Here is a 72,089-nt window from a genome sequence, read left to right on the forward strand (position 1 = left end):
AAAAAGCGGAAATTCACATTTTTGTACCATAGTTTGTAAATGCTATAACTTTTACCCAAACCATTTTTTTTTTTGCCCAAACATTTTTTTTTTATCAAAGACATGTAGAACTATAAATTTAGCGGAAAATTTATATATGGATGTCGTTTTTTTTTGCAAAATTTCACAGCTGAAAGTGAAAAATGTCATTTTTTTGCAAAAAAATCGTTATATTTTGATTAATAACAAAAAAAGTAAAAATGTCAGCAGCAATAAAATACCACCAAATGAAAGCTCCATTAGTGAGAAGAAAAGGAGGTAAAATTCATTTGGGTGGTAAGTTGCATGACCGAGCGATAAACGGTGAAAGGAGTGTAGTGCCGAAGTGTAAAAAGTGGCCTGGTCATGAAGGGGGTTTCACCTAGCGGGGCTGAAGTGGTTAAACTGATTATTAGTGTTGAGCGAACTTGTGTTTTAAGTTAGGGTTATCGAAGAATCGCGTTATGGATTCTAAATTCTGTTATGGTTCCGTGGTAGCGGGATCCATAACGCGATTCTTCGATAACCCAAGCCCGAACTTTATCCTCTGGATAGATCATCAGCATCTGACCGGCAGGGGTCCCGGGTGTCGGACCCCTGCCGGTCAGCTGTTTGAGAAGGCAGCGGCACTTCAGGAATGCCGCGACCTTCTCACTGTTTATCGCTGGCCGAGTGACGTCCCAACTAATATCACAGGCCTGGGCGGGGCTAAGCTCCATTTAAGTGAACAGAGCTTATCCCCGCCCAGGCCAGTTGATACTAGTCGTGACGTCACTGGGCCAGCGGTAAACAGCGAGAAGGCCGCGGCGCTACTGCCAGCACCGCTGCCTTCTCAAACAACTGATCGGCAGTGGTCCCGGGTGTCAGACCCCCGCCGGTCAGATGCTGATGATCTATCCAGAGGATAGGTGTGGGTCCCAGAGGTTGGACACTGGTGGAATATCGCTAGGATATACCACCAATGTCTCAGATGAGACAGCCCCATGAATGAGAAGTAAGGCAGAGCTGTACTGAAGGAAGGGCGACTCTGTTGTTTGAAAAGAACCCTTTGGTGCTCCTGACATATTTGTTCCAGGAAATTGTGTTATGAAATAATGTTTTCTTACAAATCTGCTCTGTGCTGTTACTCTGTTATTCCTCCTGGAAATTTATCAATAAATTGACTGCTGGGTATTCTCATTCCTTTTGCGTCCCCACACAAAATGAAAGTGTCAGCAGCACTGATGGCACAGTGTCAGAATATGTAGGCATCTTCTCCACTGAAAAGGGGAATGGCACCCAGTTATTAAAGGGGTTGTCTGAGTTATTAAAAATAGTAAATGCAGCATTTGTGATGCAAGAACATATACTGACCTATTTTATCCCCTGCCTCTTCCAGCACTGCCACTCCGTCCTACCCACCGGGCTGACTTGTTTTTTTTTTTAACTTTGACAACGCCTTTACTTTATTTATACCTTTCCAGGAGGAACAACAGAGACACAACGGAAAGCTCTTGCTGTGATATTTCAGTTTACTAAAGCAGACATGTCAGGAGAGCCGAGCTTCACATCTTCTGTTGTTAGTTTGGTGGTGTAAAGGGCTTGCACCCTGACGTTCACCTTGGCCTTGCTTTTCATGTTGTCCTTCCAGTCTGTATATGAGAAGCTGGCACAGACGATGCAGGATGTAACGGGAGACAGAGGCGTTTTAAAGGAGGTTATACGAGCCGGAGGCGGTGACAAGGTTGTTCCTGATGCTACAGTCATTTGTAAGTGCTTAAAACCTATTTAGGTGTCTGAAAGAATAAACAATCTGGCCCGGATTTATCATGCCTTCACTCCAGAATTCTGGCTTCAAAAGGCCGCAAAATGGGTTTTTTACGACTTTAAACATAGAATGCGTCGGCCGATAAGAACCATTTGGCCCATCTAGTCTGCCCAATATCTTTTGCACTCACTTGCTTAAAATTTAGCGTCATTTTTACACCTTCTGGCAGATTACCAAGCACAGTGCCGTACATGGTATCGCAGCTCAGGCCCATTCACTTCTATAGGGGTGAGTGCGATACCAAGCACATCTACTATATATTGTATAATAGCGCTGTACTTGGTAACCACAGAGAAGGCAGCGGCGCTCACAGGAACACTGGTGCCTTCTTAAACAGCTGATCGGCAGAGCCCCACCGATCAGATACTGATGATCTATCCTATTTTTATTTTTCTAATATAAATAGTGACATGGAAATTTAAAAAAAGGGCTGCTTCAGATGCATTTGTCCAAGCAACAGAGGAGAAATCACTGTTAGAAATCGAGTCGGAAATAATCGCGGGTAAAACCTGCTTTTACTTTCACTTTCAGCTGTATTCACTGCATCCCGATTTCTATCAGTGATATTGTTCTGGTTCTGGCCAAGCTGCCAGTTCGGTTGATGTACTGCTCCAAATTAATTAATGTACGTGCACGGAGAGATCAAACTGAGACAACACACAGCTCCGAGTTAAAACAGGATCTCTGGTTTATTTGAGGAACAGCAGACAGTACATAGGTTTAGGACAGGAAAGAGGGGGGGTGTAAGGTGGCGTGTATCCTCTCTATTGGCTATAAACTCTTAACTTTTCTGTAACATTGATGACAAGAGGAAGTCCCCCCCCCCCCCCCCCCCCTCCCCCCTTGCTGGTGGGTGAAACCGTTACTACTTCTTTCTTTGAAACTGCTTGCTTGAGCTGAACGGAAACCACAAAGAAACACATGATAAAACACAAAGTAAGATTCTAGTTTATAGGTGTTGGCTGAATGCCTGGCCGCCATCTTAGCTAAACATAGTCCTCAACAAGCAAGTATCCATTTTGTATCAATAGTCCATAACAATATCTTCCCATATCCTGAACATATTGCTGTCATTCTGGTATCTGGTAAAGCCTGGAATGTCAGCTTTCGAACAATACAAAGCCCATATCTCTAGCTGGTACCAAACTAGAGATATCAGTAGCTAAAGCAGCCCCCCCCCCCTCCTCTTCCCTGTCAGTCTGGAGGAGAATGAGGGAGCAGCTGCAGAGCTGACAGCCTGCAGGAGGAAAAGAAAAATGGTAAAAATATATAGAAATATGTAGGGCTGCAGCTAACGATTATTTGAATAATCGATTAGTTGCCGATTAATTTCTACGATTAATCGGCAAAAACGACAAAATTACAAAACAGAGAGGTTTATATGATCTTACTTGAAAAAATATGTTCAAAGGCCATATTAAAACAAATTGTGGATGACACTATTATGGGGGATCTGTGGACGACACTATTATGGGGGATCTGTGGACGACACTATTATGGGGGATCTGTGGACGACACTATTATGGGGGATCTGTGGACGACACTATTATGGGGGATCTGTGGACGACACTATTATGGGGGATCTGTGGACGACACTATTATGGGGGATCTGTGGACGACACTATTATGGGGGATCTGTGGACGACACTATTATGGGGGATCTGTGGACGACACTATTATGGGGGATCTGTGGACGACACTATTATGGGGGATCTGTGGACGACACTATTATGGGGGATCTGTGGACGACACTATTATGGGGGATCTGTGGACGACACTTATGGGGGATCTGTGGATGGTGCAGTTATGGAGAGGGGGATCTGTGGATGGCGTAGTTATGGAGAGGGGAATCTGTGGGTGGCGTAGTTATGGAGAGGGGAATCTGTGGGTGGCGTAGTTATGGAGAGGGGGATCTGTGGGTGGCGTAGTTATGGAGAGGGGGATCTGTGGGCGGCGTAGTTATGGAGAGGGGGATCTGTGGGCGGCGCAGTTATGGAGAGGGGGATCTGTGGGCGGCGCAGTTATGGAGAGGGGGATCTGTGGGCGGCGCAGTTATGGAGAGGGGGATCTGTGGGCGGCGCAGTTATGGAGAGGGGGATCTGTGGGCGGCGCAGTTATGGAGAGGGGGATCTGTGGACGGCGCAGTTATGGAGAGGGGGATCTGTGGACGGCGTAGTTATGGAGAGGGGGATCTGTGGATGGCGCTGTTATGGAGAGGGGGATCTGTGGATGGAGCTGTTATGGAGAGGGGGATCTGTGGATGGCGCTGTTATGGAGAGGGGGATCTGTGGGCGGCGCAGTTATGGAGAGGGGGATCTGTGGGTGGCGTCTGTGTATGGCATAGCAGTGCCATACACAGACCCCCCCCCCCCTCCCCATAGCAGTGCTATACACAGACCCCCCTCCCCATAGCAGTGCCATAGACAGATCCTCCCCCCTCCCCATAACAGCCCCGGCCCCGATGCTTATAAGTCGGACTAATCACGTCTGCATCTTTATTTTACCTTTTTACAATGACGCTCCTGTAACAGCCAGGCAGAGCGGACGGCGGCGTAACGTCACTCACTCACGTGACGCACCTGCTCCGCCCACCTCATGAATGAAGGAGGCGGAGCAGGCGGGTCACGTGAGTGAGTGACGTTACGCCGCCGTCCGCTCTGCCTGGCTGTTACAGGAGCGGGAGCGTCATTGTAAAAAGGTAAAATAAAGATGCAGCGACCGCCCGCATAGCAACGAATCGGCGATTATTCGATAACTGGATTCGTGGACAACGAATCCAGTTATCGAATATAATCGATTACATCGATTAATCGTTGCAGCCCTAGAAATATGTGGCATTATCATCAGCGTACTGACCCACATAATAACATGATGTTATTTATACCACACAGTGAAAATTACACAAAATAATGTAAAATTTGCTAAAAATAAAATAATAAGTCATTTGAAGGCTCTCATAAGCGGCCCCGAACGGATCCGTCCAGCCCTAATGCATTCTGAGTGGATGCGGATCCGCTCAGAATGCATCAGTCTGGCACCGTCTGTCCTCCGCTCAGCAGGCGGACACCTGGCCGTGCGGAGGCAAACGGATCCGTCCAGAGTTACAATGGAAGTCAATGGGGGCGGATCCATTTGAAGGTGACACAATATGGTGCAATTTTCAAACGGATCCGCCCCCCATTGACTTTCAATGTAAAGTCTGAATGGATCCGTCTGAATACAAATTACACTTAGACTTTTTTCAGAAATATAATGCAAACGGTTCCGTTCTGAAGGGATACCATTGTTTGCATTATAGGAGCGGATCCGTCTGTACAGATACCAGACGGATCCGCTCCGAACGCAAGTGTGAAAGTAGCCTAATCCCGCAAAATGAAAAAAAATAAAGAAGAAATAATTAAAAAGTTATGACTGCTAAAACACAGAGGGAGAAAATATTGTTTGGTCCTTGAAGGCTAAAATGTATGATGTCACTAAGGGGTTAAAAATGCAATTGTGTCCCCCTGAGTTGTGCGCCAACAAGATTTACTGACACATAAAAAATCTACAATTATTTTTTTTTTACATTTTTGGGAGGGTTTTTCCAATTTTACCGGGATTGTTAGGAGGTTAAGCAGTTTTACTGAACGCTGCTCCCACCTCTGGAGGATGACTGTCCACGCTCAGTGCTAGTGTGCAGTGCAGAGTGCGGTGGCTCAGTTCTGTAATACTGCCTTACTTTCACACTTGCGGCAGAGTGATCCGGCAAGCAGTTCCGTCGCCGGCAAAACATATGCCAACTGATGGCATTTGTAAGAATGATCAGGATCCTGATCAGTCTTAAAAATGCCTGATCAGTCAGAAAAATGCATTGAAATGCCGGATCCGTCTTTCCGGTGTCATCCGGCAAAACGGATCCGGAATTCGTTTATTTTTTCACCTTTTATTCAGTCTGCGCATGTGCAGACCGGAAGGATGGAGCACTAGAGGACACATCCTTGATGACATCAGCACCTTATTCACTATGTTATTGGCCACTCCTGTGTGAGTGGGTGTGTTTTAATGTATTTAAACAGGTACTTTTAGATTTCACATTGTGTTTGATAAAGGCTGTGGATCAGCCGAAACGTCACAACCTGTTGCACGTTTGTTCACTTGGCGGTTCCCATTAAAGGGATTTTTTTATACCGGACATGCTGCCTCCATCTTCTTTTCTTGGACTGCCTCCTCTTCAAACAGCTGATCGGTGGGGGTGCTGGGTGGTCCTGAGGATAGGTCATTAATATATATGTCCGGACAACCCCTTCATGTCCGTTTCTGTCAAGGAAATAAGTACAATAAGTTGCTGTTTTACGTTCACGGTTCCTTGTTCTTACCTCTGCAGTGAAGCTAACTGGATATTTGGAACATTCTGACGTACCATTTGAAAATAATAGCTTTCGACGTAACCCCCCGCTAATGAAGCTTGGTGAAGGTGAGCCCAGGACGTACTGTATAAGTCACAAGTATATCTCTGTAAAAACTCTTTTATATTTTATGTAGTAACACCGGATGTTACTTGTGTAGGGCGGCCATACACATACAGAAGCCATCAGCCGCTTGTTTGGCCATAAGCTGTTGCTCTCATTAGGTAGATGGGAGGAGGCCGCTGGCAGTCTCCTGTCACAATGGCTTATCTCTCCAAAAACAAAAGGATCAGACAATTGAAATCCAACTTGCTCAATCATTACATCCTCTTATAACTATCTTTGTGAGGCCCCCATGCACATTAGATGATAGCCAGGTTTAGCTAAATTGCATGTAATATGTATGGCTAGCTTAAAGGGGTTCTCTGGGTTCTACCTAAATTCTCTTTCAGCTAACCTGTGGAAGGAAGAGTTTCAGCAGTACTTACTTTTCAGTCATGCTGCCCAACTGGATGTCTGCTCTTCCCCTAAAGTCCCGACAGGATATGTTCCTTTTCTTCCCGTTCAGCTGCACATACATTATGCAGCTGAACAGGAGGACACAGGAGCACATTCAGTAGGACTTCAGTGAAAGAGCCTGCAGCTAGCCGAGTGGTCACATGATTACAACCAGAATTACTGAATCGGCTGAGAGACTGAGGGGTAAGGCTACTTTCACACTAGCGGCAGGACGGATCCGACAGGCTGTTCAGCCTGTTGGATCCGTCCTACCTATAGAGGCTGCCGGACTAAAAGTACTGCAAAAAAAATATGGATTAAAAGATAGAGGCTGCCGGACTAAAAGTACTGCATGTCCGACTTTTTAGTCTGACGACCTCTCACCGCGCACTGCCGTGCTGCGCAGGAGCTCCGCCCCTGTCCCTATTAGTCAGTGGTGGGTGAACAGCCTGTCGGATCTGTCCTGCCGCTAGTGTGAAAGTACCCTTAGTACTGCTGAAACTCTCTTCCTTCCACAGGTTAGGCTTGTTTCACATTTGAGGTAAGCAGATCCTGCAGGCTGTTCTGGCCAGGAACAGCTTGCTGGATCCGTGAATACCGGGCGCTACCAAGATACCATCCGGCCCCATTCACTATGATGAGGACCGGAGGATATACAGCCCAGCAAATATGGAGGATTGGCCATATGCAGCTGTTTTTGTCCGGCTGCTTCTCGGCATATTTGCTGGGTGAAATCTCCGACTGCCCCCATTTTAGTGAATGGCCCCAGACGGTATCTTAGTAGCGCCCGGTATTCACGGATCCAGCAGGTCAGAACAGCCTGCTGGATCTGCTTACCACGAATGTAAAACAGGCCTAAGCTGAAAGAGAGAATTTAGGAAAAGCTTCGGAGAACCCCTTTAGCATATGACTAATTTCTAGAGAGAAGTGATGTCACTTATACACTTATATTGCAGGACTCACTTGGAAAATATTCGGCATAGGAAACTATGACTTTCACTAGTAAAAATGAGCTTGTATCTAACTGTATGCTGCTGTGGACAGTGTGATTTTTACTAGTATATAGAGACAAGCTAATTGTTTTCTCTGAAAAGTCTTAATGCATCTAATTAGGGGTGGGCTATATAGACGATATGCGATACAAATTTGGCTAACAATAGAGATTTTGTTTATATCGCCATATCGCGGTAGAACATGGCATGCGTCGCTCTCGGCGCGCACCATGTGATCATGAGTTGGCACAGTGGAGGAGGAGGGAGTCCCTCCCCACTGTGTGCGGCTGCCGCTGACCACCAATGAGAACAGAGAGGAGGAGGAGGGGAGGGACTGTGGCCACTCTGCCACCAATTAATATAGTTAATATGCCTGAATACAAACTTAGCCTGCATGTGCCGGCCATATCCCATACCCGGCCTCTATTACTGCACGCTGTGATCCACCGCAATTAACCCTGCAGGTCCTGAGCGGTTAATTGCGACGGATCACGGCGCGCAGTAATAGAGGCCAAGTATGGGATATGGCCGGCATATGCAGGCTACGTTTGTATTCAGGCATATTAACTATATTTATTGGTGGCGCAGTGGTCACAGCCCCTCCCTTCTACTCCCCCTCTTCTAAGTATTATATTAATTGTTATATTATATAATAATATAAGCTCCGATCGGTTACCATAGCAGCCAGGACGCTACTCAAGCCCTGGCTGCCATAGTCAGCTCCCTGCTGCTGTATGCACTATGCACAGGGCAGCAGGGAGAGTGTGAAGTCCTATTCACCATAATAGAGCTCTATTAGGGTGAATAGGACAAGGGTTCTAGCCCCTAAGGTGGCTAATAGTTATTAAATAAAAAGTAAAAAAAAAAAAAAGTTTAAACAATCCCCCCCCCCCCAAAATATAGAATATATCGCAATATATATCACATATCGCACATGCTTAAATTTATATCGCAATATAGATTTTAGGCCATATCGCCCACCCCTACATCTAATATATCATAAAGCGTAATGTTATCTTTTCATAGGAAAGGATTGGGGTCCCCAGTGATCAGAAGAACAGAGGTTTCCAATTCCCTCTGTGAATGGAGCTCTTGTGTACATGTGTGCTCATCTCTCCATTCACTTCTGTTGTACTGCCAGAGATGGAGGTCTCCCCATGTGAATGGAGCGATAGCTCACATGTGTGATCACCTCCTTATTCACTTCTATGGGAAAAGCTCTGTTTCTAAAACGGAACCTCTCAAAAACTGAACTTCTTGTCTTTCCCCCATCTACTAACTCGCCTAAACTCGATATTTCAATTTCGTTCTGCAGCACTATCATAACTCCTGTGCAACATGCCCGCTGTCTTGGGGCCACATTTGACTATAATCTTTCCTTTGTTCCCCATATTCAATCACTTACATGCTTTTGTAGTCAGCACCTCAAGAGTATCGCCAGAATCCAGCCTTTTCTTACGGTGGAAATGGAAACTCTTGTTGTTGCCTTGATCCATTCTCGTCTTGACTACTGCAACGCATTACTAATCGGTCTCCCTCTCACTAAACTCTCCCCCCTTCAGTCTGTTCTAAATGCTGCAGCCAGGCTCATCTATCCATCTAACTGCTACACTGATGCTACTAGTCTGTGCCAGTCACTTCACTGGTTGCCCATCCACCACAGAATACAGTTCAAACTTCTCACCCTCACTCACAAAGCTCTGCACAACGCCGCACTTCTATATATCTCCTCCCTCATCTCCATCTACCACTCTACTCGTGCTCTCCATTCTATTAGCGAACCTAAGATTAATAGCCTCCATAATTCGTACCTCTCACTCCCGTCTTCAAGACTTTTCTCGAGTTGCACCTACTCTCTGGAATACTTTGCCCCGGAATACTAGGTCAATTTACAACTTCTCCACCTTCAAACGTGCCTTAAAAACACATCTTTTCCCTTATGCCCATGACAGCACCCTTGAGAGAGCCCGTCTCCATCCAGGACAGGAAACAGGAACTTCCGCGGAGAGCTTCTTAAGGAGGGACCCGGCCTCTATCCACCAGTTCCTGTTTCCTGTCCTATGGATAGGACGCATTTCTGTAGAGAGCTACAAAGGCTGCAGGGCCCCGTCGGTGTTTGTCTTATATCCATAGGAGTTACCTGGTACAGTGTAAGTCTCCACTAGGAGCTGCCTAAAGTCTGGAATTCCACCCTTCCGGGTTGTGATCCGCACGCAGTGCCAGTTGTCCCAGGAGGTACCACTGTCACGCCGGAATCTCCTGCCGGTGTTCAGGAGGTCCGGGGCCTCTTCCTCCCGCAGGCCGCATCCCCTATTGGCATTACAGAGGCAGGGGGCGGAGCGTGGCTCTTGTTCTTGCGTTAAGCGTGACGTACGGCCACTTCCGGTATTTGGAACACATGGCGTTCCGGAAGTAAAGAGCAGAAGGCCGCAGGTGGATTTTTCAACGGGACCATACCTGGGGGTACTTAACCCCATTCAGTGCGCAGGTGGAAGTGTGCCAGCCAGCCAGAGAAAGACGTCTGCAGACCTCGTCTATGGAAGACCCTCCATCCCTGGACTTTACCATGGAAGAAGAGTGGTCAGCGCACTGGTGACCATGACAACCATGATAGACGATCGGTACTCCTGGTGGGGTAAGTGGGTTAATCCCCAGCATTCTCCTTAAAAAATTATTGTTCTAAGAGGGCCATTCTGCTTAGTTGTTCCTAGAATATCAAAAAGAGCCCTAGGAAGGCAACTTCTAAAACACGTGGGAAGGAGTGCAAAACTTGTAGAAAAAAGTTGCTTTGCCAGCACTGTATTAATAAGATGGTAGAAGAAGAGTCCCCATCATTTATGCAAAGTATCAAGAACATGGTGAAATCTGAAATTGCGGATTCTATTAAAGAATTTAAGAAATTCTTTCCATCTCCCCCCTCCCCCTCTCATCTACTAATGTCCTTTCTACCAACAGAAAAGGGGACCAGGTTGTTATTGGAGATCTCCCGTTTCTGCAGTCTAAGGACTGCCTCTCTCAGGAACATTATGACAGTTCTGGGTCTTCTCACTTCCACAATCCCGTCAGTCAGATGGGCTCAGAGCATACACGGGTGCTTCAGTCCTTCCTTCTTTCCTCGTGGAACGGAACATTCTCTGCTCTAGAAAAGAAAACAGCTCAACCTGACGGCCTGGAAGTTGAACGGTCAGTCTTAAAAAAGAAAGGGTTGTCAGATGAGGTCATTTCCACTCTTATGCTGAGTCGTAAACCAATTACCTCAAAAATGTATTTAAGAACCTGGAAAGCCTTCCTGTCCTTCCCTAAAAATTATCTTATTCCCGACATACCTCAAATACTTGAATTCTTACAGTCGGGTTTGAACAAAGGTCTTCGACCCACCACTCTAAAAGTGCAAATATCTGCCCTCCGCGCCGCCTTAGATAAAAAAAAATTGCTGACTCACCCCTTATTAAGCGCTTCATTAGGGGGGCCATAAGAAAGTTACCAACTGTCCATTCTCTAATCCCACCATGGGATCTAAACTTAGTCCTCTCAGTATTGATGGAGCATCCGTTCGAACCAGTGGACAAAATTTCCTTGAAGCTACTAACCTACAAAACTGTATTTTTAGTGGCAATAACCACAGCGAGTATTGGGGAAATGCAAGCCTTTTCCTGTAGACCACCTTACCTAACTATACTGACAACCGTATAATCCTAAGGCATTACACTTCGTTCCTTCCCAAAGTGGTCTCTAGATTTCACTGTAATCAGGAAGTCTTGTTGCCTTCATTTTTGTCCACAACCGACTACCGAAAAAGAGAAGAACTTCCACAACCTGGATGTTAGGAGGACTGTGTTTGCTTACCTGAAAGCCAGAGTCCTTTCAACTCTCAGATCAACTTTTCCTTCAATATCAAGGTGCCAACAAGGGAAACTGGGCCAGTAAGTCATATATATCAAGATGTATTAGAGAGGTAATTGAAACAACTTATATTAAAAAGGATCTTCTTCCTCCTACAGGAATAAGAGCTCACTCTACAAGGGCCGTGTCATCCTCTTGGGCAGAGTTGGCCTCGGTCTCCTTAGACCAGATCTGCAAAGTGGGCAAGCCCTATGACCTTATACAACCATTATAGACTTGATGTTCAAAAAAAAATCAAGACTTATCCTTTGGTCGTAGAATTCTTGCTGCTGTTGTCCCCCACTAGTGGATTACTCTGTTAATCCTCCTGTCAGTGCAGTTGTGGAGGTGCTGGGGAAAAGTAGAAATTACTCTTACCGGTAATTGGGTTTTCCAATAACCTCCACAACAGCACTGAATTTTTTCCCCTCCCTTGTGGATTTATTTTATATGATGTTATGCTTATATTATGTTATCCTTTTGTCAAATGATGTAATTTGATATTTAATACAATTTTTCTTTTTGCATCACTTCCAAATACTCTTACTGACTGGATAGGTAAGGGGGCGGAGAACTTTTAAATCATGTGCTCCTGCGTTGTTTCCATGAAGACACGGACTCCTTGCTTAAGGCCATCAGGGCCACAATGAAGGCGGACGAGTTTAAGGAGCAAAAGACAGTCCAGCAGATTATGTTCGGCGACCTGGGTCATAAAAAAATCAAGGGTTTTTCCTATAAAGGAGAACATAAAATTTCTAATTCCAAAATAAGGGAAAAAAAACTGCTAAAAAGTTCTTCATCCCAATTTTTTTTAAAAGAAACTCTTAATAGAGATACAAGGATATACCACCGGCGCTGATTACAGTGTTAAAGCAGCAGTGTCAGAAACAGCTCCGCAATAGCTGTTATGAAAGGGTTAAACACATGCTTTATAAAAGGGAGAGAAACCGCGCTGAGCCTAATTTACCTGACCCTAATTAACCTCTTGTTCCGATCGTGTAAAGCCTATCCACCTCAGTTTTTAAAAAACAGGATTACCTTGGTTCTGATGTGTGGGATTAGGGGACCACCTTCTCGGGCGTTCCGGTATGCACTTTGTCTTCTGCACAGAGGTAAATAGCAGGTAAAACGCGCAACACATGAAAACCAATGCTTCCCTATGGGGCTGGTTCACATTTTCGCGTTTTACAGCGCGTTTGAACGCACTGTAAAACGCCCGACGCATAAACAAGTTCAGGAGCTTTTTTTGGGGCGTTTGACGCGCGTTTGGGCCATAGACTCTTTGGACAACACTGCTGTCAATCACCCAAACGCGCGTTTACTATTACAAAAAACGCGCATAAAAACGTGCGACAAAAACGCGCATAAAAACGCGCGTTTGAGAAACGCTTAGGTGTGAAACCAGGGTAAGGGTTAGTACACTTAAACTGCATGTTTCAGCTCTTAGTGCGTATTTTGACTTCACCTTAGATAACCATCCTTGGGTGAGGAGATTTTTTTAAAGCTGTTAGTCATACCAGACCAATATCCAGAATATCTGCTCCTCCGTGGGACCTCAACTTAGTGTTGTCCAGTATGATGGAGCCTCCGTTTATCTGACGATAAAGTTACTAACCTTTTAAGACGGTGGCCATTCTTCCCTTTCCACCTCTGCTCCTTATACTAAGATCCTGGAGTACAGAGTAATATTCAAACCGGACCCTTCTTTTCTCCCCAAAGTAGTTTCTTTTTTTCACAGATCTCAAGATATCGTCCTACCTTCATTATGCCAAACTCCGAATAATGAAAAAGAAAGGAAAGTTACTGTCTTGATGTCAGGAGATGTCTCCTAAAGTATCTAGAGATGACTGAACCCTGGAGGAAGTCCTCTAGACTTTTTGTACAGTTTGCCGGAAAGAACAGAGGTGATAGTTACATCCAGAACACTATCTAGATGGATTGTTGCAGCCATTTCTTTGGCCTATTCCTTGGCAGGGGAACCTTGCCCCTTGGGATTCGGGGCACATTCAACCAGGTCCATTTATACCTCCTGGGCAGAAAGAGCTGAAGCTTCCCTAGAGCAGATCTGTAGGGCCACTACTTGGAAATCCCCTTCTACTTTCTTCCGCTATTATAAGCTAGATCTAGACTCCAAGGATCCACTATCCTTTGGTAGGAAAGTTTTACAGACTGTTATCCCTCCCTAGTCTGGTTCTATTCTAGTCTTCTCTCAAGGGTGCTGTCATGGGCATAAGGGAAATATAAGATTACACTTACCGGTAATCACTTTTCCATGAGCCCATGACAGCACCCGCTACTTATTCCCTCCCCCCCAAAAAATATAAAAAATCATAATTTAAAGAGTTTTGGGAGTTGTATATGTTTTGGGACAGGGTCTCACAAATAAGGAGGGACCCGGCCTCTATCCACCAGTTAAGAAGCTGTCCACTGAAGTTCCAGTTTCCTGTCCTGGATGGAGGCGGGCTATCTCAAGGGTGCTGTCATGGGCTCATGGAAAAGTGATTATTGGTGAGTGTAATTTTATATTTCAGGCAGGCTTATCAAGCTACCTAAAATGATTTTTCCCAGACTAAACCTTTCCCCACCAACTCCTCTGCGCTAAACTTTATCCTCTAGTAGTCCGAAGCAGATCGGCCGGCACCACTCCTGTCTGTTCAATAATGGCTGAAATCCTACTTATCACAATCAACTACGTTATGTGTCACCCCCAATTCCTCATAGATTGTAAGCTCTTCCGAGCAGGGCCTGACTCCTAGTGTTTCAGTTGCATACTATCCAGTTATTTTTGTTTTGTATATGAACCCTATGAACTTGTAAAGTGCTGCGGAATATGGTGGCGCTATATAGGATCAATAACTTATGACTCTAGGACAGTATCACCTAACTTCTAGAGAGTATCAAAGCCTAGCATATATATAGCGCAATACAAGGCTAGTACAAAACAAGAAAAGCAATGCATCAGCATAACGGTTATTCAAACTAGAGAATGAACGGCAGTAAAGCAAACCCGGCTGACCCCAGCAACCCATCTGTCCTGAGATCAGGTGTCCATTTCTCTGTTCACTGCCTTCTTGCTACGGCCTGATCTTTGCTGCTTTGGTTTCATCCAGGGCGATATTTTAGGTAAAGGTGGTAACTCTTCCTCCGATGCCACTGGTAACCATGAGGGAACTTCAACAGGCGGTATGTCCGTCATATCCCAGAACGGTATCAGATCTGCAGGAGTACGGACAGTAAACCGGTGGTTCCCTGCAGAGATCAATAAGCCAAAAAGGAATAGCCACCGATATGGAATCTTTGAAGTACGCAAAAGATCAGTCAACGGTTTCAGCAACCTTCGTTTTTGTAGTGTGGAGGCCGCCAAATCCTGGAAAATCTGTATGTTCCTGCCCTGCAGTGTTAATTCTCCTTTCTCCCTCGCCTTGTGCAAAACTTCCTCAGTATCTCTGTAACTTAGTAAGCCACATATAATGTCCCTGGGATTTTCAGAGGGTCCTGGTTTAGGCCTCAGCGCCCGGTAAACTCTTTCAATTATAATGCCTTTGGCTCTATCAGGGCCCAATAATGAAGTGAATAGTGAGTCCATAACCGCAAACAAGTTCTCACTGGTATCAGCTTCAGGGAGACCTCTGATTCTTATGTTGCGCCTTCTATTCCTATTTTCCTGGTCCTCCATCTGGAGTAACAAGCTGTTCATTGCTCTGGTGTGTGAGCCCAGTGAGCTTTTAACTGCAGTATTAAAGGCAATCATGGTGTCTTGGGCTTGCTCCAGGGACTCCACTCTGTCCCAAATATGGCGGACCTCTTCCTTTATAGTAGTTAGATCAGCCGCGATTGGAGCTAAAGCCCTTTAAAGAGCGCTCTCCAAAAAATCTCGGGTAAGAGCCGCCGGGTCTCCCCCTGCGTGTGGTCTGCTCACCTAACGCGATCCATCAAGTGCCGCTGCGCCACTAGCGTCTGCGGCCGCTTCCTCCTCCTCGCTACACTTCGGCGCCATCTTGCTTGAGCGCGCGGGTGTCTGAGTAGCCGGCTTCTGGAGATACTTCTCCATGTCAGTGTGCTGCGGGAGGTCTCTCCTTTGCTCTGCGGTGGATCTAGATGCGTCCTTCGGTTGAATCTTCATCCCTTTAGTCGGGTGGTGCTTAGAAAAGTGCTGAAACAGGATCTAGTGGCAGGAGCTCTGTTCTCAAGCAGCCGCCATCGAGCTCGGTCAGGCCATGCCCCCATGGTGGCGCTATATAAATACATTTTTTAAATTATTATTATTATTACAAGTTGGTGCAGCATGCGGTGCTATATTTTTTTTCTGGTAAAATGACTGGCAGCATAATAAAAACCCCTTTAGACTGCATAGCAGTCCATCATCTGATGTATTGGGCACCCTTTAATAAAATGATTAGCGGTGTGATTAATAGAAGTTTATATTTCATTGTTTCCATTTGTTTCACTTCTTGCAGACATCACCCTCTTGGGTTTGGAGATCAGTCTGCTGACCATGCAGCGTGGAGAACTGTCTCGGTTCCTTTTTTCTCCAAAATATGCATATGGGGAAATGGGATGTCCTCCTCTTATACCGCCCGCTGCCACCGTTCTTTTTGAAATAGAGTTATTGGACTTCCTGGATACAGCAGAATCTGATGAATTTTGTAATTTACCTCCGGTATGCCTCATAGGTAATCACTATATTATTTTTGGATTTTCATTAAAAGCAGTGTAAGTAGGAAAACATTTTTTGTTGCAGCTCCAACAGTCAGCATTCCCCATTGAAAAGGTCCTGAAAACGGCTACTACGGAAAGGCAGTTTGGAAACTACCTCTTCAAACGGAACAGGTTTTATGATGCTAAAGATAGATATAAACGGGTAAGTTGCACTGCAGGGGTAGTAAGTACATTCGGCAGGATGGTTTGCAAAGGCATACAGCAGTGATGACAGTCCTGATACGGCAATGGGGAAAAAAAATTACTAATATTTTCCTGTAGACCCATACCATTTTAAGTTGATAAAATAAAAAAACTAATTTGGACACTGCAGAAAATGTCCGCGACAGAATTGGCACATAACGTGCCGATTTTAAATGTGCAGATTTTCAATTCATGCAATTTCACTGCTTTGTCCATGTCGAGCTATTGCAGTGCTGAGGGTAAAATCTGCAGCAAACCTGTAGCATTTATGTTCTGAATGCCGCATCATTCCACAGTGGACCTGTCTCATGTGCATTTACTTGGGATATGACTAAGGACTAAGTGTCTGAAACGCATAAACTGGTATTGGAGTGTGAAGAGAAGAGCGACAACAATTATTTTGCAGTGCTGGAACTTCATTCATCATTGTTTCTCTACCAAAGGACTTACTTATCTGTTCCGTGCACCAGGGGCTGATTAAATCTACTAAAGGTGAGCTGGAATTTTACTATGGACCTCATGCACACAACCGTATGTTGGCCGCATCTCCGTTGGCCAGCTGTGTGTTTTCCGTGACCCGAACTGACTGCATCATAGAATTTATGATACAGTCACTCTCTATCTGATCGGGGGGGGGGGGGGGGGTATTCCTGTGTACTCACATGATGATTTGAACACTCTGCAATTGCACCGTGACCAGATAGGGTCAGGGGAGCCGCGGTTGGCCTGGGAGATGCAGCTGACAAACATACTGGGCCAGATTTATCATTAGCTCAAGTCAGAATAATGGAGTGAAAAAGTCGCAAATTTTTGCGCAATCACTAAAACTTCGCAAAAATTTGCGACTTTTTTCTGCTCTGCACTATGCTCGCCAGTTTTCTGAAAGTGGGCGTGTTTTCTTATGTAAATTTAATCTCTAGACAGATTTACTATTGCGACTATTAAAAAAGTCGCAAAAAATTGCGCAATTTCACTCCAGTGAGGACCATGCTTATCTTATGAGACTTTTTAATAGAACATGCGACTTTTTCGTAAAGACGTGCGACTTTTGTAAAGCTGCTTACTGACGGATAAACTGCTACCGTCAAACCACATTTATTACAGTCTTAAAGGGCCGTTCATAAATTTGACTTGGCTAAAACTGACTTTAGCCATATGTGAAAGTGGAGTGAGCTGTCAGAGTCATGATAAATCTGGCCCACTGTGTTTCCCAGGCCGATCACGGTCATGTGCATGAACCATAATGCAGGCAGAGCAGTGCTGGAAGGATACTTCATCCAGCTAGGAGATTCAACTGGTTGACAGATTTGAAAACCTTGTTGATGTCTTTGTTCAGGCTGCGGAATAGCTGCAAATCATTTGCAGATTTTCACTGTGGAATCCACATCGAAAATCTGCCTCCAAAGTATAGCTCAGTAAATGATGCTTAGTAGAACTCTGTGGATTTTAACCCGTTCAGTAACCACTTAGTCCGCTCTTTCCAAGATTTATAAAAAAATATACTTTTCTATTCTCCAGAGCCAGATCAGGGCTTGTGTTTTTTTTTGTTATTTTTTTATTTATTTTTTTCCCAGAATTTTTTTTTTTTTTGATAACATAAAGTTATTTGGCACTCTAGATATAAATGCCGTAAAATACCAGGTTGTGATAATCTTGAATAAACCAGCCGAAAGAAAATATCTCAAAACACGCTATATTAAAAGTTTTCCATAGAAGCAATCAAATTTAATACAGGGGAGCTCAGGTCATTAGAAATGTGTGTTTGTATAATCCATATGTGATGTTATTTAACAGTTGTGGCACTTGCTGTACCCCCCAGAACAAGTGGATGATCTGCGCTGGAGCCCAGTAGTACGTATGGGAAGGTGGAATACATGATGTCATGCTCAGGTGTGGGAGGGAAACCCACACTGAACGTAGGAGGGAAAGGGGTGAGGGGGAACAGGCCTGGAAACTAATTAAAGGTGCAGGTCACCTCCTAGAAAAACCCTAATCAAAGTCCTGACTGTCTGCAAGTATGAACTGACCCCAGAGGTGGGTGAGTTCATACACAGGAATCTAAAGTCCTAACTCACCCTGTAGGACCCTGGAACTAATGGCAAGAGACAACCTGCTCCTCCAAACGGTAGGAATAACGGGAGTCTCCTTCAGGCCAAAACAAATGACAGGAAAAAGAGCAACACAAGGAAACCCAAACAATTACCAAAAGGGGAAGAAGACACTTAACTTCACATGGCTAAGGAAACACAGGAACTCTGCCGAGATCCAAATACCAGCAATCCAAAACAAAACTGAAGCTATGAACCGCACAGCATGGTGGGAGTAGCCACAATAAATAGAGAAGGTAAAATGACCACACAAGCAACACCTGAGGCAAAGGGGTGTAGCCATTACCAGAAACAACATAGACACGAATTGATCCACAAGGAACCTGTCAGATCAAACCACGTGTTGCCAGTCTCGCTGATCTCCTGGTACCTGTGACCGGAACATCCGTGACACATGATCAGTGTAATCGTAGCAGGCGGTGTCGGTTGTAGCAGGCCAAAACAAATGACAGGGAAAAAAGCAACACAAGGAAACCCAAACAATTCCCAAAAGGGGAAGAAGACACTTAATTTCAAATGGCTAAGGAAGCACAGGAACTCCGCCGAGATCCAAACACCAGCAATCCAAAACAAGACTGAAGCTATAAACTGCACAGCATGGTGGAAAAAAACCACAATAAATAGAGTAGGCAAAATGACCACGTACAGTCGGGTCCTTAAATATTGGGACATCAACACAATTCTAACATTTTTGGCTCTATACGCCACCACAATGGATTTGAAATGAAACGAACAAGATGTGCTTTAACTGCCGACTGTCAGCTTTAATTTGAGGGTATTTACATCCAAATCAGGTGAACGGTGTAAGAATTACAACAGTTTGCATATGTGCCTCCCACTTGTTAAGGGACCAAAAGTAATGGCTTCTCAGCTGTTCCATGGACAGGTGTGTGTTATTCCCTCATTATCCCAATTACAATGAGCAGATAAAAGGTCCAGAGTTCATTTCAAGTGTTATTTGCATTTGGAATCTGTTGCTGTAAACAGATGAGATAAAAAAGATGAGATCCAAAGAGCTGTCAAAGCAAGCCATCAGTGGGCTGAAAAAACAAAAAAAAACTCATCAGAGAGATAGCAAAAACATTAGGTTTGGCCAAAACAACAGTTTGGAACATCCTTAAAAAGAAGGAACCCATCGGTGAGCTCAGCAACACCAAAATACCTGAAAGACCACGGAAAACAACTGTGGTGGATGACCCAAGAATTCTTTCCCTTGTGAAGAAAACGCCCTTCACAACAGTTGGCCAGATCAAGAACACTCTCCAGGAGGTAGGTGTATGTGTGTCAAAGTCAACAATCAAGAGAAGACTTCGCCAGAGTGAATACAGAGGGTTCACCACAAGATGTAAACCATTGATGAGCCTCAAAAACAGGAAGGCCAGATTAGAGTTTTCCAAACGACATCTAAAAAACCCTTCACAGTTCTGGAACAACATCCTATGGACAGATAAGACAAAGATCATCTTGTACCAGAGTGATGGGAAGAGAAGAGTATGAAGAAGGAAAGGAACTGCTCATGATCCTAAGCATACCACCTCATCAGTGAAGCATGGTGGTGGTAGTGTCATGGCGTGGGCATGTATGGCTGCCAATGGAATTGGTTCTTTTGTATTTATTGATGATGTGACTGCTGACAAAAGCAGCAGGATGAATTCTGAAGTGTTTCGGGCAATATTATCTGCTCATATTCAGCCAAATGCTTCAGAACTCATTGGACGGCGCTTCACAGTGCAGATGGGCAATGACCCAAAGCATACTGCAAAAGCAACCAAAGAGTTTTTTTAAGGGAAAGAAGTGGAATGTTATGCAATGGCCAAGTCAATCACCTGACCTGAATCCGATTTAAGCATGCATTTCACTTGCTAAAGACAAAACTGAAGGGAAAATGCCCCAAGAACAAGCAGGAACTGAAGACAGTTGCAGTAGAGGCCTGGCAGAGCATCACCAGGGATGAAACCCAGCGTCTGGTGATGTCTATGCGGTCCAGACTTCAGACTGTAATTGACTGCAAAGGATTTGCAACCAAGTATTAAAAAGTGAAAGTTTGATTTATGATTATTATTCTGTCCCATAACTTTTGATTCCTTAACAAGTGGGAGGTACATATGCAAACTGTTGTAATTCCTACACCGTTCACCTGATTTGGATGTAAATACCCTTAAATTAAAGCTGACAGTCTGTGAAAGTACATCTTGTTCGTTTCATTTCAAATCCATTGTGGTGGTGTATAGAGCCAAAAATTTTAGAATTGTGTTGATGTCCCAATATTTATGGACCTGACTGTAAGCAACACCTGAGGCAAAGGGGTGTGCCCATTACCACAAACAACACAGACACAAATTGATCCACAAGGAATCTGTCAGATCAAACTACGTGTTGCCAGTCTCGCTGATCCCCTGGTACCTGTCGCAGGAACGTCCGTGACAGCTTTCACCAAACGACTGGCATTCACGTCGGTTTCTGGTACCCACATCCTCTCCTATGGTCCATAACCCTTCCAGTGAACCAGATACTGAAGGGATCTACGGAGAACTCGAGAGTCAATTATCTTAGTGATCTGAAATTCCAAACTCCCGTCCACCATGACAGGAGCGGCTGGCAGGGAAGACAGTTCCAAAGGTTTAGCATATCTCTTCAACAAAGATTTATGAAACACATCATGAATTTTTAGAGCTCGAAGAAGTTCAAGACGAAAGGCTACAGGATTAATAATGACAGTGATCTTTTACGGACCAATAAACCTTGGACCCAACTTCCAAGAAACTACCTTAAACTTAATGTTTCTTGTGAACAGCCACACAGAATCAACCACTCTTAGGTTCCGGACCATTCATACTTTTCCTGTCAGCCATACGTTTATACTTGTTGCCCAACTTATTTTGAATTTTCCGCCATATAGATGACAATGGTGACGGAAAAACATTCCTCCTCAGGAATACCAGAATAACCAGATCCAGAAAATGTGCCAAACTGCGGGTGAAACCCATATGCCCCCAAAAACGGCGACTTATCAGTGAACTCCTGTCTACGATTGTTTATGGCAAACTGTGCTAAAGACAAAAATGATGGCAACTCCTCCTGGCTCTCAGAGACAAAACATCTCAAGTAAGTCTCCAGACTGATTAGTGCGTTCCGTCTGTCTGTTCAACTGAGGATGAAAAGCCAAAGAAAAGGAAAGTTGTACCCCCAGTCTAGTACAGAACGCCTTCCAGAATTTGGAAACAAACGGAGTCCCACTATCTGAGACCACGTCAGAGGGAATGCCATGTAGTTTTGCAGTGTTATCAATAAACACTTGTGCAAGACTTTTACCATTAGGTAGGCCCGGCAATGCTATAAAGTGCGCCATTTTACTAAAACGATCAACTATCACAAGAATAACTCTTTCTTGAAGAATTAGGCAGATCAGTGATACAATCCATGGATAAATGAGTCCATGGTCTGGACGGGATGGGCAACGGAAGTAGAGATCTGGAAGGTCGAGTATGTGTCACCTTAGCTGGTGCACAAGTATTGCAGGCTGACATATAGTCCTCAACACACTTATGCAACCCCGGCCACCAAAATCTACGAGAAATGTGCTCAGCAGTGGCTCTGTTCCCAGGGTGTCCTGTAAGAACCGTACAGTGATGTTCCTCAAACACCTTGTGATGCAATTCAGATGGAGCAAACAATTTCCCAGAGTGACCAGAATCTGGTGCGTCTCCCTGAGCCTCTAACACCTTCACCTCTAGGTCAGGGTATAGAGCGGATATCACACCCCCTCCGACAGTATCTGACTTGGATTTTCAAAATCACCACCAAGACATCTGCCTTGACATCCTTAACCGCAGGATAAGTGACAATGAAATTTGAATCTGGTGAAAAACAAAGACCATCTGGCTCGTCTTAGGTTCAGTCGTTTAGCCAACTCCAGGTAAGCCAGGTTTTTGTGATCTTTTCATAGTGATATGATGAATCACCCCTTCCAATCAATGACGCCATTCCTTAAAAGCTAACTTAATGGCCAGCAACTCTGTTACCCACATCGTATGTTCTCTCTGCGGCAGAGTTTTTTTTTTTTTTTTTTTTTTTTTTTTAGAAAAATGCACATGGGCGCCATTTGCCGGGTGACAGGCCCTGCGGTAAGACTGCTCCTACCCCCACCTCGGACACGTCAACCTCCACAATGAAAGGCTTTGACATAATAGGGGCAGCAGCGAAACACTCCTTAACCGCAGAAAAGGCTCGCAATGCCAAATTGGACCACACTGAGACATCCATCCCTTTCTTAGTCATGTCAGTTAAGGGTCTCACCACTGTCGAATAGTTCTTAATACATTTTCGGTAATAGTTGGTGAACCCCAAAAACTGCATAAGAGCCTTCAGATTTTCGGGTCGGTCCCAGTCCAATACAGCACAGACTTTCTCTGGATCCATTTGAAAACCCGAGGATGACAACAGGTAGCCAAGAACGGCACCTTCTGCACAGCAAAACACACTTTTCCAATTTTACATACAATTTATCTCTTATGATCTGTAACACCTGTCTAACGTGATCCTGATGAGTCTCCATGTCTGTAAAATAAATTTGTATGTCATCCAAATACACGACAACAAATCTTCCCACCAGGTGATGAAAAATGTAATTCACTAAATGCTGGAAAACCGCAGGAGCATTGGTCAACCCAAAAGGTATGACCAGGTTCTCAAAGTGACCCTCTGGAGTATTAAAAGCCATCTTCCATTCATCCCCTTCCTTGATCCTGACCAGATTATATTCCCCCCCCCCCCCTTAAATCCAACTTGGAGAACACCTTGGCACCAACAATCTGGTTAAACAAATCAGGAATCAAAGGAAGAGGGTAAGGATCACCGACAGTAATCCGATTTAAGCTCACAGAAATCCAGACATGGCCTAAGGGAGATTTGGAAGGTCTTATGTCCTTTAGCCAAGCTCTCGGTAATATACTCTCTCTCATGGCCACTATTTCAGGTCCAGAAATGTTATACAACCTAGATTTGGGCAATTTATCTCCGGGAATAAGGTCGATAGGACAATTTTATTCCCAATGCGGAGGTAAATCCTGGCATCCACTTTCAGACAATACATTGGAAAAGACGATATAAACGAGGGTAATGTTTTAGTGGTTAAAGCAAAAAAAGACGTATTCAGACAATTATCAATGCAATAATCACCCCAATCCTGAATCTGTCTAGCTTGCCAATTGATGGTTGGATTATGCTTGCTTGACCACGGTAAACCCAGAACCAACGGAGAAGGGAAACCTTCCATCACAAAACAAGAGATGAACTCCTGATGAAAGTCACCCACTCTTAATTGGATGTCATGCACCACCTGAGACAAACTCTTCTGAGTTAGAGGTACAGAATCAACGGCAAAAACGTCTTTCTCTAATGCACTTTGTTAGAACCTGTGCATACAGACGAACTGACCATCAATCAGATTCACCCCTGCCCCACTGTCAATAAACACCTCAATCCCCACAGTCTTTGACTCTAGGGCCACCTTGGCAGTCAGGAGAAATCGGGTACTACCAGTCAAAGACAAATGCACATTCTGACTCCCCTCTCACCCCTCCAAGAGTCAGATGGGAACTAGACGTCCCCTTTTCTTTTTGACGCTGAATGCATGGATATACATTGATAAAATGTCCCATTTGTCCGCAGAAAAAACACACCTTTTCCTACTAGTACTGTATTTTTGGCTTGGGGGGGGGGGGAGGAATGGCAGTGTGTCTTATAAAGTGATGGTGTCATTTTTACATGGCTGACACTGATATTTCGCAGGCCAGTATGCTGCACAGCGCTTCATTAATGAAGTGGGAGGAGCGTGACTGACTGACGTCATACGCCGGCCGGACCGCTGCATTTATAGAGTAAGTACTGTTTCAGGCGATTAGGCTAGTTTTATCAAAGGAGAGCGACTGCTTCAGCATTATAACAATAGACTTTACATACAAAGAGACTGCTGTGCGCAGGGCCTGGTGTACTACAGTAACTGCACCGGACCCCGCCGTGCGTTGCCAGCATTCAGCCCCTCCTCCCACCCCGCATAACTGTAACTGCTGTGCGCAGAGTGTAATGGGACACATATTAATAATGTAATGCTGTGAAACAGGGCCATGAGGGGGATCAGCATAAGATGCTATGTGTGTCATCCACACATATAGCATCTTATGCTGGTCCCCCTCATGGCTCTATGTATCACAGCACACATCCCCCATAACAGTGCGTCAGCCACAGATTCCCCCATAACAGCGCGTCAGCCACAGATTCCCCCATAACAATGTAATCCCCAGACTTCCATTAGTTCAAAATCCACCAAAAGCACACCTTTTAGTTCAAAATATATTTTTTCTCATTTTCCTCCTCAAAAAGTTAGGTGCATCTTATAAAGCGAAAAATACGGTAATACTCTTGAAAGCGGATCTCTCTCTCTCTCTCTCTCTCTCTCTCTCTCTCTCTCTCTCTCTCTCTCTTCTCTTCTCTCTCTCTCTCTCTCTCTCTCTCTCTCTCTCTCTCTCTCTCTCTCTTCTCTCTCTCTCTCTCTCTCTCTCTCTCTCTCTCTCTCTCTCTCTCTCTCTCTCTCTCTTCTCTCTCTCTCTTCTCTCCTCTCCTCTCTCCTCTCTCTCCAAATTATGTCCGGGAGCCTCGTAGCCACCACTAGGACCAGCAGCCTGTGGTCTCTGGATCTGCGAGATGGTCGTGCGGAAGTCAGCTACCTCCAAAGACAGCCCCGGCCAGTGCAGTGATAGGATCCATGGCTGTACTGACACATGCAAAACAATAACGGTTTGGTGGTTTATAATGCCATGCTTCGGTGTGGAAGGGAAACCCACACCGAACGTAGGAGAGAAAGGGGTGAGAAGGAACAGGCCTGGAAACTAGGGAAAGGAGCAGGTCACCTCCTAGAGAAACCCTAATCAAAGTCCTGACTGACTGTAAGTATGAACTGACCCCAGAGGTGGCCCGAGTTCATACACAGGAACCTAAAGTCCTAACTCGCCCTGTAGGACCCTGGAACTAATCTTAGGACAAACTGTTGGACGAACAGGAGTCTCCCAAAACACAAATGACAGGGAAAAGAGCAACACAAGGAAACCCAAACAATTACCAAAAGGGGAAGAAGACACTTAATTTCAAATGGCTAAGGAAGCACAGGAACTCCACCGAGATCCAAACACCAGCAATCCTTAACAAGACTGAAGCTATAAACTGCACAGCATGGTGGGAGAAACAATAAATAGAGAAGGTAAAATGACCACACAAGCAACACCTGAGGCAAAGGGGTGTGGCCATTACCAGAAACAACACAGACACAAATTGATCCACAAGGAACCTGTCAGATCAAACCATGTGTTGCCAGTCTCACTGATCTCCTGATACCTGTGACAGGAACATCCGTGACACATGATCAGTGTAATCGTAGCAGGCGGTGTCGGTTGTAGCAGCAGCCATCCGTGCTACCTGTTTAGAGCATTCACTCTCCTCGCATCAGGTGGAGCATGTGCAGTCCCACTAGTTTGGCTGGCTGATCTGCCGCACGTGGTGGACCCTAAGGCTACTTTCACTAGCGTTTTTACTGGATCCGGCAGGGTTCAGCAAAAACTTTTCCCTTACTGATAATACAACCATCTGCATCCATTATGAACGGATCCAGTTGTATTATCCTTAACATAGCCAAGACAGATCCATCATGAATTCCATTGAAAGTCATTGGAGGATGGATCTGTTTTCTATTGTGTCAGAGAAAACGGATCCGTCCCCATTGACTTACATTGGGGGTCATGCCGCCTTGCTCTGCATCCCCGGACGGAAAGCAAACTACCCCTGAGGATGCTAGCTCTGACTGGCGATACAAGTGGGGCGTTTTTACCTGACACCATGTCTGCTTACTCTTTCACCTGATAAGTATCTTGCATTTTTTGATGCCTTATTTATTAATTATATACTACTCTGGTGGCACATGTATGTTTCTATTTTGAACTTGGTGGATGCAGGTATGTGTGTTGGACATGCCTTTACTCCACACGCAATGATGTAATTGTATACAATGTTTTAAAAATTTGCTTGGGCTTTTTGTGTTTTTTAATAAATTATATATTTTAAAATAATGGTGCAGCCTTGCACGTGTTTTTTTTTTTTTTTTTTCTTCTTCGTGTGATTGGTCATATATTAATACCGTGATTTGCACTTTGTGACATTCATTTGGTGTTCCCCCCCCCCCCTGACTATAAAGTCTAGGGCTGCAGCTAACGATTATTTGAATAATAGATTAGTTGTTGATAATATCATTGATTTAATCGGGAAAAAACACGAAAATGGCAAAAAAAGGGGTATATATAATTTTACTTGAAAAATTTATGTTCAAAAGCCATATAAAACAAATTTAAGAGTTACATAATTGTAAAAAAAGACAAGTTATGGGGGATCTGTGGATGACACTGTTAGGCCCCTTTCACACAGGCGAGTATTCCGTGCAGGTTGAAAGCATTGCACCCGCACTGAATCCTGACCCATTCATTTCTATGGGGCTGTTCACATGAGCGGTGATCTTCACGCATCACGTGTGCGTTGCGTGAAAATCGCAGCATGTTCTATATTCTGCGTTTTCCACGCAATGCAGGCCCCATAGAAGTGAATGAGGCTGCGTGAAAATCGCAAGCATCCGCAACTAAGTGCGGATGTGGTGCGATTTTCACGTACGGTTGCTAGGAGACGATCGGGATGGAGACCCGATCATTTTATTATTTTCCCTTATAACATGGTTATAAGGGAAAATAATAGCATTCTGAATACAGAATGCATAGTACAATAGCGCTGGAGGGGTAAAAAAATAAAATTAAAAAATAATGTAACTCTCCTTAATCCACTTGCTCGCGTAGCCGGCATCTCTTCTGTCTCTTTCTTTGCTGATTGCAGTCAAAGGACCTGTGGTGACATCACTCCGGTCATCACATGATCCATCAACATGGTAAAGGATCATGTGATGGACCATGTGATGACCGGAGTGACGTCACCACAGGTCCTTTGACTGCAATCAGCAAAGAAAGAGACAGAAGAGATGCCGGCTACGCGAGCAAGTGGATTAAGGTGAGTTAAATTTTTATTTATTTTTTAACCCCTCCAGCGCTATTGTACTATGCATTCTGAATTTAGAATGCTATTATTTTCCCTTATAACCATGTTATAAGGGAAAATAATACAATCTACAGAACACCGATCCCAAGCTCGAACTTCTGTGAAGAAGTTTGGGTTTGGGTACCAAACATGCCGATTTTTCTCACACGCGTGCAAAACGCATTACAATGTTTTGTACTCGCATGGAAAAATCGTGCATGTTCCTGCAACACACCAGCACCTTTTCCCGCAACGCCCTTGTGAAACCAGCCTTATGGGGGAATCTGTGGATGACACATTGTTATGTGGGGGATCTGTGGATAGCATTGTTTTTTTTTGGGGGGGGGGGGGGATCTGTGGATGGCATTGTTATGGGGGGGATCTGTGGATGGCATTGTTATGGGGGGGATCTGTGGATGGCATTGTTATGGGATGGGGGATCTGTGGATGGCATTGTTATGGGATGGGGGATCTGTGGATGGCATTGTTATGGGATGGGGGATCTGTGGATGGCATTGTTATGGGATGGGGGATCTGTGGATGGCATTGTTATGGAATGGGGGATCCATGGATGACACTGTTATGGGGGATCTGTGGATGGCACTGTTATGCGGGGGATCTGTGGATGGCACTGTTATGGGGGGGGGGGATCTGTGGATGACTCTATATAGCATCTTATGCTATATGTGTCATCCACAGATCTCCCCCATAACAGTGCCATCCACTGATCCCCCTCCCCATAACAGCCCTGGCCCCACCGCTCACAGCACTATTCTGGCAGTAACTTTTACTTCAACTTTAAATTAGCGCATCTTTATTACCTGACAATGAAGCTCCAGTAACAGGCAGAGCGGGCGGCGGCGTAATGTCACTCACGTGATGTGCCGGCTCCACCCACTTTATGAATGAAGCAGGCAGAGCAGGCGTGTCACGTGAGTAAGTGACGTTAAAAGAGGTTGCTGAGAACCAGCATCATAATCATTGCAGGCCTTGAAAAGAGTCAAATCTACCTGAGAAGAGTCATGGTTATTCATAATCTCCTGCTCTCTCACCCATCTGCTGATGATTGGCAGTTCTCTCCTAGAGAGAAAGGGAGAAAACTAGGTAGAAGACTGTCAGTCATCAGCAGGTGGGCGGGAGAGCAGGAATTCATGACTAACCAGGACTCTTCTCAGGTAGATTTGATTCTTTTCCAGGCCCAGTCTGTAAAGATTGTGATGTTTTCGGCAACCACTTACTTTTAACTTTTAAATGACAGCTGAAATCAACTTGATGACAGGTTCCCTTTAAGGGCAAAATGTAGATACGCAAATCTGCAGGCATGTCCTTTCTGTTCTATATTTTTTTTCCCAGATTTTTTGCAGATTGTACTTGTTGCTTTGCAAAAGTTGAAATTCGCTTTGAATTCTGCTTACAGTAGTTCTCAGGCCTTTAATAAGAGGATTACATCCGCTGTAGGGGCACGTGCCCTTAAAGTGCACCCAAGGCTTGCTTATGTGACAAATATGTTTTTTTTTTTCTTTTTCTGTTATGACGCTTCTTAGTGATTCTGCTCTCTGTTAGGGACAATGTCAAACATCATTTAATTTTCCTGTACAAACAGGCCTTCTCATGTCTGTCCCGTAAAGACACTTCAGAGGAAGAAAATGCACAGCTTGATGCTGCTCGTCTGCTTGTGGACTTGAATTTGGCACTTACTTATCTGAAGCTGGAGCGCCCCTCTACTGCTCTGAAGTGGGGAGAGAAGGCGTTGGCCATAGACAACAAAAACGTAAAAGCTTTGTTTCGCTGTGGCCAGGTGTGTATATTGGGGAAAACATTGCTCCTGTGCAAACTGTTTTAGGATTAAAGAGGTATTCCCTTGTAAGCAAAATATCTGTATGCTGAGGACTCACTTCACAGGTCCTCCTCCACTCCCGTACTGCCGTGGTCTGTTTCCTCCATCACTCTCTGCTTTTTGGTTTAACAATGACGATCCAACACAGGCATGTGACCAACTGCAGCCCGTTATCGGCTGTAAGCAGCTCCAATCTTGCCTCTGTGTCACAACATCATCACTGGACCGGTGGGGAACCAGGCAGCGGCAGTATGGAAGTGACAGGATCTGTTTATATGCTTTTTAGGTTTAATTAGCATATTAGAAGACTTTTTATTTTATTTTTTATAACAGAATAACCCTTTAGCTTAAAGGGGTATTCCCATATTAGACATTGGGGGCACATCACTAGGATATGCCCCCAGTGTCTGATAGGTGTGGGTCTCTCCTCTGGGATACTTAAAACGGAGCCCATAAAGTGCCTGAGGGCGCACCGCTCATGCGCAGCCGCCCTCTATTCATCCCTATATGAGCGCCGATGGCTATTTCTGTAAGCCTCATTGAAATGAATGGAGCATTGGCTGCGCCATTAATTAATTTCAGTGGGACTTCCAAAAACAAACTTGGCTATTTTTGGCGCTCCCCTAGGAATGAATGGAGGGCAGCCGTGCATCCGCAGTGCGCCCTCCGGGACTTTCCAGGCTCCGTTCTAAGTATAGGTGCAGGTCCCAGAGGTGGGACCCGTACATATCAGACATTGGGGGCATATCGCTAGGATGGGAATAACCCTTTTATTATTTCTATAAACGATCGGCATATCTTGCAGATGCAAAATGGTTTGTGTTTTTTTAAAATGTTATTTAAGATGGAAAATTCCATTAACAGAAGCGATTTCTAACTGCAGCTACACAACGCTACCCTAAATGTATATTTTCTAATGACTAATGTGTAGTTCAGGTGACCTGGCATTATTTTTCATCTCTGGTCCCAGGCTTGTCTTGAACTGAAAGAGTATATGAAGGCTCGCACCTTCCTTCTGAGGGCTCAGAAGTTGGAACCATTCAATTTGGAAATTAACAGTGAGCTGAAGAGGTTGTCAAGGTATTACAGAACATGCACTCTAAGGGGGGAATTTATCATGAGGAGAATATTTGAAGCCCATTTTGCTTGAGTCTGTGTTGGAATTCTTTATGCCACATTTATCAAATGTCACAGGTTGTTTGATAAATGTGACTTGTCCTTAAACCTAACACTTCTGTCTAGAGAAGCTACTCCAGTTTTCCTACTCCACCCTCCTTGAGTGAGATTGCATTATTTTTTTTTTAAATCTCAATGATAAATCTGGATAGAAACTCCTTAACATAGCTAACCACACCCACTTTTCCACCCATATTAGGGTACTTTCACACTTGCGGCAGGACGGATCCGACAGGCTGTTCACCATGTCGGATCCGTCCTGCGGCTATTTCGCCGTGCCGCCGGACCGCCACTCTGTCCCCATTGACTATAATTTGTTACTTATTCACCTTATATATATTGTGGAACGCATGAAATCATGCGCCCCAGCGCCCTGCATGTCATCTCCGGCGCACTGGGCATACTTCCGGTTTCCATGCGTTCCATTCCTAGCGTGCGTTCCACTGCCGGCCAATAGCAGCGGTCGGCGCATGAGATATGACGTACTTCCGGTCCATGCTGGCCGATGGTGGAACGCACGCCGGTCCTCGTTTTACATCATGAGGTATCTAATTGTTTATTTGTCTAGTCTAATTGTATTAGCATATATATAGAGGGGCAGTCACAGGGATTTCTCTGGACTGCATTATCCAGTTGGACACATCTTTGGAGAGCCATTGTGCTGAGGGCGATTGTGCCGTTTTACCATCAATTTTTCTTCCCCTGATGAATCCGGTCACACCTGCACTGGAGGAAACGCGTTGGGAATAACTCATTCTCTTTTTGGGAATAACCTAATCTTTTTTTGGCTGTACAGACATTGGGAGATGCTATAGGGATAGTATAATAGGGATAGCCGTCGATAAGTGGGGTCGCCTCCTCCTGAGGTGATTCTTCCGCGTTTAGGCGGGAGATTTCTCCGCTTTTAGGCAGAAATAAAAATAGCCTGGTAGGGATATCTCATTTCCCCAGCATCTGCCTGCCTTTTTACCCTATATACACCCCAAAAAGAAAATATTGTTCATCTCGACATTCTTTTTTCCAATCAAGATCTCCATGGACCGCCCAGTCACGTTGATTTTTACTGTGGTATATTTCATCTCCACATAACGAAATTATCATCAAACCGTGAGTGGGACTTCATGTCCAACCTTGAGCACTTGAATTTGCATATTTACCCATGTCTAATTGTACTTAAGTCCATAGCATTTGACCTATGCAGTTATCATAAATATACACATCAACTTTGTGGGATTTATTTTAATTGATATTAACTAAAAGTTAAGTTTTAAGTAGGATAATTATCCAGTGATACATAGTTTATATTCCTACGTATAAAAAATATATTTACTACTGTGAATTTTTTTTTTTTTTTTTTTTTTTGTCTAGAATGGCTAGTTTCTTGTCTGGTCCGATTAACACTGATCAATGGCTAGCTGAGGCTACTCAGGTTTTCTCAGACCAAAATATTGACTGTCTGGAAACATCGACTAATTTAAAATCCTTGTTTAAAGAACTATATGTGTGTTATAGGGACAACATCAAATCCTGGTGGGAGACCCAGTCTTTAGAAAACTATATAAAATCTGAAATTGTCCCAAAAGGACTACGTATTTTTATTTCCCCTGCAACTAGATCCCAAACACCAGACCTACTAATAAAGTGGGAAAGAACTTTAACAGAAAGCTCTCTTAACCTCATGCGCCTGTTACTGACAGAGGAACGAACTACCTTAGAAAAAACCTCTGCCAGACTAAATACTGTGATTGAACAGATCCTTAAATTCAAGGAAGATCCTGATTTTTCTAGAAGAGAGAACAATTTACAGATCTCTGTTGAGAGATATCATATCTCTATAAAGGAGAGAAAACATAATCAGTATAAAAAAGATCTTCTTGAATTTAAGGAAAAACGAGCATATATCAATTTAGGTGAAAAGACCAAACCGGCAACAAAAGAAATCTCTTCCTCAGAGATTGACACCTCGGATACGGATCGATCCACTGACTATAATTCCCGAGGTAAATCCAGGTATAGAGGACCTAAGGGACCCAGAGGTCGCAGGGGTAAATATCAAAAATGGGGAACAAATACCAGAAACGACCCACAGAACACATACTCAGAAGCACCATGTCCATCTGGCTCTGTCTTGCCCTCCAATTTTTTAGGATCGGGGGGGATCCCATACGACCTCAGGGACCGACCCCGATTAGCCAAATAGACATATCTCAGAAAGGACAGATCATTAATCTCACTGACTATACCTTTTCAGATACCGAAATGAATATACTGACTAGGGGTACCTCCTTTGTACCAACAACTAGGTATAACTGTTTTTCTTGGGTGAAAGATTTACACCTATTCTGTCGTAAACTGAAATGGCAGAAATTTTTCAGACATAGTGACCTGGAGGAGAGTGTCAAACTGGGGATTCCCTTGAATGAACTCCCTCTGGTGAAGAATTTGGCCGACCTTTTGTCAGAGGGGGAAAGAAAAATAGGTGAAGGTCCCTTTACCAACCTTAAACCCAAAAGCACCAAACTTCCTCCCCCAATGGAAAATAGTTCTATAGATCTATTTCTAACAATAGTAACAAAAGAACTTGAAAAATTGGACCGAAAATGTCTCAAAAATGATTCCAATTTAGATAAAAGGGAAATAGAGGCCATGATGCAAATTCAATCGAATCACGATATCATCTTAAAACCGTCTGACAAAGGTGGCAATTTGGTGGCTATGAATCATCAAGAATATAAACGAATGTGTAATACCATTCTAAATGATAAAAATTACTATCAAATCCTCGGGGCTGATCCCACAGATAAATTTACTGGGGACCTTGAAACCATCCTTATAGATGCCCTAGAGAACAAAATAATATCGAATGATGAAGTTAAATTTATGCTTGCACCATACCCCCAAATTGCCACCTTCTACACTATTCCCAAGATCCACAAAGGATTAAGCCCATTAAAGGGACGGCCTATTGTTGCAGGTATCAATTCCCTTACACAGAATGTGGGTATTTACCTTGACAAGATTTTGAGAAATTATGTCACAGCTCTACCCTCCTACATTAGGGATACATCCGATCTACTCAGTAAGATAGACGGTGTACAGCTTGATGATGATGTACTTATAGCCTCCATAGATGTAGAGGCCTTGTACAGTAATATCCCACATGATAAGGGACTGCATGCTATAGACCATTTCCTCAAAAGTCGTGGCACACAATATCGTGCACACAGTAGTTTTGTTCTGAAACTTATGGATTTCGTTCTCAGACACAATTATTTTCTGTTTGATACCCGTTTCTTCCACCAGCTCAGGGGCACAGCAATGGGGAGCGCATGTGCCCCCACCTATGCTAATTTGTTCCTGGGCTGGTGGGAGGATACTGTTGTGTTTGCGGACGATTGTCCCTGGACGTCTAGAATAGTCTTCTGGGGCCGCTATATCGACGATATCCTGATATTCTGGGGCGGCCCCAGACGACTATTCTTTGACTTTTTGGCCGACCTAAATCAAAATGATATAGGAATGCACTTCACTTCTGAAGTGTATAACCAAGGCCTGGCTTTCCTGGATCTATTCATCACTTTGAGGAATGGTACCATCACTACAAAAACTCATAGGAAACCAACTGCTACAAATAGCCTGCTCCGATGGGAAAGCTATCACCCTGAAAACCTGAAATGCGGTATCCCAAAGGGCCAGTATCTGCGAATTCGCAGAAACTGTACCACCCAGAGAGATTTCTTTAGCCAGGCCAAAGATCTTAAGGCCAGGTTCAAACAAAGAGGATACCCTGACTACCCCCTACATAGGGCCTTCAGGATGGCCTCAAGCAAAAATAGAACGGATCTCCTCTTACCTACCCCCAAAAAAACAGATACGGATTCTATCTTTCGTATCATTGGGACATATGACACCTGCAGTAGAGAGGTCAGAAATATCTTCCAAAAATATTGGGACATGCTTTTGCTGGACCCTGATATCTATGATATACTTCCACCCAAACCAGCTATAACATACAGAAGAGGTAGATCCTTAGGCGACCGATTTATTCATAGCCACTATACAGCGCCAAAAAAAACTGGCACTTGGCTAGATAGAAAACCTCTGGGTACATACCGATGTGGATCCTGTATAGCTTGCCCATATATAAATCAAACGAAGAATTTCACGAGCCACACTACCAATAAAACTTACAATATTCGGGATTTTGCAAATTGCAAAACGACCGGGGTAGTGTATCTCTGCATCTGTTCATGTGAACTCCAATATGTCGGCAAAACAAAACGGGAACTCAGAAGACGAATTGGAGACCACCTTGGGGACATAAGACACAAAAGAGACACCAGTATCTCTAGACATGTACATGATCTCCATGATGGAAATCCAAAATGTTTAAAGTTCTGCGTGGTCGAGGTTATACGTCCATCTCCTAGGGGGGGCAACCTTGACAGGAGAATCCTACAGAAGGAGTCCGAATGGACTTACCGCCTCAAAACGGTGAGTCCTCTTGGACTCAATGAAATTTTGTCTTTTAGTCCCTTCATTTGAAATGTTTATTTTGGAGTGGTGCCTTTCTTTTATACACCAAGTCCTATATACTATGAATTTTGCCATCTTTTCAAAAAAATTTATGGCCAAATTGATATTGGATATGGGACAATATTTTCTATGATAACCTGTTACACCTCTTTGTTTTTTGATCAAAATTATTGTTTATTTTTTCGGACCTCTCAAATGAAGGCATCAGACCGCAATAGGTCCACCTTTGTAATATTTATATCTATATCTAAATGGTACCTGTATCAATTGGTAGGACTCTATCATTAGTCACTTTATACTGACAATAAATTGTCCTTCCCTGTCTCCATTTAGCGTCCCACACTCAAATTCAACTTCATCTAATCCTTAATATATGCTTTACTTGACAGTATAATAATGTAATATTCATTGACTATATGTATATTTAAAATAGTCTTCCTCTTTATTTTTTACATATCTATTGTATTTGTTACTTATTCACCTTATATATATTGTGGAACGCATGAAATCATGCGCCCCAGCGCCCTGCATGTCATCTCCGGCGCACTGGGCATACTTCCGGTTTCCATGCGTTCCATTCCTAGCGTGCGTTCCACTGCCGGCCAATAGCAGCGGTCGGCGCATGAGATATCACGTACTTCCGGTCCATGCTGGCCGATGGTGGAACGCACGCCGGTCCTCGTTTTACATCATGAGGTATCTAATTGTTTATTTGTCTAGTCTAATTGTATTAGCATATATATAGAGGGGCAGTCACAGGGATTTCTCTGGACTGCATTATCCAGTTGGACACATCTTTGGAGAGCCATTGTGCTGAGGGCGATTGTGCCGTTTTACCATCAATTTTTCTTCCCCTGATGAATCCGGTCACACCTGCACTGGAGGAAACGCGTTGGGAATAACTCATTCTCTTTTTGGGAATAACCTAATCTTTTTTTGGCTGTACAGACATTGGGAGATGCTATAGGGATAGTATAATAGGGATAGCCGTCGATAAGTGGGGTCGCCTCCTCCTGAGGTGATTCTTCCGCGTTTAGGCGGGAGATTTCTCCGCTTTTAGGCAGAAATAAAAATAGCCTGGTAGGGATATCTCATTTCCCCAGCATCTGCCTGCCTTTTTACCCTATATACACCCCAAAAAGAAAATATTGTTCATCTCGACATTCTTTTTTCCAATCAAGATCTCCATGGACCGCCCAGTCACGTTGATTTTTACTGTGGTATATTTCATCTCCACATAACGAAATTATCATCAAACCGTGAGTGGGACTTCATGTCCAACCTTGAGCACTTGAATTTGCATATTTACCCATGTCTAATTGTACTTAAGTCCATAGCATTTGACCTATGCAGTTATCATAAATATACACATCAACTTTGTGGGATTTATTTTAATTGATATTAACTAAAAGTTAAGTTTTAAGTAGGATAATTATCCAGTGATATATAATGGGGATGGGGCGGAGCTCTGGCGCAGCACGGCGGTGCGCGGAGAAAGGCCGCCGGACTACAATTACTGCATGTCAGGCTTTTTAGTCAGACGGCTTTCTGCGTGCACCGCCGTGTTGCGCCGGAGCTCCGCCCCCCGTCCCCATTATAGTCAATAGGGACAGAGCTGCGGTCCGCGGGCACGGTGAAATAGCCGCAGGACGGATCCGACATGGTGAACAGCCTGTCGGATCCGTCCTGCCGCAAGTGTGAAAGTAGCCTTACAAAACTGAAGTGAGAGGTAGCCTTACAAAACTGAAAAGTCTCAAAATTTTATGCAAGTGAGTGTAAAAAGTCAATCGCTTAAATTTTGCGCAAGCAAGTGCAAAGGCCCTATTTTACGACTTTTTGATGGCAGAATTCTGGAGTGAAGGTATGATAAATCAGGGCCTAAGTATCTTATAAAATTGCAGTTTATTAACCACCTAACTGTTTTGTCCGAGTCCAGATTGGAAGTGGGAAAAGTAGTTAACTGTTCTGCCCAAGCTTAGCTCGGAAAGGAAGTGGATGGGGGAGGGCTGCTTTAGATGCTGCTATCTCCTGAATGGTAGCAGCTAGATGCAACTGGTCTTGTTTCCAGGCTTTCATACAAGCCAAAAAGGAGATATCACTGTTAGAAATCGAGTCGGAAATAATCGCGGGTAAAACCTGCTTTTGCTTTCACTTTCAGCTGTATTTACTGCATCCCGATATCTTCCCATGTACTGAACATATTGCTGTCATTCTGGTATTCTCTTGAAAGCTTTCAAACAATACAAAGCCCATATCTCTAGCTGATACCAAAAAAGAGATATGAGCAGCCCCCCCTTTGTCAGTCTGGAGGAGAATGAAGGAGCAGTTGCAGAGCTGACAGGCTAAAGGAGGAAAGGAAAAATAGTTTAAAAAAAAATATAGAAATGTGACATTATCATCACTGACCCACATTATAAAATTATGTTCTTTTTTACCACACAGTTGAACACCGTAAATACAGTGGATGCAAAAGTTCGGGCAACCTTGTTAATCGTCATGATTTTCCTGTATAAATCATTGGTTGTTATGATAAAAAAAGGTCAATTAAATATATCATATAGGAGACACACACAGTGATATTTGAGAAGTGAAATGAAGTTTATTGGATTTACAGAAAGTGTGCTATAATTGTTTAAACAAAATTAGGCAGGTGCATAAATTTGGGCACCACAAAAAATAAATGTAATCAATATTTAAACGCTTCCAGTAGGTTCCAATGAGAGTCTGGATTCTGGTTGAAGGTATTTTGGACCATTCCTCTTTACAAAACATCTTTAGTTCATTCAGGTTTGATGGCTTCCGAGCATGGACAGCTCTCCAAGTCACACCACAGATTTTCAATTATATTCAGGTCTGGGGACCGAGATGTCCATTCCAGAACGTTGTACTTGTTCCTCTGCATAAATGTCTTAGTGGATTTTGAGCAGTGTTTAGGGTCGTTGTCTTGTTGAAAGATCCAGCCCCGGCGCAGCTTCAGCCTTGTCACTGATTCCTGGACATTGGTCTCCAGAATCTGCTGATACTGAGTGGAATCCATGCGTCCCTCAACTTTGACAAGATTCCCAGTCCCTGCACTGGCCACACAGCCCCACAGCATGATGGAACCACCACCATATTTTACTGTAGGTAGCAGGTGTTTTTCTTGGAATGCTGTGTTCTTTTTCCTCCATGCATAACGCCCCTTGTTATGGCCAAATAACTAAATTTTAGTTCCATCAGTCCACAGCACCTTATTCCAAAATGAAGCTGGCTTGTCCAAATGTGCTTTAGCCCACCTCAAGCGGCACTTTTTGTGCTGTGGGGGGAGAAAAGGCTACCTCTGCATCACTCTCGCATACAGCATCTCCTTGTGTAAAGTGTGCCAAATGGTTGAACGATGCACAGTGACTCCATCTGCAGCAAGATGATGTTGTAAGTCTTGGTCTGTGGGTTGACTCTGACTGTACTCACCATTCGTCGCTTCTGTCTATCCGAGATTTTTCTTGGTCTACCACTTCGAGCCTTAACGTGAACTGAGCCTGTGGTCTTGCATTTCCTCAATATGTTCCTAACTGTGGAAACAGACAGCTGAAATCTCTGTATCCTTCCCCTAAACCATGATGATGAACAATCTTTGTCTTCAGGTCATTTGAGAGTTGTTTTGAGACCCCCATGTTGCTACTCTTCAGAGAAAATTAAAAGAGGAGGGAAACTTACAATTGACCCCTTAAATACTCTTCCTCATAATTGGATTCCCCTGTGTATGTAGGTCAGGGGTCACTGAGCTTACCAAGCTAATTTGAGCTCCAATAATTAGTTCTAAAGGTTTTGGAATCAATAAAATGACAACAGTGCCCAAATTTATGCACCTGCCTAATTTTGTTTAAACAATTATAGCACACTTTCTGTAAATCCAATAAAATTCATTTCACTTCTCAAATATCACTGTGTGTGTCTCCTATATGATATATTTAACTGACATTTTCTCGTGCTTTTTTCCATTGGGGGACACAGACCATGGGTATAGCTTAGAGGTATTAGTAGGAGGGACACTATGCAAATGAAAGAGCTCCTCCTCCTCGGGCTATACCCCCAGACTCCACCAGGAGGAACTCAGTCTTTGCTTAGTGTCTGGTGAAGGAGGTTGACACTCTCTGATTCTACTCCTTTTTGTTATTTTTATTCTAGATGGGGACACAGGTCGGCATGGCGCCTTCCTGGTCCCCCGTGGAGTGCCCGCCGCCGTCTTTGGGACGTTGCCTGGCTGCCTCCATTTCCCCCCAAGAAGATAAGTGGATCCGGGCTCGACCTGTTAGCTCCGGCATCCCACCAGCTGCTGGGACGCCTGCTGCCTACCCTCCTCCAGAGCACTGTTCTCCTGGATTGGAGTCAGAAGTCTGAAGAGGCGCATCCCTGCTGGTCTGGACATCGAGGGAGCATGCTGAGCAGATAAGTGTTGCCCAATTCCTCCCCCTCCCTCTGTGTCTGTTTGTCTGTGGCTACCTGGGTGAGCTTGAAGAAGGATCCTGATGGGGCACTTTCTTCATTTTGGCAATAGAGTACTGGCATCTCTTCCCCCTTAAACTGTGGGCTTCAGCGCTATCTCTCGTCGGGCCTTGGCTGCTGCGCTCCCTCAGCGCCCGCCGGCAGGCCGCTCCTCCACGTGGTGTTTGTTTAAATCACGCGCGCGCTTATTTTCGCGCGCGTGCGCATATTTTCGCGCATATTTTCGCATGTGCGCTTATTTTCGCGCATATTTTCGCGCGCGCGCTTATTTTTCGTGCGCGCGCTTATTTTTCGCGCCATAATGACGCGTTCGGGGAGGCGGAGCCTCGACATGCCGCTCTGACTCTCCTTACACCGGAGACTCTGTTTGCTCATGGCCGTGCAGCTCCTCATCACTCTACTACGTTTTGTGCCAGGCAAGCTGGTAGCTCAGTGGTACTGCTGCTGCTGCCCCATGTCCAGGCTTTCTGAGTTCAAAGCCCCTTTCAGCCTTCAAAAATTGTTTACATTATTCTAGATGGGGACACAGGTCGGCATGGCGCCTTCCTGGTCCCCCGTGGAATGCCCGCTGCCGTCCTTGGACGCTGCCTCCATTGCCCCCCAAAGAAGACAAGTGGATCCGGGCTCGACCTGCAGCTCCGGTATCCCACCAGCTACTGGGTCTCCTGCTGCCACCCTCCACCAGAACACTGCACTCCTGGACAAGGAGTCAGAAGCCTGATGAGGTGCATCCCTGCTGGTCCTGGAGTCGAGGGAGAAGTTCTGCAGGAGCAGATAAGTATTACCTGCATCCCTGCCTTACCCCCCTCCTCCACGTCCCTGGGGGCCTGCGGTCCCCGCTTGGGCATCTGCCATGTCCAGTGCGGCCGCTAAATTGGTCTTAGTCGCCAAGGCAACCATGTCCTTTAATCCTGTGGCGCTAACGACTCCATCTCTCTCAGTGGTCCCCACAGTGGGTGACTGACTACGAAGAGGCAGCGTGAGCGGCAGCATCCCACCTCTGATGTCTCCGTCTCTCCACCCCCCTCACCTCGCCGGTGGCGCTTGCGGACTGCTCTTCCCCCTCCCTAGGGAGAGTAATCCGAAGGAGAATTATCCAGCTCGGACGAGCCAGGTCCTTTTTGGACTATAGGGCATTTACAAATCCTGTGACGCCAACCACCTCTCTAAGTGGTTTTCCACATAAGACGCCCGACTACTAACAGGGAGCGTGAGCAGCAGCATCCCTCCTCGGATGGCTCTGGCTCTCCCCCCCCCCCCCCCCCCCTCGTCTAGAGGCGCGTTCGGGCGACTCTCCCCTCCCTTAGGGAGCGCAAGTCTGAAGGAGAATTTCCGGCTCTGATTAGGTCATGGAGCGGGACCCCTCGCCTAAGCTCTCCACCAGGGTGGCTGACTTAGTGGTGACTGTCCGAGACACCTTTATTCTCCAAGGGGATTCTCCTCCTTCCACTGGTCAGGAGTTCCCCCTTTTTCCGTCCAGGCAGTCGGAGACTACCATGTTCCCGGTCCATGAGGGATTTTTCCGCGGTCATGTCCAGGGCCTGGGGTAGTCTTAATAAGGTTCTCGACCACCCAGCGCATGAATATACTTTCCTTTCCCTGCTGACGGCGAGGAGAGGTGTCTCCTCCCCCTAAGGTGGATCCTCCGGTGGCCGGATTAGCCAATTATGTGGCCCTTCCTGTCTTAGTCAGTTCCTCTTTCCAGGATGCTGTAGACAGACGCATAGACTCTCTTCCAGGTCCTTTTTTCGCTGGCAGCGCGTCCCTGTGACCTACCTTTCACTCAGCAGGGGTAGCCAGTGCTCTCTCGGTGTGGTTACAACACCACCACCAGGAACTGGCGGTACGAGATGCGGCTACTAACACACTGGAGTTGGTTCTCCAGATGTCTCAGGCTTCTAAGATTCTTTGCGAAGCTTCTAGGGACATTGTTTCCCTCTTTGCCCGCAGGTTGGCCATCTCTGTCACTCAGCGCGAAGAGATCTGATTGCAGGTGTGGGACGCTGACGCCTCCACCAAGCGTTCCCTTGCTAATCTCCCCTTTGGGGTTTCCAGACCTTATGGGGATCAGCTGGACGAGTTCTTCTCTGCATGCCTTTTGCCGTTTCTCATCTGGTAGGCCGTCGCCTGCTTCCTCCGCCGGGGGTCTCAGGTCGCCCGCAAAGAGGCCTTCCTTTGCACCAGCCTTCCCGGCACTAGAGGGCCCAGTCAGCCCGCCCTGCTGCTCCTAGGCCTATCACATGTCCCGATTGCGGAATCCCACCATCGATTCCTGCGCTTCGCCATTATGGGTCGACACCAGGGGCATTCCTTTGCTGCCCTATCGGGACGATATCCGGATAGAGGCCCCCCTCTCTACCGCAGACCACGGACAGCGTCCGGATCACTGTTCAGACCCTGGAACGGTTCGGCTGGCTGGTAACTTTCCCAAACTCCTGCCTCTTCCCGTCCCAGAGGCTCTCCTTCCGGAGGGTGATTTTGGACACCTCGGCTGCCAAAGTATTCTACCAGCCTTCAAGTCCTCCCAGGTCCAGGGGGCAGTGTCGCATCTGCTGCGCTCCCCGTGCCTCTCCATTCGGGAATACTTGCAGGTCCTGGGTCTTATGGTAGCCTCTTTCGAGGCCTTCCATATGCCCAGTTTCACACTCGCCTGGCGCAACAGGAGATCCTTTACCTTTCAGCGGGTTCGGGCAGCTCTCCCTTGGTGGCTGTTCCCGATGAACCTGAGGTCGGGGAGTTCCTTTCTCGCATTCTCCTGGACGATCGCCGCCACCGATGCCAGCATCCTGGGTTGGGGGGGCGTTTTCCAGTCTCGCACGGTTCAAGGAATTTGGTCGGCGGCAGAGTCTCGCCTTCCAATCAACTTTCTGGAACTGAGGGCGATTTTTTCCGCTCTCTCTCTCCTATTGGACCTCTCTCCTTGCGGGCCTCCCAGTGCGGGTTCAAACGGGCAATGCCGCGGCCGTGGCCTATATCGACCATCAGGGCGGGACCCGCAGCCGGATGATGATGCAGGAGGTGAAGAGAATTCTGACGTGGGCGGAGACGCACGTTCCGGTGTTGTCAGCAGTTTGCATTCCAGGAGTGGACAACTGGACAGCGGACTTTCTAAGCCACAACACGGTGGATCCAAGCGAGTGGTCTCTGCATCCAGAAGGGTTCGAAGAAATCTGCCACAGATGGGACCGCCCGGATGTGGACTTAATGGCGTCCGGGTTCAACAACAAGATCCCAGTGGTCCTGGCTCGCGCCCGAGATCCGGAGGCGTACGGATGGATGCGCAGGTGTCTCCGTGGCAGGACTTCAGCCTCCTCTGTTTTCCTCTCCTACCAAAGGGTCTACGCCAGTTCGAGGCGGAAGGGACTCCGACCGTTCTCATCACCCCAGAGTGGCCTCGCCGCGCGTGGTTTTTCGGACGTGGCTTGGTTGCTGGCGGACGCCCCATGGCCTCTTCCCGACGGACAGGACCTACTGTCTCAGGGCCCGTTCTTCCACCGGAATTTGCGGTCTCTTCGTTTACCGGCGTGACTGTTGAAACCGCCATCCTGATGAAGATGGGGTTCTCGGATTCAGTGGTTAGGACCATGATCAGTCCGGGGAAGTCTTCTTCCTCCCGGATTTACTATCGTACCTGGATGGCCTTCCTATCCTTTTTTGAGGGTTCGGGGTTCCCTCCCCTTCGGTTTTCCATCTTGATGGTACTGTCTTTTCTTCAGTCTGGGCTTGTGCAGGGTCTGTCGCTTAGTTCCCTGTAAGGTCAGGTTTCGGCGCGGGCCGTCAGAGGTCCCTTGCTCTTAAGGGTCCGGTGGTGACCTTTCTTCGGGGGTGGCGCATTCGGTTCCCCGTATGTTCCCCCTTTGTCTCCTTGGGATCTCAATTTGGTTCTGCGCGCTCTGCAGTCGGCCCCCTTCGAGCCTTTGAGGAGGGTCTCTCTGACTGTTCTCATCTGGACTTCCTTGTGACCATAGCTTCTGATACAGCTACATAGCGTAGTGATTAAAGTTCTGGGCTATTATGCAGTGGCTGTGAGTTCACATCCCATCACAAGCTTTTAAGTCAGACTGGTGTCGAAGCTGGCCGCTCTTTCCTGTCAGGAGCCTTTCTGGTTTTCCACCAGGATTAAGTTGTGCTCCGTCCAGTCCCCTTCTTTTTGCCCAGGGTGGTCTCTCCCTTCCACCTTGATGAGGATCTTGTCCTGCCTTCCTTTTGTCCTTCTCCGGCTAACCCCAAGGAACGCACTCTGCATTCCCTGGATGTTGTACGGGTCCTGAAGGTGTGTCTCGCGGCTACTGCTTCCGTCCGCCGTTCTTGGCGCTCTGGATCTGCTTGGCTATTTCCGCGGCTTGTCACGCTTGTGGTGGAGTTCCCCCGGCTAGGATTGCCGCTCATTCCATTGGGGCGGAGGGGGCTTCCTGGGCAAGACGCAGTCGTGCCTCTGCGTCTCAGCTGTGTACGGCGGCCACCTGGTCGTCCTTGCATACCTTTGCAAATTTTTGTCAGTTGCATTCACTGGCTTCGGCTGATGCGGCTTTGGCCGCAGGGTTTTGCAGGCTGTGGTTCCTGTTTGACCGTTGGGGCGTTCCTCCTGGCGGTGCTGATATTTTTTCCCACCCCATGGACTGCTTTTGGACGTCCCATGGTCTGTGTCCCCCAATGGAAAAAAGCACGAGAAAAGAAGATTTTTGTGAAACTCCCCTGTAAAATCTTTTTCTCGTCTTTTCCATTGGGGGACACAGCTCCCACCCATTATTCCTGTTGCAGGAGGGGTCTTTAGTTCAGTTTTTCTGTTTCTGGTTGGACCTTATGGCTTGGTCCGATGGTTTCCATGATTTTTTCTTGCTCCTTCTCCTACTGCTTGTGCAACGCCTGAGTTCCTCCTGGTGGAGTCTGGGGGTATAGCCCGAGGAGGAGGAGCTCTTTCATTTGCATAGTGTCCCTCCTACTAATACCTCTAAGCTATACCCATGGTCTGTGTCCCCCAATGGAAAAGACGAGAAAAAGATTTTACAGGTGAGTTTCACAAAAATCTTCTTTTTTATCGTAACAACCAACGATTTATACAGGAAAATCATGACGATTAACAAGGTTGCCCAAACTTTCGCATCCCACTGTAAATTCCACAAAATAATGTAAAATTTGCTGTTTTTTAATCGTATCCTCTAAAAATAAAATAATAAAAAGTTATTTAATACACAATATATACCCCAAAATGGTTCCTAAAAAAAACAAATAAAAATAAAAATTTTAAGAAAAAATGTAAAAGTTATGACTGCTAGAACACAAAGGGGGAAAATATTATTGGTTCTTAAGGCTAAAATTTATGATGTCACTAAGGGGTTAAAAATGCAATAGTGTCCCCTGAGTTGTGCGGTCAACAAGATTGACTGCAGACACACATTAATAAACTGACATTTTTGGAGGGTTTTTCCAATTTTAAGGTGACTGTTAGAAGGGATAAAGGGGCATTCTCATCTCAGACCTTCATATCTGATCCATCTTTAGGACCTGCACCTATGTCCAGGACGGTGGTTACAACTGGCGGGAGTTAGGGAAGCAGCGTAGCACAGTTGCTCAGATGAGGCCAGCAGGATGGAATAAGGCGGGACTGGGTCAGCTGACCTGTATTCTAGAGAGCGGTGGGAGTCCCAGTGGCAAATAGGTCTTAAATTTGTGAGATGAAAATACCCCTTTAATGCTCCCATACACATTAGTATGCCCTCAGTCTGATGTTTGTATATGATGCCCTCATATTATGTCAGGGGAGAGAAGGATCAGGGGAAGTGAATATTTGTGCCCTCTCCTATTGTTCTCTTCAGGATAGGTCATCAATATCAGATTGGTGGTAGCTAACTCCCGATGCTCCCGCAGGTCAGCTGTTTGAAGAGGCTGTTCCGCTCACCAGAGCACTCACTAGAATGGGACTGAGCTATGCCTAGATCATGTGACCAATGTATGGTGACATCACTGGCCTCGGAAGAGGCCTAAACGCTCACAAAGTGCCTCTGCCTCTTCAGAAAGCTGATTAGCAGGGGCGTTGGATCCCCGCCAATCTGATAATGGTGACTTATCCTGAGTATAGACCATCAATATCAAATTCCAAGATAACCCCTTTAATATCTGTGGGATTTTACCTAGGAATGGTCTTATGTACAAATTATTTGGGGGGAGGGGGTTGCAGTAATCAAGCCAAAAAATTGTCTGTCATTTTTTTGCAGTTTGTACAAAGAGTACATGGATTGCCAGAGGGAGATGTGTGGTCGTATGTTTGCTTCTCCTTCATCTACCACCGTGCAGCATTAATGGAGATGTTCATTTTATGATGCCATTGAATTCTCGGCTTCTCTCGTTTCCAGCTCAGCAGTGGTCTGAAAAGACTTATTTGCTCGGTCTTTATAAGCACTTGTATTACGTACTCCTTGTGTTCTGTTTTGTGGAGTTAATCCTCCCCAAAAGTGTAATATTGTTGGATGCTTTATGAAAGTAATAAAGTACACTGTTCTTGTCTGGCCATTATCTGCTCTACAAGTTTGTAGTATTGGTCCTTTATTTGTGAGTGCTCCCATTGAGAGGTCCTCCCTCCGCTGGGCAGGGAACCTGGAAAAAAAAAGGAACACAAGCTTTCCACACCTCAGTTCAGGATGTCTGTCCAGCTGGATGGGTCAGCCTCGTTGGTCTCTTCAGGGGACTGAAGATTGCAGCCCAATGAATCTTTTTATTCTCTACTTGTAAGAAAATGTCTTATTCATTGTCTAGATTCTGCTAGAGCTAGGAGACGGGCTGAAAATGTATTTGTTCTATTTCAAGGGGATATTAAGAGATACTATTTAGCAATGAATGCATTCACCATTTAGATTGCAAGGTCCTACAATGAACAATCCTTTGCAGTATATATGTGCTTGTAACAATTTAGCTTTTTTTTAGCACTGCTAAAAGCTAAGGCTACTTTCACACTCGCTTTTGTGCGGATCTGTCAAGGACGGATCCGCTCTGATAATACGGCCGTCTGCATCTGTTCAGAACGGATCCGTTTGTATTATCTTGAACACCGTTGAAAGTCAATGGAGGACGGATCCGTTTTCTATTGTGCCAGATTGTGTCAGTGAAAATGGATCTGTCCCCATTGACTTAGGGCTCTTTCACACTTGCGTTCTTTTCTTCCGGCATAGAGTTCTGTCGTCGGGGCTCTATGCCGGAAGAATCCTGATCAGTTTTATCCTAATGCATTCTGAATGGAGAGAAATCCGTTTAGGATGTCTTCAGTTCCGGACCAGAACGTTTTTTGGCCGGAGAAAATACCGCCGCATGCTGCGCTTTTTGCTCCGGCCAAAAATCCTGAACACTTGCCGCAAGGCCGGATCCAGAATTAATGCCCATTGAAAGGCATTGATCCGGATCCGGCCTTAAGCTAAACGTTGTTTTGGCGCATTGCCGGAGCAGACGTTTAGCTTTTTCTGAATGGTTACCATGGCTGCCGGGACGCTAAAGTCCTGGCAGCCATTGTAAAGTGTAGTGGGGAGCGGGGGAGCAGCATACTCGCCGTCCGTGTGGCTCCCGGGGCGCTCCAGAGTGACGTCAGGGCGCCCCACACGCATTGGATGACGTGATCACATGGCACGTCATCCATGCGCATGGGGCGCTCTGACGTCATTCTGGAGCGCCCCGGGAGCCGCACGGACGGTAAGTATACTGCTCCCCACTACTACTATGGCAACCAGGACTTTAATAGCGTCCTGGGTGCCATAGTAACACTGAACGCATTTTGAAGACTGATCCGTCTTCAAATGCTTTCAGTTCACTTGCGTTTTTCCGGATCCGGCGTGTAATTCCGGCAAGTGGAGTACACGCCGGATCCGGACAACGCAAGTGTGAAAGAGGCCTTACATTGTGTGCCAGGACGGATCCGTTTGGCTCAGTTTCATCAGACGGACAAAGCGGAATGGAGACTGAACTGATGCATTCTGAGCGGATCCTTTTCCATTTAGAATGCAAACTGATCCGTTTTGGACCACTTGTGAGATCCCTAAATGGATCTCCCGAACGGAAAGCCAAAACGCGAGTGTGAAAGTAGACTAAGCTGTCTGGCTGCTGATGCCACAGTCTCAAGCTACATGCACACGAACGTTGTTTGTTTCCTTTTCTTTTTTCTTATTTTTTTTGTGTGGATAGGATGCGCATTTTGTGGATAGGATGCGCACCCTTTCATTTCAATGGGTCCCCAAAAAATGCGGATAGCACACCGTGTGCTGTCCGCATCAGTATGTCCGTTCCGTAGCCCTGCATAAAATAAAATAGAACATATCCTATTCTTGTCCGTTTTAGGCATTGTTACAATGGATCCGCATTTTTTTTGCGGATCCACAATTTGCAGACCGCAAAACACATACGATCGTGTGCATGTAGCCTCAAGATGTAAAATTCTCTGCACTGTTAGAGAGGTTACCTGTGCTAGAAGATGAAGATGACGAGTAGCTGACATCAGTGGTGTCCCTAGCATGTAGTAACCAGCTGAAAACACTGTATGGTCTTGTGATTATGATAATGGGTACCTTTGAAGGTGTGGCCAGTGTAATAAGGGACTTGCGTTATAAGCTGCAAATTTCTCAAGTATGATTGTTGACCACCCCTGATATACAGCATATTCATATTTGATTTCATGTTGAAATTCCGTTACTAGTGGTCTCCAGAGAGAGTCACCAGGGCATACACATCCTGATTTACACCTATTGTACCTACCCATGTGCAAGTTCACCCTACTTGTAGCTAGTGGTTAACTTGTGGTCCACCACCAAACCACTCTCAGTAGGAATGCAGTGTTGCAATCCGGCATAAAAAGGCTCCCCCGGGGGCGTGTATGGCCATGCAGGAGTGAAGACGCGCATGGTGTGAGCTCCTCCGTTGCCCCTGTATTTTAGTACGCCAGCCACCCTCGCATTATGGGTAAAACCTTGAAAAAGGGTAGAGCCAAGTCTGTGGCTCCCCTACAATCGTCCCAGGGGGACTTGCCCCGGCTTTTTGCGAAGCAGCCAGCATCGCTGGGATCCGGCCTGACAGACTGCGCCACGCGCCTACAAGATGGCGCCGACTTACCTCCCAAGCTGCAGTGTCCCCAACGGCCTCCTGCTTGATGGATCCTCCACGCGGCCGCGCCAGATCCCAGTCTGCTTCAGAACCATCTCTGGGCCTGCCGACAGGACTGCCTCATTTACCATAGGACACTGCAGGCCCCGATCCGGCGTCCGGCTTTAACTCCTTGGATCTATCTCGGCTGGACTAAGGGTCCTTTCACACTTGCGTTTTTCTTTTCCGGCATAGAGTTCCGTCACAGGGGCTCTTTACTGTAAAAGAACTGATCAGTTTTATCCCCATGCATTCGAAATGGAGAGTAATCCGTTCAGTTCTGTCGTTTTGACTGATCAGGCAAAAGAGAAAACCGTAGCATGCTACGGTTTTCTCTCCGGCGAAAAAAACTGAAAACTTGCCTGAACGCCGGCATTTTTTCCCATAGGAATGTATTAGCGCCAGATCCGGCATTCAGAATGCCGGATCCGTCGTTCCGGCATGTGCAGATCGGTAAAAATGAGAAAAATGTACAAGACGGATCCGTCGGTCAGCATGACAAGCGGAGAGACGGATCCGTCCTTGCAATGCGGAACTGCCCGCCGGATCACACTGCTGCAAGTGTGAAAGTAGCCCTAGGTCGATCCGGATGCCCGGTATCTAGTTCTCACGCTGCTTATAAGTGGTAGGGAATTCACCTTCTTTAACGTCTACGCTCCCAACCAGAATCAGGTCTCTTTTATAGTGGATCTGTTGGATGAGGTTGCTCCACTGATTCGGGGGGCATTAGTTCTGTGTGGGGACCTCAACCTGACCCTCGACCCTACCCTGGATAACTCTGCTGGTCGCGCATCAGTCCCATACTCCGCTATTAAAAGAGTCAAACGTGCCCAGCTGCAGCTGAGAGACCCTTGACGTCTTCAACACCCGGCGGACAGGGATTATTCCTTCTACTCTGCTCCTCACGACTCGTATAGTCGTATAGACTACATATTTTTGCAGCAATCGGCCTTGTCCTGGCTGACTTCCACACATATAGGTAACATTCTGTGGTCTGATCATGCCCCGGTGTATTGCTCCCTGACCATCCTCTTCTTGGCCAGACAGGAGTGGACCTGGCGTCTCAATGAGTCCCTTCTTCTCGATGCGGTCTGCGTCGCGGACCTCGCTGAGACCGTAAAACATTTTCTGTTGGATCATGTGGATGATCCCACTCCGTTACCTACGCAGTGGGAAGCCATGAAATGTGTTTTGCATAGTATTTTCATCAAACTTCGCTAGAACTTTCCCACAAGCGCGCACTCTCTCTTTAAACTTTGCGTGACCTCTAAACGCACGCATGGAAGCCAAACGCCTCTTGGAAACGTCTTATAGACGTATGCTGCAACTCTGCAGAAGTAAATTTTATGAGTTTGGGAAAAAGAGTCGTATGTTGGCAAGAGCCCTTAGAGGACAATTAGCTGCTTCCCATATCCCCGCCGTCAAAACGGCTCATGGTCGCATGGTATGCACTACCCCAGACATAGCGGCCACTTTCCACACCTTTTACTCGCAGCTCTATAATCTCCCCCGTACCTCGGCACCGCGGACTGACGCCCTTCCTGGCTCATGCGCTCTGCTTCCTAAAATGTCAGATGTTGATTCATCCACTTTAGAGGCCCCATTCACTGATGCTGAACTTCAGCTGGTGCTCAAAACCCTGCCCGGTGGCAAGAGCTCTAGTCCTGATGGGTTTACTGCCCGCTTTTACAAAACTTTTTCAACAGACCTGTCCCCGGTCCTACTGTCAGTCTTCAATGCGGTGTCTCCTGGGCTTCCCTTCCTGGCGCAGTCCACTGAGGCTCACATTTTTTTCATCCCGAAACCAGGTAGGGACCTACACCTATGTGCCAGTTATCGTCCTATTTTGCTTTTAAATGTAGATCTTAAGATCTTTGCGAAATTGTTGGCGAATAGACTGAATGTTGGATTTGTGCCGGGGAGGGAGGCCAGGGACAACACCCTGCATAAGATTCCCCTTATGATCCTGTCCTTAGATGCCGAAAAGGCTTTTGATCGGATATGATGGCCAGCCATCCAGACTGCCTTGTCCCTTATTGGTGTTGGTCCGCTGTTTTTATCTAAGGTTCTGTCTCTATATCAAACACCCCACTGCTCGAGTTAAGATTAACGGTACTCTCTCCTCCTCCTTGCCGATTCATAATGGAACGCGTCAGGGGTGCCCCCTGTCTCCCCTTTTATACGTTCTTGTTATGGAACATCTTCTTGCCTCCATCCGAGCCAACCCAGATATCTCGGGGATACGGATAGGCACCAGGGAATACAAATGTGCGGCATATGCCGATGATCTCCTCCTCTATTTAACGAATCCTTGTATCTCACTGCCTTCCTTGCTCAAAGAGATCTCTGACTTTGGTGTGGAGACGAATTTTAAAATTAACATGTCCAAGTCTGAGGCCTTAAGTGTCACCCTGCCGGAACCTCAGGTCTCATTCCCTTTTGTCTGGCCCCCTGCTGGGATAACTTATCTTGGCACGAGAATCACTTCTGACCTCTCCCGGCTTTTCTCGCTGAATTTTGCACCCCTTCTCCAACGTTTCCAAAAAGATCTGGACAGATGGCGGAGACGTGACTTTTCCTGGTTTGGCAGGATTTGTATTTTAAAGATGAATCTGCTGCCCAAATTGCTCTACCTACTGCAGACAATTCCCCTATGAATCCCATCTTCTTTCTGGTCGCAACTGCGTCGCTGTTTTACATAATTTGTCTGGGCACCCGGTAATCCACGGTTGAAAATGGGAAGTATTGACACGTTCTAAGGAAAACCGGGGGGGGGGGGGGGGCTTCAATCGGGCTCCATATTGAAGCCCTTGTCACAGATACTGGATACTCCGAACCCCTCCACCCGTAATTCTTTTAAATATGTGCAACTTCGTCATTTCCACTCCTCTCTGGCAAAGAACCATAACCTCTCCCGTGATCTAACCGATTTTGAAAAAATGTGTCTTTATCCTTCAGTGGTCCTGCGCCCTATTTCTTCCATTTATAAGCTACTCTTATGCCGTCGGTCATTGGGGCCTCCTCCGTATTGTCAGGCTTGGAAGCGTGATTTGGGGAAGCAGTACACCTCTGCTCAATGGAATAAATGCTTTCTGTTATCTCACAAATCCACGATTTCTACCAAATCTCAAGAAACGAGATAGAAAATTGTCTCTAGATGGTACAGAGTGCCGGTGCTGCTCAACAGATGGTTCCCGACAGTCTCTGATCGTTGCTGGAGATGCCTTTCGGAGGAGGGTACAATGTTCTATGTCTGGTGGCAGTGCAATGTGTTGCGCCCTTTCTGGGATTTTGTACACAAAACGGTCACTGGGGTCCCTATACAGAACTCCCCGGAGTCCTTTTTGTTATTTGATAGCATTCTGAATGTTCCAGCTTATAAGAAATCCCTTGTGAAATACATGATGCAGACGGAGAAAGCGGTGATCCCCAGACACTGGAAGTCCCCCTCTCCTGAGGAGTGGTTTGAGGAAATAGCTCTCTACCAGAGGTTGGAAGACCTTATTAGTGCGACACCCTCTGATGCATCCCGGTTTGTGAAGACCTGGGGCCCCTGGGACGAATTCCGCTCCACGTCTTCGTTTCGTGACGCCAGTTTTCCCCCCCACTTCCCCTGAACAGATTGGAATGCTCCAAAATGCATTCAGTTCCGTTCTCATACTGGAGACCGGTTTGCTTTCCGTCCTGGAATGCGGAGTAAGACGGATCCGGCATGACCCACAAAGCAAGTCAATGGATCCGTTTTGTATGACACAATAGAAAACTGATCCGTCTTGGGTATGTTAAAGATAACACAACCATTGAACGGATCAGGTTGTATTATCAGTAAGGCTACTTTCACACTAGCATTTTTGCTGGACCGGCAAATGGATCCGGTTGTATTATCTTTAACATAGCCAAATGGGGGACGGATCAGTTTTCGATTGTGTCAGAGAAAACGGATCTATCCCCATTGACTTGCATTGGTGTAATGCTGGATTCGTCTTGCTCCTCATCCCAGGACGGAAAGCAAAATACAACATGTTGCGGTTTGCTCTCCGGTATGGGAACGCAACTAATCGGAACGGAATGCATTTTGGATCATTCTGTTCAGTTCATTTCAGTTTTGTCCCCATTGACAATGAATGGGGACAAAACTGAAGCGTTTTTATTCCGGTATTGAGCCCCTATGACCGATCTCAATACCGGAAAACTTAAACGCTAGTGTGAAAGTAGCTTTACTTTGACTAAAATTTTGCCTAAGTGGCATTGGTTTCATATGAATGTTTGATGGGGGGGTTATTAATCTGCATTGAAATGCCAAACTGCAGAAGATGGTGATGGGCAAATCTATCCTGGCATGTAACATAAGACTAAATCCTTAGCTATGGAATGTTGCTTCCTTTGCTATTATGACATACAGCAAAAAAATTAGGGTATAAAGCAAAATGTTTATGTATTTTTTTTTGGGGGGGTAAAACTTAATGTCCAACCAGGGGCATAGCTATAGGCACATGGGCCCTGGTGCAAGAGTTCAGTTTGGGCCCCCCCCTACCCTCAATACCGTTTCCTAACACCACCAGGCATCTGCACGCTCACCATGCCCAATGGCAGAACTAAAATCTCACAGAGAAAATAAATTCTAATCCAATAAGTGCATAATAATAAGGATGCGATTTATATACTATCATACCCATCAATATAGACACAAGCACAGAGAGGGAGAGTGTCAGCTCAGCAGCCAAGGGAGGGCTATATACTATCATTCCCATCAATATAGTCACAGACATGGAGAGGGAGAGTCAGCTCTGCAGCCAAGGGAGGGCATAAACCTATGCACTATATCCCATCAGTACAGCTGTAAACATGCCAGCTCTGCAGCCAAGATAATCCCAGCTCATGCCTATCAGCACTGGCACAAGCAGGAACAGGACTGTCACCTCTGCAGACAAGAGGTCAGAACTAGTATGTTATTAACCCATTCTCGGCCCATCATAATAGCATAAGACCCTTTGCCCCAGTAGATGGTGCTACCCCTTCACAGCAGAGTGTGCCAAACGATCAGCTCAGCAGCTGGGCAATGCCTGCCGTACCATGCCATTAAACACAGCCACCAGCCTGCTGCCAGATCCAGGTCAGCCCTTCCCTGCCATTACTTAGCCGCCCGCAGTCGGTATTGTAAATCACTCAGGGTTTTCTCATGTTTTAGTAAAGCAGGTAAATCGATGTCCAGAATAGATCTTGCATTGATAAGTAGTAAACATGTGAATCTGGTAAAGCGAATGAAATATGAAACGAGGTCAATATCGGATCACTCTCCGCTATTACTTGAACTTTGCTTATCTCAGGAAATATATATACCAAAACCTCCTTTTAGACTAAATCCTTATTGGCTATCAGTCATAAAGACACATGAAATAATCCAAAATGAAATAGGCCGATTCTGGGATAATAACTATGGCTCAGCAAAAATTCAAGTGGTATGGGATACTTTTAAGGCGTATATGAGGGGATTGTTGGTTAGTAACATCGCGAACCTTAGAAGGGAGTACGGGAAAAAACTGAAAAATCTAGAAGAACAAGTAGCGCTGGCGACAGAATCCTTTCACATGAACAAGACGGAGGAGAACAGGGAAAATATGCAAAGGGCTACACAAATATATGCTAAGTTTTTATTGGATAAGGCCCAACAGAGCCTTTTCTTTAAAGGGCAAAAATATTTTACCGAGTCAGGGCGACCCGGTAAATTTCTGTCCAGAGTAATTTCAAATCAACAACCAAAAAAACATATAGATAAGGTTCGATTGAGTGATGGTAGGATAGTCACTAGACAGGGCCCGGTGGAGAAGGCCTTTGTTGATCATTTCCTTGATCTGTATAAAGCCGACTCTAACATCACAGATGATAAGATAGATTTCTATCTAGACAGGATTAATTTTCCAACTATTACTGAGACGCAAAAGAAAGCACTTGAATTAGAGGTCTCAATTCAGGAACTTGAGGGAGCTATTAAACTATGTTCAGCTAACTCCACTCCTGGTTCAGACGGGCTTCCATATGAATTTTATAGTAAATATAGGGATTGTATTTTTCCCAGACTGTTGGAGGTCTTCGCTCAATCAGTGGTGGACGGGAAGCTGCCAGATTCAATGATGGAGGCCACAATAATATTAATTCCTAAAAAAGGCAAGGACCCTTTAGATTTAGAATCTTATAGACCAATTTCACTGCTTAATGCAGATGTAAAGCTTCTTGCGAGGATCCTGGCTACAAGGCATTCTAGGGTCATTTCCTCTATTGTCCATCCGGATCAGAGTGGTTTTATCCAGAACAAGGGCACACATCATAATTTGCATCGGCTTTTTTCTAATATTCAGGCCCCTGGGGGGACCGCTCGCTCCATCCTGTCATTGGATGCCTCTAAGGCCTTCGACAGGGTGGAGTGGCGCTTCCTCTGGAAGGTTCTTGCAAGGATGGGCTTTGGGGAAAATTTCATAAGTACTCTTAAGCTACTGTATAGGGGGGGGATTGTAAATCACTCAGGCTTTACTCCGACTCTCCTGGGGGGCCCCCCAATTGCGACCGCTGCAACCCCTATAGCTACGACACTGTGTCCAACTCTTCTGTCTCTTCCTTTCCTAGGATTGCTGCTGGATTACATCAGACTTACATGATTACGTGCATCTCTTTGTTAAACTATATAAAAGAAGAGTAGAAATATAGGAATGTTTGCAATTGATGGTAAAGACAAGTTATTTTCTATATTGAAAGTGCAAGCACTAAGCCTCAGTTACGCCAGTGTTTCAGCGTTCCCATAGTACTTAATTAGGAACAGATCTTCAGCTATGTTGGCAGTTGCATCTGGCATCTTTTATATGTATTTAATTGGTTAGAACAGTAAGTGCCAAATACACTCAGTTCCACTACTGGTTGGGGGCAGCAACCTACACATACAACCTGAGGGCTCATGCGCACGAACATATGTTCGGTCCGCATCCGATCCACATTTTTTGGCGATTGAATGCGGACCCATTCATTTCGATGGGGCCACAAAAGATGCAGACAGGACTCCGTATGCTGTCTGCATTCATATGTCCATTCTGCGGCCCCGCAAAGAAGATACAGCCGCCTATTATTTTCATTTCTAGAGGAGTTTTAAAAAAAAATTGTGGCTTGCACACAGCCGGCATCCTTGTTTTGCGGATCCACAATTAGCAGACCACAAAACAGATACGGTCGTGTGCATGGAGACGTAGCAGTACCACTGAATTATTGTGTCAACACGTCTGTAACAGACCACATTGCATCTCACTTTGCTTTATTATTTGATAAAATGTGTATATGTAGTGTCCCACTAGGTAAATGTGAGCACTACACAAGGGTCAATTGGGCCACGTTGTTCCTAACTCCTGCGGGACAGGGTTACTGTATTTTATATGATGTTTTTATGTGCCTTATACTCAAAGATGGCTGCCTAAGTAGGCCTGCTAGGCCATGTTTTTACTGATGGACCCTCACAGTGAACTTAACTGTTTCAGGAGTCCTTTGTTTTGGCCCTATGAGAAGCTGCCAGTTACCCATGGCCCAGTGGTAGTTAAGAACCACTGAGCTCTGCTGCCATGCGTTTACAGGACCCCCTGCCTGCTTATTTTCCTAAAGCCAAGTTGTGCCTGTTGTTTTATTGCACTTTACCCTTTTAACCCCCTTTTCAGGTTGAATAGGGGACATTACAGCACTATTTTATTAACCCAGGAATTACCAGGGAAAAATACCCCTGAGATGTGGACTTTATGTGCTGAGACTTTTAGGTGCAATCTTAAACTTAAGGAGATGTGCCCAGAGTTGACCCTAATTCATGTGGGCCTCTGAGATGCTGTTTTATGGGACTACTGTATTTTATTATGGACTATCCTGGTTATCCCTGATACGCTGCACCAGGTCAGCGCCCATGTTCCCTGTTCTATCCTGCATGAAGAGAACAACGCCCCTTTTCACCGCACTTGTTCCTTTGCCAGCGGAGCTGCCTGATATTTTATTGCAAATGTAGATGTATGTACCTGCTTTGCATTTTTGTCTTTCAGGTGACAGTTTCCAGCTGGGCAGGGCCCCCTGTGTTGCGCCGAGGACGGGCAACCTCAAAGCAGCGGTGTATGTAGTGTCCCACTAGGTAAATGTGGGCACTACACAAGGGTCAATTGGGCCATGTTGTTCCCACCTCCTCCCTGTTATCTGTGTATCAGGCCTGTTAGGGTGTAGTTCCTCCTCCTAGACAGTAGAGGGAGCTAGGGAACCCCTAGTATAAATAGTCAGGTCCTGTTTAGGGAAGGTAGTCTGTGTAGTCAGAAGTCAGTGTGGACTCTAGCTAAGGAGCAGCTTCTGACATGCAGCTAGATAGACCAGGCTTCTAGTTTGCCACCAGGAGAAGGGTGTGCCTCCTGAGAGAAAGACCAAGTTCCCCTAAAGGTGCAGTGCAGAGCCAAAAAGTATTCCAGCTGAACCAGAGAGCTGAAGGGCAGAAGGATCTATTTAAAGCAAGGAGACATATACCTGAGGAAGTTTTCCCTAACCAAGGATAAAGCCAGCAATAGGGCATACGGGCCTTGGGATAAAGACAGACAAGGATTCTGAGGAAAGTGCGGCCTGATCTGAAAATGTTTAACCCTCTGAGTATCTTGCAAGAACATTGTGCCTGCCAATTGATGTAAGGCCTGCCTGTGACATACCTTTTATTTTGGGAACCAACTAAAGAACTGTAAATAGTTGAACTGTTTCAGTAAAAGGAAGTTTTGGTTCACTGCAACTTGTGTTCCTCCATTATTCCTACCATAAATCGGTGTGCCACCGTTACCTGCACTGGTATCACGAACTTAAAGGGATCTTGCCACCAGCACATTAAACAAACCTGCAACATCCAGGGCACCTCACCTACCATCAGGCCTGGTCCCTATACATAGAGAGTGCCCCAGAGGTCCCCTGTGCCAGCCTCTCCATCACGGCTGTACGTCGGCCCAGGGTATATAAAAGACTGTGAGTACTACAACCACCCTCGGTTAGTTACTACCCCTGTGACCTCACCATTCGCCTTACCCTGCAGGGCTGCGTACTGCATATACACATGTAGACAATTGAGGAAATTCCTTAGGAGTGTTGTATGACTCAATAATTGTACATATTTTACAGCAAAATCCATTGGGTTACTTATTTTTCTTTAAAAAAAACGGTCTCTTCTCTGTATGCTTAAAGGGGCTTTACCTAAATTCTCTCTTTCAGCCAACCTGTGGGAGGAAGAGAGATAATCCATTTATCAGCTTAAGGCCAAATGCACACGAACGCTGAGCGGTCCGTGGTATCCCTGCCGTGAGCGGTCCGTGGTATTCCTGCTGTGAGCGGTCCGTGGTATCCCGGCCTGGCATCCTGCTGAAAGCAGGAGCGCACGGCGTCATTAGGTTGCTATGACGCCGTGCGCTTCATGCCGCCGCTGCACTACAGTAATACACTCATATAGATAATACGAGTGTATTACTGTAGTGCGGCGGCATGAAGCGCACAGCGTCATAGCAACCAATGACGCCATGCGCTCCTGCTCTCAGCAGGATGCCAGGCCGGGATACCACGGACCGCTCACGTCCGTGTTCCACGGCTGTGTGCATTCGGCCCAAGGCTACATGCACATGGCAGTTGTTTTTTGCGGTCCGCAAATAGCAGAACTGTGTTCCTGTTTTTTTTTACATCCACATCCGTTCCGTTTGTCTGCAAATTTTGTAGGTTGTGTTTCCGTGTGTCTTCTGTTTTTTTTTGCGGTCCGCAAAAAAAACAAAACTGAAGGCTGTAATTCTTAGAATTTAATATTAACAGGTTTCCCAGCAACCATCCGCAAAAAAAAAAAATGGATGCGGATGACATACGGATGGCTTCCGTTGGTCATCCGCATTTTTGTGCAGACCCATTGGGCCAGATTTATCATTAGCTCAAGTCAGAATAATGGAGTGAAAAAGTCGCAAATTTTTGCGCAATCGCTTAAACTGCGCAAAATTTTGCGACTTTTCTGCTCTGCACTATGCTCGCCAGTTTTCTGAAAGTGGCCGTGTTTTCTTATGTAAATGAATCTCTTGACAGATTTACTATTGGGACTATTTAAAAAGTCGCAAAAAAGTCGCAATTTCACTCTAGTGAGGACCATGCTTATCTTATGAGACTTTTTAATAGAACATGCGACTTTTTCATAAAAACGTGCGACTTTTTCGTAAAGATGTGCGACTTTTGTAAAGCTGCTTACTGACGGATAAACTGCTACCGTCAAACCACATTTATTACAGTCTTAAAGGGCCGATCATAAATCTGACTTGGCTAAAACTGACTTTAGCCATATGTTAAAGTGGAGTGAGCTGTCAGAGTCATGATAAATCTGGCCCATTGACTTCAATGGGTCCGCAAAACATTTTTTGCGGACAAGATTAGGACATGCAATACTTTTTTTGCAGACGGGAAACACGGACAGCGGACGCGGAAAAGAAATGGATGAGTCCACCGCATTTTTAACGGATCCATAGAAATGAATGGGAAACCATCTGATTCGCAAAAAGAAAACGGAACGGAGACCGCAAAAAAACACTGCCGTGTGCATGTAACCTAAAGGGAATGTGTCACTCCGATTTTGGACCATTATCTACAGTAATACCTGAATAGTTCTATTGATAAGGAGTCCACATCACTAGTATTTATTTTTCTACTGCGCCCCGTTCCACCAATGTCCTTGATCAGAACTGCATTGAAATACATTGTCAGGACTGCCCTGCGTGTGCACAGGAGTCCTCTCCATTATGTTAGAAGAGCAGAGCAATCCGGTACAAGGGTACAGGGGCAGTCGGAAAATAGAAAATCGAGACCTGGACTCCTTATCTTCATTACTACCGATGTATTATTGTAGATTATAGTCCAAAATTGGGACGACACCATCCCTTTAAGACCTCATGCACACAACCGTATTTTGTATCCATGTCCAAACTGCATTTCTTGCAGATTGTGCACGGACCAATTTAATTCTATGGGTCCGGAAAAAGAAATGGGCTGCACACAGGTGTCATGTGTCCGTTCCGCAAAAAGATAGAGCATGTCCTATTCTTAGCCACAAAATGCAGACCAAGTAGCCACTAAACTAAATGAGTCCGCAAAAAAAACCCAAAAAAACCTGCACACAACATGGAAGTCAAACAGATGTCATCTAACAATTATAATAATCTTTATTTATATAGCACCAACATATTCCGCAGCGCTTTACAATTCAGGGGTTCATGTACAAACAGTCATAAATAGCATAGCAACAGACAAGTCAACAATTACAACAAGAGGAATGAGGGACCTGCTCGCAAGAGCTTACAATCTATGAGGAGATAGGGGTGACCCAAAAGGTAAAAGTGCTTGTTTTGTACAATGGTCCGGCCATCTTGGTGTTTTGCAGACCACAAAACGGATATGGTCATGTGCATGAGGCCTTACAGGGATCTCTAAGGTTTTACCTAAATTCTTTCAGCTATCCTGTGGAAGGAAAAGAGTTCCAGCATTACCGACCCTTCTGTCACACCGCCGATTCCACAATCTCTGCTGTGATCACGTGAACGCTCGATTGGCCGTGGGCTCTTCCGTTGAAGTCCCGACAGGATCTGTTAAGTTATTATGTACTTGCAGGTGAACAGGAAGACGCAGGAGCCCATCCAATTGGGGCTTCAGCAGAGACCCAGCCAGTTGGGCGATCATGTGATCAAAGCCATCGACGGCATGATGGAAGTGTAAGTAATTCTAAAACCCTCTTCCTTCCATAGGTTAGCTAAAATAAATTAGATAGAGCCCTAGAGATGCCCTTTAAGCTGATAAATGGATATCTCCTAGGGGGCAGTCTGCGGAATGTAAAAATCACTTCTAGGGACACAATGGCTCACAAGTACTAATGTGCTGCAAATTGCCTCATGCACATGAACGTACTTACTTTCCGTGTCCGTTCCAGATTTTTTGCAGACGTTACTCCACTCCGTGTGCATTCCGTTTCCGTATGTCCGTATTTCCGTTCTGCAAAAAAATAGAACATGTTCTATTATTGTTCGCATTACGGACAAAGATAATACTGTTTTATTAGGGGCCAGCTGTTCCGTTCCGCAAAATACGGAATGCACACAGACGTCATCCGTAATTTTTGCGGACTGCAAAATACATACGGTCGTGTGCATGAGACCTTAATGTAAGGCTGCTTTCACGCAGTCAGTGTTTGCTCAGTGATTTTCATCAGTAATTGTGAGCCAAAACCAGGAGGAAGACTACACAGAGATAAGGCATAAATGGAAGATTTCCTCCTGTTCTGTGTTTTTGACAATCACCTGGTTTTGGCTCAGAATCACTGATGGAAATCACTGACCAAACACTGACCTAGAGAAAGCGGCCTTAGACAAAAGTGTCCTTCACTACGTTTGTAATCAAGCCTGAGCCACTGTGATAAATGTGTTACCGGTCTAGACAGACTGTCAGCTTCAGTCCATTAACTTGCGTTTTTCTGATTGTTGACATAGAAATTTAGATTTTTGAGGCAATTCTTTACTTTTGCCACAAGGGAGCAACATCCGCCTTATGTCTACTAGATAGTTTCCTGGGTGAAGAGCTGAATGTAGCCGCTCGTGTAGGTAGTATGATCACCAGCTTTGCTCGGAAACACGCGAGGGCCATTTGTGAAGGGAAATCATTGCTTGTAGCAATGTATGTCTGGCACACTTCTAATAGCAGCGATCTGAAGACAAGGTACGGAAATCTAGAAGACAAGATGATGGTTCTAGTGACAGGTCAGAAGATGTGTAAGGCCCCTTTCACACAAACGAATTTTCCGCTCGGGTGAAATGCGTGACGTGAACGCATAGCACCTGCACTGAATCCTGACCTATTCATTTCAATGGGTCTGTGTACATGAGCGTTTTTCACGCATCAGTTCTGCGTTGCGTGAAAATTGCAGCATGTTCTGTATTCTGCATTTGTCACGCAGCCCTGGCCCCATAGAAGTGAATGGGGCTTCAGTAAAAACGCATTGCATCCGGAAGCAAGTGCGGATACAATGTATTTTTCACTGATGGTTGCTAGGAGATGTTGTTCAGTTTTTTTATCACATGCACCCGCGCGTAAAAAACTGAACGCAATTGCAGACAAAACTGACTGAACTTGCTTGCAAAATGGTGCGAGTTTCACTGAACGCATCCGGACCTAATCCGTCACGCTCGTGTGAAAGAGGCCTAAAGGCGCATTCACACATAGTTTTTTTTTCTGCACTTCTGTGTTTTTGGTGCATTTTATTTGCTTTAAAAACAACCAGCTCCAGAAGTTAGCTGAAGGTCTGTAGGAAATATGAAACTCAGGGCGCACAATTATTTTTTTTATACTGATCTTTTTTTCCATTTAGGTGGTTTCTTCATGTCATTTTCCCCTATAGCAGGCATGTCCAAACTGCGGCCCTCCAGCTGTTGCAAAACTACAACTCCCAGCATGCCTGGATAGCTTACAGCTATTATGGCATGCTGGGAGTTGTAGTTTTGCAACACCTGGAGGGCCGCAGTTTGGACATGCCTGCCCTATAGAGAAGGTGATGTGAAACTCTGACCTTTGGTGCACTGAAGCCCTCATTTGCACATAAAAATTAACGTAACCGATTTTCACAAGACATGTATAATTTTAATCAGCAGGACCAGTCCTATGCTTGGTTTAATAGGGGACGATCCTGCTGCAAGGTGCTCTTTAAAGAAATTTATTACAATAGATTCCTTTACCTGTTGCTTATTTAAAGAGCATCTGTCAGCAGATTTGTCCCTATGACACTGGCTGACCTGTTACATGTGCACTTGGCAGCTGAAGGCATCTGTGTTGGTCCCATGTCCATATGAGTCTGCATTGCTGAGAAAAATAATGTTTTAATATATGCAAATGAGTCTCTAGGAGCAACGGGGGCGTTACCATTACACCTAGAGGCTCAGCTCTCTCTGCAACTGCCGCACCCTCTGCTCTTTGATTGACAGGACCAGGCAGTGTAAACATCATCATGCCTGGTCCTGACTAATTCTAAAGTCAAAGTGCAGAGGGTGTGGCAGTTGCAGAAAGAGCTGAGCTTCTAAGTGTAACAACTACGCCCCCATTGCTCCTAGAGACTCATTTGCATACATTAAAACCTTATTTTTCTCAGCGATGCTGGCACATATGAACATGGGACCAACACAGACGCCTTCAGCTGCCAAGTGCACATGTAACAGGTCAGCCAGTTTCATAGGTACAAATCTGCTGACAGTTGCCATTTAATGCTAACATAATTCTAACCTCCTCAGCTTTGCACGATTGCTCCTCTTCTACTTAGGCCCCATTCACACAAGCGAGTTTTCCACGCAGGTGCAATGTGTGAGGTGAACGCATTGCACCCGCACTGAATCCGGACCCATTCATTTCTATGGGGCTGTGCACACGAGCAGTGATTTTCACGCATCATTTGTGCGTTGTGTGAAAATCGCAGCATGTTCTATATTCTGCGTTTTTCACGCAATGCAGGCCCCATAGAAGTGAATGGGGCTGCGTGAAAATCGCAAGCAAGTGCGGTGCGATTTTCACGCACGGTTGCTAGGAGACGATCGGGATGGGGACCCGATCTTTATTATTAGGGAAAATAATAGCATTCTTAATACAGAATGCATAGTACAATAGGGCTGGAGGGGTTAAAAAAAAATAAAAAAAAAAATATATATATATATATATATATATATAACTCACCTTAATCCACTTGATCGCGCAGTCCGGCTTCTCTTCTGTCTTCTTTTTTGCTGTGCACAGGAATAGGACCTTTGATGATGTCACTGCGCTAATCACATGGTCCATCACATGATATTTTTTTTACCATAGTGATGGATCATGTGATGGACCATGTGATGAGCGCAGTGACATCATCAAAGGTCCTTTTCCTGTGCACAGCAAAGATGAATACAGAAGAGAAGCCGAGCTGCGCGATCAAGTGGATTAAGGTGAGTTATATTATTTTTTTTAACCCCTCCAGCTCTATTGTTCTATGCATTCTGTAATAAGAATGCTATTATTTTCCCTTATAACCATGTTATAAGGGAAAATAAAATCTACACAACACCTAACCCAAACCCGAACTTCTGTGAAGAAGTCCGGGTTCGGGTATGGGTACCAAACATGCCGATTTTTCTCACGCATGCGCAAAACGCATTACAATGTTTTGCACCCGTGTGTAAAAAAAGCAAACATGGAACGCAATCGCAGTGAAAACTGACTTGTTTTAGTGTCAAAATTGCACCATTTTCCCTGAACGCATCCGGCCCCAATACGCAGCGCCCGTGTGAAAGGGGCCTTAGTGTTTTGTACAGTTCTTTCTGTCATCTAGCAAATGTCCCCAAAATTTTGATTTCCTTGGACCCCTGCTGGATAACTGTGGATATTGCAGCTTCTGGGGAAAGGTTACCCTGGGGCTTTTTCAGGATTCAAAGAGTAGACTATTAATGAATTGTAGAAAATGATTCATGTCGTTTTTCAAATAAAACATTTTAAAAATTGATGGGAAAAATATGACAAAATTCAAGAAATAAAATCCATAACCAGTTTGGTGTGCAACATTGGAATATTAATCACAAAAAAAATTACTCAAAGTCAAATAAACTTGCTGTGCATGTCACTAAACATTAATTTATTCTGCTTTAATTAAATTTTAAAGCTCTGTCAGGACGTGAATCTCTCATAGCACTGGGCAAAGCAGGCGTAAAACATTTAAATATTCTTCGGAGGTGTCTGATTTTGATACCAGATTTCCGTCAGACAGAAGAGATTTGTATAATTTATTCCAATATATCCACTTTGATCTTTGGGCGAACGCTAACCTTTGAAAGAAAACTAGTAAATCTATAAATTGCAATGCATTAAACATTGACAAGATCGGGTTTAAATCTTAATGTAATTTACTTGGTTTGCCATCTCTTTCAATCCTTTACGTGATGCTGCCCAGTCTATTTAGATACACTTAGCTTGAATCTTCCATATAAAATGTCTAAAATATGTGAAAAATGCCTAGCGATGATCAGGGCTGCCATCAGAAATTTTGGGGCCCCTAACACAGTTCAAGTCCTGGGCCCCCCCCCCCCCCCCCCCCCGCGGCGAAAGCTAATTTTGCCGCCCCCCTTGACTCAGCCCATTGACCACACCCATTAACCCGCCCCTTTTTGTGTATGGCACTGTTATGGGGGATCTGTGGATGGCACTGTTATGGGGTATCTGTGGATGGCACTGTTATGGGGGGTATCTGTGTATGACACTTATGGGGGGGATCTGTGGATGACACTGTTATGGGGGATCTGTGGATGACACTGTTATGGGGGATCTGTGGATGGCACTGTTATGGGGGGTATCTGTGGATGACACTTATGGGGGGGATCTGTGGATGACACTTATGGGGGGGATCTGTGGATGACACTTATGGGGGGGATCTGTGGATGACACTGTTATGGAGGGGGATCTGTGGATGACACTGTTATGGAGGGGGATCTGTGGATAACACATACCGTATATAGCATCTCATGCTATGTGTCATCCACAGATCCCCCTCCATAACAGTGTTAGCCACAGAATAGATCCCCCTCCATAACAGTGTCATCCACAGATACCCCCCATAAGTGTCATCCACAGATTTCCCCCCATAACAGTGTCATCCACATAACACTGTTATGGAGGGGGATCTGTGGATGACACTTATGGGGGTATCTGTGGATGACACTGTTATGGAGGGGGATCTATTCTGTGGATGACACTGTTATGGAGAGGGATCTGTGGATGACACTGTTATGGATGGGGATCTGTGGATGACACATACCGTATATAGCATCTTATGCTATGTGTCATCCACAGATCCCCCTCCATAACAGTGTCATCCACAGATCCCCCTCCATAACAGTGTCATCCACAGATCCCCCTCCATAGCAGTGTTCTGTGGATGACACTGTTATGGGGGATCTGTGGATGGCACTGTTATGGGGGGGATCTGTGGATGGCACTGTTATGGGGGGAATCTGTGGATGACACTTATGGGGGGTATCTGTGGATGACACTGTTATGGAGAGGGATCTATTCTGTGGATGACACTGTTATGGAGGGGATCTGTGGATGACACTGTTATGGAGGGGGATCTGTGGATGACACATACCGTATATAGCATCTTATGCTATGTGTCATCCACAGATCCCCCTCCATAACAGTGTCATCCACAGATCCCCCCATAAGTGTCATCCACAGATCCCACCATAACAGTGCCATCCACGGTCTAGATCCCCCATAACAGTGTCATCCATGGATCCCCCTCCCCGCCGCTCACAGTAGTATACATTTTTAAACTGTAATCTGTATCCTGCAGACAGTAACTTTAAATCAGCGCTTATCTCTTTACTACCTTACATTCAGCTCCCTCCAGTAACAGGCAGTTCGGGCGGCAGTGCTCTCTTACTGATGTCATGCGCCTGCACCGCCTAGTGGGAGGAGCAGGCGCTTGACGTCAGTGAGTGAGCGCCGCCCGCACTGCCTGTTACCGGAGCTGAGTCAGTGTAAGACAGTAAAGATATGAGCGCTGATTTAAAGTTAACTGACACACAGGGGTCCGGGCCCCTTACTGGGGTATCGGCTTTACCCCCCTGATGGCGGCCCTGTGGATGACACACCGTTATGGGGGGGATCTGTGGATGACACACCGTTATGGGGGGGATCTGTGGATGACACACCGTTATGGGGGGGGATCTGTGGATGACACACCGTTATGGGGGGGGATCTGTGGATGACACACCGTTATGGGGGGGATCTGTGGATGACACACCGTTATGGGGGGGGGATCTGTGGATGACACACCGTTATGGGGGGGGGATCTGTGGATGACACACCGTTATGGGGGGGGGGATCTGTGGATGACACACCGTTATGGGGGGGGGATCTGTGGATGACACACCGTTATGGGGGGGATCTGTGGATGACACACCGTTATGGGGGGGATCTGTGGATGACACACCGTTATGGGGGGGATCTGTGGATGACACACCGTTATGGGGGGGATCTGTGGATGACACACCGTTATGGGGGGGATCTGTGGATGACACACCGTTATGGGGGGGATCTGTGGATGACACACCGTTATGGGGGGATCTGTGGATGACACGCCGTTATGGGGGGGGATCTGTGGATGACACACCGTTATGGGGGGGATCTGTGGATGACACACCGTTATGGGGGGGATCTGTGGATGACACACCGTTATGGGGGGATCTGTGGATGACACACTGTTATGGGGGGGATCTGTGGATGACACTTATGGGGGGGATCTGTGGATGACACACTTATGGGGGGGGTCTGTACTTTTTTTTTTTCTAAGCAGCACACAGCTAAATGGGGCTGGGTGGGCTGGCAAGGGAGGGGTTAAATAATAAGTGATTGATCATGGAGGATCATCATGGCCCTGGATAATGTTGCTCGGGGGTAAAATGCAAAGCTGTTTTCTGGATTATCCCACAGGGCCATGATCCTCCATCACTTATTGCTATTAACCCCTCCCTTGCCAGCCCCATTTAGCTGTGTGTTCTGACTGCAGCCGAACACACAGCTAAATGGGGCTGGCAAGGGAGGGGTTAATAACAATAAGTGATGGAGGATCATGGCCCTGTGGGATAATCCAGAAAACAGCTTTGCATTTTACCCCCGAGCAACATTATCCAGGGCCATGATGATCCTCCATGATCAATCACTTATTATTTAACCCCTCCCTTGCCAGCCAACCCAGCCCCTTGCCTTATGGATGGAACATGGAAACAAAACCTAATTTAAGGTAATGGACGTTATGGACCTAATGAATTATTAGGGGGGGGTCCATCCAAGTCCAAGAAGATCATGTGTGTGATGGAGGTGAGGGCACTAGGGCAGCTGGGCAGGCTGGCTTCCAGACCACCACATCCAGTCTCACTCTCAGACAGACCACAAGTTACCTCAGAGTCCAGACAGTACTGCGTCTGCCACTCTCTCTGCCACTGCCAGCCCACTAGCCCAGAACAGAAGTTCAAGTTCCCGCTCGCTAATTTGAATGCCGGGACGCCTGCGTGAGGCAGCGACTACAGGTTCAGCCAGCCGCACGCACAGCATCTGACTAGGTCACGTGCCGCTGCGCAGCAGCTCCTTTTAAAGGGGAATGCAGCCGGGCCCGGAATACCGTCCCCAGGTGTGTTAGGCTAAGGAAGGTGATGTTGTTGTACACTACTAATACTGCGGCCGAATCAGCGGAGCGGCGGGGGGAGGGTCGGTCAACGGGGCCAGGAAAAATCAATTGCCCCGGCCCCCTGCAGACAAAAAAAATAAAAATTTTTTTAAATGAAATTGGAACTGGCCGGGCCCCCTCGGGGTCCGGGCCCCTTACTGGAGTATCGGCTGTACCCCCCTGATGGCGGCCCTGGCGATGATTGACAACAGGATGAAACAGGTTAGGCTACTTTCACATATGCGTTCTCCTTTCAGGTTTTGAGAACCGGCAGAGGATCCCAAAACCCGAGGAAAACTCTTCAGTTCGATTTAATACAACCGGCTGCGTCTGTTCCGTTCGGATGCAGTTGTATTAAATCGAAAATGAACAATCAGGCATTAACACCAATGGGCGCCGGATATGGTTAATTTCTGTCCAAAAAAAACAGATCCGGCACCATTGACTTACGTTGTTTTTAGTGTCATTCGGTAGTTCCGTTTCGCAAACCGGACACAAAACCGCAGTTTGGAGCGATTTTGTGTCCCGCATGGGAATGCAACAAACCGGAACGGAATGCATTCTGGTGCACCCTTTCCAGTTTGTTCAGCTTTGTCCAGATTGACAATGAATGGGGACAAAGCGGAAGCGTTTTCCTCCGGTTTTGAGATCCTCTGCCGGATCTCAAAACCTGAAGGGAAAATGCGTACGTTAAAGTAGCCTTAAAGCACAGGCAGGGAAGAGGAAGCACCAGAAACAAGAGTTAAAGGGGTTGTGCAGGCAGTATATATTGATTACCTAGCTTCAGGATAGGTCATTAATATCGGATCGGCGGGGTCCGATACCCGTAAACCCTGCCTATCAGCTGTTTGAAGAGGAGGCAGTCCTCCATGCGAGCACTACTTCCACTTCATTACACCGCCCGTCATCTCAAAAGTCTTGGCAGCGCAGTGTAATTACAAGTACTCGCTCCATTCACTTTACTGGAGCCAGGGCCGGCCTTTGGGGTGTGCGGGCTGTGCGGCCGCACAGGGCGCCATAGCAACAGGGGCGCCGGGCGGCCGACAGCCCGCAATGTAATATGGCGGCACTTATGTTTTCCCACGGGGCGGGCGGGCCCCCGCCCCCTCCATCTCCCCCTCCCCTGTATTCAGCAGGGGGCGCACGTTGCGGTTTAAAAAAAAAAAACTTCGGGCGGCTGGCGGCGCCCCTCATTCTGCGCCGCCTGAGTGGCTGAGCCTGCCTGCGCCTGCTGTGTGCTGTTAGTGTAGCGTGGCCGAGCTCTGTTCGATCCGCGGTACAGGAGCTTTTGTTTCCTGTACCCGGCCGGACTGACAGGAAGTGCTCACTTAGTGTGCACTTCCTGTCAGTCCGGCCGGGTACAGGAAACAAATGCTCCTGTACCGCGGATCAAACAGAGCTCGGCCACGCTACACTAGAGGTGGAAATGAGAGTGATGGGGGGGGGGGGGGGTGAGAAATAATGAGAGTGATGGGGGGGGAGAAATAATGAGAGTGATGGGGGGGGGGGGGGGAGAGAAATAATGAGAGTGATGGGGGGGGGGGGAGAGAAATAATGAGAGTGATGGGGGGGGGGAGAAATAATGAGAGTGATGGGGGGGGGGGGAGAAATAATGAGAGTGATGGGGGGGGGGAGAAATAATGAGAGTGATGGGGGGGGGGGAGAAATAATGAGAGTGATGGGGGGGGGGAGAAATAATGAGAGTGATGGGGGGGGGAGAAATAATGAGAGTGATGGGGGGGAAGAAATAATGAGAGTGATGGGGGGGGGAGAAATAATGAGAGTGATGGGGGGGGGAGAAATAATGAGAGTGATGGGGGGGGGAGAAATAATGAGAGTGATGGGGGGGGGAGAAATAATGAGAGTGATGGGGGGGGAGAAATAATGAGAGTGATGGGGGGGGGGAGAAATAATGAGAGTGATGGGGGGGAGAAATAATGAGAGTGAGGGGGGGGGGGAATAATGAGAGTGAGGGGGCGGGGGATAATAATGAGAGTGATGGGGGGGAGAATAATGAGAGTGATGGGGGGGGGAGAAATAATGAGAGTGATGGGGGGGGGAGAAATAATGAGAGTGATGGGGGGGGGAGAAATAATGAGAGTGATGGGGGGGGGGAGAAATAATGAGAGTGATGGGGGGGAGAAATAATGAGAGTGAGGGGGGGGGGAATAATGAGAGTGAGGGGGCGGGGGATAATAATGAGAGTGATGGGGGGGAGAATAATGAGAGTGATGGGGGGGGGAGAAATAATGAGAGTGATGGGGGGGGGAGAAATAATGAGAGTGATGGGGGGGGGGGAGAAATAATGAGAGTGATGGGGGGGAGAAATAATGAGAGTGATGGGGGGGAGAAATAATGAGAGTGATGGGGGGGAGAATAATGAGAGTGATGGGGGGGGGAGAATAATGAGAGTGATGTGGGGGGAGAATAATGAGAGTGATGGGGGGAGAATAATGAGAGTAATGGGGGGGGGGGGGAATAATGAGAGTGACAATGGAGTCCCCAGAGCCAGACTGCAGCCAGAGTCCAGATCATCTTATTGTCCTGGTGGTAAGTAGACAATGCAATATGTTTATTATTTAATTGTTTAGTTATTAATACTACATTGGAAATTAATTTTCTCAGCTGGACACCGGCCGACATGCGCTGGGAGCCTCGCCAGCGGTTAGGGTAGGGAAAAAGCACTGGCCCGTACGTAAATTTTTCCCTTCCCTAACCGCTGGTGAGGCTCCTGGTGCATGCGCAGTGTCGGCCGGTGTTCAGCTGAAAACATCCATCCGATCACTGCGCATTGGCCCATAGTTTTTCCCTACCCTAACCGCCGGCGAGGCTCCTGGCGCATGCGCTGCTGTGAAATTTCCCTAACCTGTCGTTGTGCGCCTGCGCGATGCTGCACACCTCCTCACGTCATGTCCGGTGCGACCGGAAGTGACGAGGGTAGGGAAATCTCACGAACTAGGGAAGTATAACATTACACCGGCCTTTGGGGTGTGAGGGCTGGTAACTACTTGGTTGGATAGTCAGCCAGCCTATGCCATGATGCCAGCAACAAGCATTTTTTTTTTTGGGGGGGGGGGGGGGGGCGCCACAAGGTTAGCTCGCACAGGGCGCCTGAACACCTAAGGCCGGCCCTGACTGGAGCAATGGCTTGTAATTACAATGCGCCGCCGCTGCTGCTTCTGCAAAGCAGACGGTGCGCAGTGTAATGAAGTGGAAGTAGTGCTCACATAAAGCTCTGCCTCCTCTTCAAACAGCTGATCGGAGGTGGTGCCGATCAGATATTGATGATCAATCCTGAGGGATTCTCCAGGATTTTCATAATTTGGCCTATCCTCATGATAGTTCGGCAAAATCAGATCATCAGCCTGTTAGCCGGCACCCCGCCGATCAACTGTATGAAGAGGCATCGGTGCTCCATGAGCATCACGGCCTCTTTCTAGGCCATGTGACGTCACGTTCATCGGTGTGAGGAATGAGAATCGATTTTGTATAAACATGTCCTCCATCTTGTGCATATGTGGAAAACTGTGAATAAACCAAATGTTCCTAGCTACAAGGCCAAGGTAAGCAGCTCCCTTGCTCCCCTTATCAGAGTTTGATGTCCAAGAAAGTTATGTTTTCTTTTTTCTCTGTTTCGGGGTGTACTGCTGAAGAATGTCAACTTTGAGATAAGATGCTGCAGAAACTTTTTAATTATTAGAATTCTGTTAGTATAGTGCGGAAGTATTGCCTTTTATGAATAACGAATCAAATCATTAGTTTCGATTGTGGGCCAGATTTGTCTATGATTATATGTAGTGTTATAAAGATGTACGTATGCTCGTGTGCAATAAAGGAGAGTATCTGATTCAGCAGTGTGTCTGTGTCAGCCTTCTGAGCTCTCATAAGGACACTTCAATTAGGACCCCGACAATTATAGAAGAAGGGGGTTTTGCCCCAATATC

At 46.0% G+C, this 72,089-nt stretch overlaps 1 protein-coding gene across 1 annotated transcript; it reads left to right on the forward strand.

The window, feature by feature from the left end:
* Positions 1-1,543: 1,543 nt before the first annotated feature.
* Positions 1,544-46,049, forward strand: FKBP6 (FKBP prolyl isomerase family member 6 (inactive)). Its single transcript, XM_044285780.1, has 8 exons — positions 1,544-1,576; positions 1,649-1,766; positions 6,189-6,278; positions 16,040-16,242; positions 16,324-16,443; positions 29,319-29,513; positions 30,523-30,632; positions 45,965-46,049. The coding sequence occupies exons 1-8, from the start codon at positions 1,544-1,546 to the stop codon at positions 46,047-46,049; spliced, it is 954 nt and encodes a 317-aa protein (XP_044141715.1).
* Positions 46,050-72,089: the final 26,040 nt, after the last annotated feature.

This window comes from Bufo gargarizans, chromosome 3 (genome assembly GCF_014858855.1).
Source record: "Bufo gargarizans isolate SCDJY-AF-19 chromosome 3, ASM1485885v1, whole genome shotgun sequence".
In the NCBI taxonomy this organism is placed as follows: Eukaryota; Metazoa; Chordata; class Amphibia; order Anura; family Bufonidae; genus Bufo; species Bufo gargarizans.

Excerpts from the sequence above, each read along its gene's own strand:
- FKBP6 (XM_044285780.1), top strand. The coding sequence starts at position 1,544 with ATGTCAGGAGAGCCGAGCTTCACATCTTCTGTT. Across the intron at positions 6,279-16,039 it reads GCTAATGAAGCTTGGTGAAG|ACATCACCCTCTTGGGTTTG; the intron begins GTGAGCCCAGGA and ends CACTTCTTGCAG. Across the intron at positions 16,444-29,318 it reads CTAAAGATAGATATAAACGG|GCCTTCTCATGTCTGTCCCG; the intron begins GTAAGTTGCACT and ends CTGTACAAACAG.